General features: G+C 39.0%; 2 non-coding genes across 2 annotated transcripts; both read right to left on the reverse strand.

Moving 5' to 3' along the window:
- Positions 1 to 24219: 24219 nt before the first annotated feature.
- LOC130942489 (small nucleolar RNA R71) lies at positions 24220 to 24327 on the reverse strand. Its single transcript, XR_009071057.1, has one exon. It is a non-coding gene; the product is annotated as a small nucleolar RNA R71 (small nucleolar RNA).
- Positions 24328 to 46395: 22068 nt separating this feature from the next.
- Positions 46396 to 46499, reverse strand: LOC130942395 (small nucleolar RNA R71). The gene has a single exon (XR_009070966.1). It is a non-coding gene; the product is annotated as a small nucleolar RNA R71 (small nucleolar RNA).
- Positions 46500 to 72089: the final 25590 nt, after the last annotated feature.

Genomic DNA, 72089 nt, shown 5'->3' on the forward strand with positions numbered 1-72089 from the left:
CTATGCTGCATTTTGTGGTTTTAAATTATATCAAATGGATGTGAAATGTGCATTTTTAAATGGTGTGATAGATAGAGAAGTATATGTGGAGCAGCCTCCTGGTTTTGAAAATAAAGAGCATTCTAATCATGTTTTTAAATTGTCTAAAGCTCTCTATGGTTTAAGACAAGCTCCTAGAGCTTGGTATGAGAGACTTAGCTCTTTTCTTTTGAAAAATGGTTTTCAAAGAGGCACCACTGATACAACTCTATTTATCAAAAATTCTAATGATTCTTTTATTTTAGTCCAAATATATGTTGATGACATTATTTTTGGATCAGCAAACGAATCCCTTTGTACTGAATTTGGAAAGCTCATGACAAATGAATTTGACATGAGTTTGATGAGTGAACTTAATTTTTTCCTTGGGCTATAGATTAAACAAACTGAAAATGGTATTTTCATTCATCAAGAAAAGTATGCCAAGGAATTAGTTAAGAAATTTGGTCTTGAAAATGCCAAAACCATGGGAACTCCCATGCACCCGAATTCTAAATTGGATAAGGGAGAAAATGAGAAAGATGTTGATGAGACTAGGTATAGAGGGATGATTGGTTCTCTTATGTACTTAACCTCCTCTAGACCCGATATTGTGCAAAGTGTTGGATTGTGTTCTAGGTTCCAATCCAAACCTAAGGAGTCACATCTTTCTGCGGTTAAAAGGATCATTAGATATGTTCATGGCACATCCAACTTTGGTCTTTGGTATCCTAAGACTGATGATTTTTCTGCAGTTGGTTATTGTGATGCAGACTTTGCTGGTGACAGAGTGGATAGAAGGAGCACTTCTGGTTTATGTTGCTTCCTTGGAAAGTCCTTAAATGTTTGGTCAAGTAAGAAGCAACCAACAGTGGCCTTATCCACTGCAGAGGCTGAGTATATAGCTGCTTCTTCTTGCTGTTCTCAGCTTTTATGGTTAAAAACACAGCTTGCTGATTACAAATTAAATGCTGAAAATATTCCCTTAATGTGTGATAATATGAGTGCCATCAATATTTCTAAAAATCTAGTTTTGCACTCTAGGACTAAGCACATTGAAGTGAAGTTTCACTCAATAAGAGAACATGTCCAAAAGGGGGATATTTGCATTTAATTTGTTAAATCAGAAGAGCAATTAGCAGATATTTTTACTAAACCATTGGCTGAGGATAGATTCTGCATGCTTAGGACTTGTTTAGGAATCTTGAGTTATAACTCTTTATTTAAAAAGTGCTGATGTGTTTGCTGGAGAATTTTGTCTCATGAACAGGTATGAGACAATTCCGGGCAGATGATGAATGTTTCCTTCGAAACAGCGTGTTCTGGGCTTATTGCAAGTGAAAAATCAATCTGGGCCAACATCAATTCAGATCTGGGTAGTCCTATATGCTTCATTAAGTCAAACCACATCTGGGCCCAATGTGAATGTTACAATCTTACTTGTGTGTTTAAGTTTTCATTAAAAGTTTTTTTTTTGCCGGAAAGTTTCTTTGGCAAACTTAATTTTTTGACTTTGGTCCAAAAGGAGTTTCAATTTAATGCTGATTGCCTTTCAAATTTTAAAAAAATTAATTTTTGAAAATCAAACAAAATCCTTTCCTTTATGATGTCATGTCTTGTCAAGTCTTTTCAAATGGTGATGCAGTTGCATGGCTTTGGAAATTTGCTTTTGGGTACGGTTACCAACACTCCCTCTCTTCCCTCCATAACTTCTCCTCAACCCTTCGGTTTCTTCCCTCTCACACCACTATCTCTCTTTCATCAAAGGCATCATTTTAACCAAAATGAGGAAGAAAGTCATTGCAAAAAGGGCTCCTCGTGAGAAGATTTACAAACCACCCACAAAGCCTTCCACTCGCTCTCAAGACCGATCCTTTACCCCTTCTCCTTCTCCTCCTACCTCTCCTCCTCGCTGTGACCCCATGGCTCGAACCAAGAACACTCCAAGGTTCCCTGCCTCTACCAAACCAACTCCACCACCAAAGGCGACGTCTTCCAAACCTGCCTCTTCAAAACCTGGCTCTTCAAAGCCACCCTCATCCAAAGGGAAGCGTCCGGCGACGGAGGAACCTGTTCCTGAGCCACAACAACCCAGGGCAAGGTCAGTTCCTGTGCGTTCACAGAGAGGTAACACTCGAGTCTCTCTCAAAAATGTTAAAGAACCAGAAATTGGACCATTTGATCACAAAGCCCATTTTATGACCTCTCATTCAAACTATAACCCCTATAGATTCAAATCTGCCATGAATAATGATTTTTATGAAGGAGTCATCCAGTATCGTACCCTATGCTCTTCATTTCTCGCTGATCTGCCTTCTTTGAAAAGAAAAGGTTTTCCTTTTGTTGACAACTTAATTTTTCTGGACTGGAATCACCTTTTTGATATCAAAAAACCTGTTTATCCATTGTTGGTCAAAGAGTTTTATGCAAACATGACTTATCATGAAGGCACCGCTCATTTGTATGTCAAAGGCCGAGATATCATTTTAAACAATGAGACCATCAGTGAAGCTTTAAAGTATACTGATGTTGGGCCCTGTGCATACACGTCAGTTAAGTGGGATGAAGGAGTTGGTGTTTCTTACAATGATGCCCTGGCTAGCATTTGTGAACATGTTTCTTTAATAGATGGCATTACACCCACACACAAAGCCCTAGGATATGAACGTGCTCAGTTGCACCGAATGGTCAACCACATTATACTTCCTCAAAGTGGTTCATATCAAAGGGTTTCATACACTGACACTCTTGTCTTATATGCCATTCTCACCAAAACTGAAATTTCATTTGCATATTTGATGGTTAGATACATGTTTGACTCTGTTAGAAGTGAAAAGGACAAAGTTCTTCCTTATGGCATGTTTCTAACGTGTATTTTTGAGTATTTTAGTGTTGACTTGACCAATGAGAAATATGAAAATAGACATTCATATCTAAAGGGAGGTGGTTCAGTGAAACAGAACAAAGGACCTACTAGATCTGAAAGAGTTGTCCTAGATGATGAAGATGATAATTTTGTCCCTGAGGATTCTCCTGCTCCTTCCACTGAGGGAACATCTATCTCCACTGGAAAGAAATCGACTCTGCTAAATGTGGTTAAGGATGTTGCTCAAGAGTTTGTCTCCCAATCAAATCACTTTATTGCCATGAGCAAGGAGCAAAGAAAACTAGCTAGCAAGCATGAGAACTTTCTGAAGAAATCGAGGGATAGGGTGGCTGTGCTCATGACCTTCATTGATAGCCTTCAAAATGATGAAGACATTGCCACCGATGGTGAAGAGGAAGCTGCTTCGGAGGGGGATGGTTCTGATGCCTAAGATTTGTCTCATGAAAACTGCTGCTGCTGCTCTCCTTTTGTCTCATGATTTCTGTTTCCTTCGTTACTCTTGCACTATTTTAGTTTGGATGACTTTAATAACTTTTTACTATGCTGCACTCTTGACAGTCTATTTAGTGCTTTATTATGTGCTCTAACTCTTTTCTGCAGGGTACAAGAATTTTTTTTGCTTTTTGGTTGGTCTTTTTATCATCCGCCCTTGATGACAAAAGGGGGAGTAATAGGAGCAATAGCAAATAGTTGATATGCCATTCTGACTAAATTTGCATTTGATTATTTTTTGTGAACTTTGTTTGATATTGTGAACTGTTGTGAATGAAGTTGGAAAATTGCTTTATGATATGTTGCTATACTTTTGGTTGGCATATAGCATCTGTTTAGTTCCATAGAAGCATATGTAAATAGGAAAGAAGAGAAGAGCATAAATCCAGGGGGAGCTAAACTTGAAAAGGAAAGGGGGAGCAACATAAAAGCAAATGACAAAAATCAAAGGGAGTTTCTAAACCTTACTTCACTTCCTTTTGATTATTGCTTAAATCATGTTTGTCATCAAGGGGGAGATTTTTGAGTTAAGAAATTAACTAAATTAATTAGTGATGACAAACATTATTTTTGGGTAAAATAAATAATTAGTGTTGATCAATTTTAATGGCATACTACTAATTATTTATTTCATGTTGCAGGCCATAATTCAATTTTGGCAGCCCAAGTTGAATGAATAACAAAACAAAACAAATGGGCTGAATGGAAAGTATGAATAAAGACAAGCCCAAGTCATTCATATCAAACAAAGAAGCATAGCAAGGCACCACGGGCCAAAAAGGGAAGAACCCGATCCAAGCTTAAAATTGTTTTCAATTTCCCACCATTTTGCTTTAACCAAAGCAACGTTCCTCTCCTCTCTTATCAAATCACATCAAGACTTCAGTAAAGTAAGAAAGAGAAAGAGAAGAAAAGCTTCCTCCATAAGTCAGTAACCAAAGAAGCAAGAAAGAGAAAATCTAAAGCTTGAAGCACAGAAGCTAAAGCAGAAAATCTAATACAAATCAAGCTTAAGAAAGGTAATCCATCTCATCTTGCATGCATCAGATCTTCATCCTTTCTTCCCTACTCTCTGTTCTATCCGAAAATGGCATTCAAAGAAAAAGTCGATCTCTGTTCTTCACTGCTACAAATCCACGGTCACAAGAGATTCTTGGGGACCAAGTTGCATCTCTATAGTTCAGATTTGGTTGACCATTGGAAAACAATTTCGGTTACTCCTTTGTGGCTTTCGGTCAAGTTGGAAAAGTCAGAAGGAAAGGTTCTACTTTGATGATTGAGAAGAAAAAGTGAGCTTGTGGGTTGGTGAAGCTCAAGGCTCAAGATGTTGACCTTGGAGGAAGAACCAAGGAACATGCAAGGAGATAAAAAGAAGCTTGTTGTTCATTCGGAAGTAAGGAGAGATAACCAGTGAACTTGAGGTGTTTGTTCTGAGAGAGCTCTTTGAAGAAGTTCATCTAACTGGACAGTGTAACTAATTCAAGGTGCATTCTGCCAGTATGAAGAACTAAATCATAGGCTTGCTAATCTGGTTTTTCGCATAGCACAGAGGCTGTTGATGAAGTCAATCTCCTTCATGTTTTTCTGATTGTGATGTACTTTTCTAAGCTTATCTTTCTGTAATTTCTTGAGAGAAAAGGCAAAGTGAGAAAGCTTAAGAAAAAGCCATGAGTGGAAAAAGGCTGAGAGATACACTTGAGAGAAAAGCCTAGAGTTATTTTCAGATTTCTTTAGGTTGGTTAAGTGTCTTGTATCTTGAACCTGTTTGGTATCCCTTTCTTAGTTGGGTCAGCACTAAGAGTAAATAGTTAGGTGTTAGCATAGCCAATGTCAAGTTAGGTTAGAACTTGAGTGTGAAATTGGTGTATGTAATACTGTTAACTATAGTGAAATTCTTCCATATTTGTGGAGGAGACTGGATGTAGGTTGCATAGCACAAAGCAACCGAACCAGGATATATGCTGGTGTTAGCTTTTTCTTCTCTGTCATGTTCTGTTTTCCTGATATTCACGAGACAAAAATAAATTGTCTCATAAATTTCAGCTGCTGAGTTCAAACAGAATCAGATTTGTAACTTTGATTAAAAAGGGTCAAAACAGCAACTTAAAAGGAAGGCATAGATTCAACCCCCCTTCTCTAAGCCTACCACAACCTTCAGTTATTATTATTATTATTGTTGTTGTTGTTGTTGTTGTTGTTGTTGTTGTTGTTTCTCTTATTTCAATTGCTTTAATTTTGTTTAGGTGGAGTCATTGCCGTCAGCATACAAGATACGTACGGAGGCCTACTGCGCATTTTAGGCGAGGACTCGATGACATGAGAGTTGACAATGTAAGTTTTAACAATTTATCTTAAGCTACTTATTCAGACTCATACATAGTATAATCAACACATCTAGAGATAGTGTAGCTTTTGATTGCAGATATCACTGACTCTCTAGAGTCAAACTCCATTCCGACACTAAATTCACCATCTTCCACCGCAACGTTGCCTTCTGGTGCACAAAATTGCAATAACACTTTTGCAATCCCGCACAACTAACCAGCAAGTGCACTGGGTCGTCCAAGTAATACCTTGCGTGAGCAAGGGTCAATCCCACGGAGATTGTTGGCTTGAAGCAAGCTATGGTTATCTTGTAAATCTTAGTCAGGATATCAGAAATTATCAGGATTGATTGTAAAAAGCAAAAGAACATGAATTGGTTACTTGTTTTTCAGTAATGGAGAATAGGTTGAGGCTTTGGAGATGCTCCATCTTCTGAATCTCTGCTTTCCTACTGTCTTCTTCATCAAACACGCAAGGCTCCTTCCATGGCAAACTGTATGTAGGGTTTCACCGTTGTCAGTGGCTACCTCCCATCCTCTCAGTGAAAATGTTCCTATGCTCTGTCACAGCATGGCTAATCATCTGTCGGTTCTCGGTCAGGCCGGAATAGAATCCATTGATTCTTTTGCGTCTGTCACTAACGCCCCGCCTGCTAGGAGTTTGAAGCACGTCACAGTCATTCAGTCATTGAATCCTACTCAGAATACCACAGACAAGGTTTAGACCTTCCGGATTCTCTTGAATGCCGCCATCAGTTCTAGCTTATACCACGAAGATTCTGGTTAAGGAATCCAAGAGATATCTACTCAATCTAAAGTAGAACAGAGGTGGTTGTCAGGCACATGTTCATAGTTGAGAATGATGATGAGTGTCACAGATCATCACATTCATCCGGGTTAAGAGCAAGTGATATCTTAGAATAGAAGCAAGCATGATTGAATAAGAAACAGTAGTAATTGCATTAATCTATCAAGACACAGCAGAGCTCCTCACCCCCAACCATGGGGTTTAGAGACTCATGCCGTGGAATGTACACAAAGAAACGTGTAAAATGTCATGAGGTACCGATACAATGTCAAAAGATCCTATTAATAGTAAACTAGTAATCCTAGGGTGTACAGAAATGAGTAATTGACGTAAAAATCCACTTCTGGGTCCACTTGGTGTGTGCTTGGGCTGAGCAATGAAGCATTTTCGTGTAGAGACCTTTTCTGGAGTTAAACGCCAGCTTTTATGCCAGTTTGGGCGTTTAACTCCAAGTTTTATGCCAGTTCCAGCGTTAAACGCTGGAATTTCTGAGGCTGATTTGCCACGCCGGTTTGGGCCATCAAATCTTGGGCAAAGTATGGACTATCATATATTGCTAGAAAGCCCAGGATGTCTACTTTCCAACGCCGTTGAGAGCACGCCAATTGGGCTTCTGTAGCTCCAGAAAATCCACTTCGAGTGCAGGGAGGTCAGAATCCAACAGCATCTGCAGTCCTTTTCAGTCTCTGAATCAGATTTTTGCTCAGAACCTTCAATTTTAGTCAGAAAATACCTGAAATCACAGAAAAACACACAAACTCATAGTAATGTCCAGAAAAGTGAATTTTAACTAAAAACTACTAAAAATATACTAAAAACTAACTAAAAGATACTAAAAACATACTAAAAACAATGCCAAAAAGCGTACAAATTATCCGCTCATCACAACACCAAACTTAAATTGTTGCTTGTCTCCAAGCAACTGAAAATCAAAATAGAATAAAAAGAAGAGAATATACTATAGACTCCAAAATATCAAAGAAACATAGCTCCAATTAGATGAGCAGGACTAGTAGCTTTTTGCCTCCGAACAGTTTTGGCATCTCACTCTATCCTTTGAAGTTCAGAATGATTGGCATCTATGAGAACTCAGAACTCAGATAGTGTTATTGATTCTCCTAGTTAAGTATGATGATTCTTGAACATAGCTAGTGTATGAGTCTTGGCTGTGGCCCAAAGCACTCTGTCTTCCAGTATTACCACCGGATACATACATGCCACAGACACATAATTGGGTGAACCTTTTTAGATTGTGACTCAGCTTTGCTAGAGTCCCCAATTAGAGGTGTCCAAGGTTCTTAAGCACACTCTTTTTGCCTTGGTTCACAAATTTATTTCTTTCTTTTTCTTTTCTTCTCTTTTCTTTTCTTCTTTTTTTTTTCGAATTTTTTTTTGCTTTTTCTTGCTTCAAGAATCAATTTGATGATTTTTCAGATCCTCAATAACAGTTCTCTTTCTCCTCATTCTTTCAAGAGCCAACAATTTTAACATTCTCACAACAACAAATTCAAAAGACATATGCACTGTTCAAGCATTCATTCAGAAAACAAAAAGTATTGTCACCACATCAAACTAATTCAACTAGTTTCAAGGATAAATTTCGAAATCCTGTACTTCTTGTTCTTTTGTGATTAAAGCATTTTTCATTTAAGAGAGGTGATGGATTCATAGGACATTCATAGCTTTAAGGCATAAACTTTAAATTTTATTAATTATGAATTAAGAACAAGACTCAAAAATAAATATAAGATGAAACTAAAAATAGAAAAATAGGCTCCTAATGATAGAGGTTTTCACAGAGTTAGGACTCAACAACCTTGATTTTGAGAAGTGGATGCTCCCTCAGCTTGAGAGGAGAGCTTTTGGCGTTTCATCTCTTGGAGTTCACGCCCCTGCTTCTCTTGTTCCTTCAGCAATTTGCAGAGCATGCAGTTCTGATTCTGCTGTTCTTCCTTAAGTTGCTTCATAGTCTCTTGCAACTTGGTGATAGATGCTTCTAGGCTGGCCCAGTAGCCAATTTCAGGAAATTCAGGGAGGAACTCCTGCGCCCTCCTTTTGATAGAATTGTCTTGCATTTGTCCTTCCATTGACTTCTTGGTGATTGGATGTTCAATGGGTATGAATTCATCTACTCCCATCTTCACCCCAGCCTCTTTACAGAGCAAGGAGATCAAGCTTGGGTAAGCCAGTTTGGCTTCAGTGGAATTTTTATTTGCAATTGTGTAGATCTCACAAGCAATCACATGATGGACCTCCACTTCTTTTCCAAGCATAATGCAATGAATCATCACTGCTCTCTTGATAGTTACTTTAGAACGGTTGCTAGTGGGCAGTATGGAACGCCCAATAAAGTCTAGCCAACCTCTTGCAATTGGTTTGAGGTCTCCCCTCTTGAGTTGGTTTGGGACACCCTTTGAATTGGTTATCCACTTAGTTCCAGGGAGGCATATGTCCTCTAGAACTTGATCCAACCCTTTGTCTGCTCTCACCATTCTCCTATTAAAGGAGTCAGGATCATCTTGCAGTTGAGGCAACTTGAAGATTTCTCTTATTTTGTCCAGATGGAAGTACATAACTTTCCCTCTGACCATGGTTCTGTAGGTATGGTAAGCGGTTCCAGTCATTCTCTGCTTATCTGTTAGTCACAGATTTGAGTAGAATTCCTGAACCATGTTCCTTCCAACCTTTGTCTCAGGATTGGTTAGAACTTCCCATCCTCTATTTCGAATTTGCTCTTGGATCCCCGGATATTCATCTTCTTTCAGATCAAATTTTACTTCCGGGATCACTGACCTCAGACCCATTATTTTGTGATAATGATCCTCATGTTCTTTGGTTAAGAACTTCTCTTGATTCCAAAGATTCTTTGGATTATTCTCTTTCTTGCCTCTTAAATTGGTTTGTTTTCCCTTAGGAGCCATGATCTTGGCTTTAGTGATCACGGAAAAGCACACCAAACTTAGAGGTTTGCTTGTCCTCAAGCAAAAGAAAGGAAAGGAGAGAGAGAGGAGCAAATTCGAATGGTGTGGGCAATGAGGGGCCGAACGTGTTCTTATAAGGGGGGAAAGGAGATTTCGAAAAAAAAAAGAAGAGATTTGAGAAGATATGGAGAGAATTTAAGAAAAGGGTGAGTTTTTGAATGAGATTTGGAATTAATTTGAGATAGATTTGAAGAATGGTTTTGATTTGTGAGGATTTGAAAGTGAATGATGAAAGGTTGAAGTGCATTTATGTAGAAGAGTATGGGTAAGAAAAGGAAAGTTTGAAAAAATTTGAGTTGAAAACGAAATTGTGGTCCCCCCACCTTTCTGGCGTTAAACGCCCAGAATGGCACCCATTCTGGCGTTTAACGCCCATTTGATGCCCCTTTTGGGCGTTTAACGCCCAGCCAGGTGCCTTGGCTGGCGTTAAACGCCAGAAAGCCTTTATCACTGGGCGTTTTTCTAAACGCCCAGGATGCTGCACACCTGGCGTTAAACGCCCAGAATGGTACCCATTCTGGCGTTTAACGCCCAAAATGCCCCCTTACTGGCATTTTTTCGCCAGTAAGCTCTTTTTCTCTGCTTTTTGAGCTGAATCCTTCTGTAACTCTGTGAATTCCTTCATTTTTGATACTTGCCTCTGTAAAAACAATTCATATAACCTCCTAATGACTGGGTTGCCTCCCAGCAAGCGCTTCTTTACTGTCTTTAGCTGGACCTTTGCTAAGACTCACTCAAGTCTCAGTTTTGAGCATTCCTGCTCAAAATTGCTTTCAAGATAATGCTTGATTCTCTGTCCATTAACAATGAACTTTTTGTCAGAATCAATATCCTGAAGCTCAACATATCCATATGGTGACACTCCTGTGATCACATACGGACCCCTCCACCGGGATTTGAGTTTTCCTGGAAACAATTTGAGCCTGGAGTTGAAGAGCAGAACTTTTTGTCCTGGCTCAAAGACTCTGGTTGACAATTTCTTGTCATGCCACTTCTTTGCCTTTTCCTTATAAATTTTTGCATTTTCAAAGGCATTGAGTCTGAACTCCTTTAGCTCATTCAACTGGAGCAATCTTTTTTCACCAGCTAACTGAGCATCCATGTTTAGGAATCTGGTTGCCCAGTAGGCTTTATGTTCCAGTTCCACGGGCAGATGACAGGCCTTCCCATACACCAGTTGGTATGGAGAGGTTCCTATAGGAGTCTTGAATGCTGTTCTGTATGCCCACAGAGCATCATCCAAGCTCTTTGCCCAATCCTTTCTTCGGGCTATCACAGTCCGTTCTAGGATTCTTTTTAGCTCTCTGTTAGAGACTTCAGCTTGCCCATTTGTCTGTGGATGATACGGAGTCGCAACTTTATGGCTAATTCCATATCTAACCATAGCAGAGTGTAGCTGTCTATTGCAGAAATGAGAGCCCCCATCACTGATTAGTACTCTGGGAACACCAAATCTACTGAAGATGTATTTCTGGAGGAATTTTAGCACGGTCTTGGTATCATTAGTGGGTGTAGCAATTGCTTCTACCCACTTGGATACATAGTCCACCGCCACCAGAATGTAAGTGTTTGAGTATGATGGTGGGAATGGCCCCATGAAGTCAATTCCCCATACATCAAACAATTCTATCTCTAATATCCCTTGTTGAGGCATGGCATATCCGTAAGGCAGGTTACCAGCTCTTTGGCAACTGTCACAGTTACGCACAAACTCTCGGGAATCTTTATAGAGAGTAGGCCAGTAGAAGCCACACTGGAGGACTTTAGTGGCTGTTCGCTCACTTCCAAAATGTCCTCCATACTGTGATCCATGGCAATGTCATAGGATCCTTTGTGCTTCTTCTCTGGGTACACATCTGCGAATCACTCCGTCAGCACATCTCTTAAAGAGATATGGTTCATCCCAGAGGTAGTACTTGGCATCTGAAATTAATTTCTTTCTTTGCACACTGCTGTACTCCTTGGGTATGAACCTCACAGCTTTATAATTTGCAATATCTGCAAACCATGGAGCTTCCTGAATGGCAAAGAGTTGCTCATCTGGGAAAGTCTCAGAGATCTCAGTAGAAGGGAGGGACGTCCCAGCTACTGGTTCTATTCGGGACAGATGATCAGCTACTTGGTTCTCTGTCCCTTTTCTGTCTCTTATTTCTATATCAAACTCTTGCAGAAGCAACACCCATCTGATAAGCCTGGGTTTTGAATCCTGCTTTGTGAGTAAGTATTTAAGAGCAGCATGGTCAGTGTACACAACCACCTTGGACCCTACTAGATAAGATCTAAACTTGTCAATGGCATAAACCACTGCAAGTAATTCTTTTTCTGTGGTTGTGTAATTCTTCTGTGCATCATTTAGAACATGGCTAGCATAATAAATGACATGCAGAAGTTTGTTATGCCTCTGTCCCAACACTGCACCAATGGCATGGTCACTGGCATCACACATTAATTCAAATGGCAATGTCCAATCTGGTGCAGAGATGACTGGTGCTGTGACCAGCTTAGCTTTCAGGGTCTCAAACGCCTGCTGACACTGTGTGTCAAACACAAATGGCGTGTCAGCAGCTAGCAGGTAACTCAAAGGTTTTGCAATTTTCGAAAAATCCTTTATAAACCTTCTATAAAATCCTGCATGCCCCAGAAAGCTTCTGATTGCCTTAACATTGGCAGGTGGTGGTAATTTTTCAATTACTTCTACCTTTGCCTTGTCCACCTCTATTCCCCTGCTTGAAATTTTATGCCCAAGGACAATTCCCTCAGTCACCATAAAGTGACATTTCTCCCAGTTTAAAACCAGGTTAGTCTCTTGGCATCTTTTCAGGACAAGTGCTAGGTGGTTAAGACAGGAGCTGAATGAGTCTCCATATACTGAGAAGTCGTCCATGAAGACTTCCAGAAATTTCTCTACCATATCTGAGAAGATAGAGAGCATGCACCTCTGAAAGGTTGCAGGTGCATTGCACAGACCAAAAGGCATCCTTCTGTAGGCAAACACGCCAGAAGGGCAAGTAAATGCTGTTTTCTCTTGGTCCTGAGGATCTACTGCAATTTGGTTGTAGCTTGAATAGCCATCCAAAAAGCAGTAGTAATCATGACCAGCTAGTCTTTCTAGCATTTGGTCTATGAATGGTAAAGGAAAATGATCCTTTCTGGTGGCTGTATTGAGCCTTCTGTAGTCAATACACATGCGCCACCCTGTGACTGTTCTTGTAGGAACCAGTTCATTTCTTTCATTATGAACCACTGTCATGCCTCCCTTTTTGGGGACAACTTGGACAGGGCTCACCCAGGGGCTATCAAAAATAGGATAAATAATCCCAGCCTCTAGTAATTTAGTGACCTCCTTCTGCACTACCTCCTTCATGGCTGGATTTAGCCTCCTTTGTGGTTGGACCACTGGTTTGGCATTATCCTCCAACAGGATCTTGTGCATGCATCTAGCTGGGCTAATGCCCTTGAGATCACTTATGGACCACCCAAGAGCTGTCTTGTGTGTCCTTAGCACTTGAATCAGTGCTTCCTCTTCCTATGGATTTAAAGCAGAGCTTATAATTACTGGAAAAGTGTCACCCTCTCCCAGAAATGCGTACTTCAGGGATGGTGGTAGAGGTTTGAGTTCAGGTTTGGGAGGTTTATCCTCCTCCTGAGGAATTTTCGAAAATTCCTTTGCTTCCTCTAGTTCTTCTTGATCAGGTTGAGCATCTTTGAAGATGTCCTCAAGCTCTGATTCTAGGCTTTCAGCCATATTGATCTCTTCTACCAGAGAGTCAATAATGTCAGCGCCCATGCAGTCAATTGGTGTGTCTGGATGCTGCATAGCTTTTACAGCATTCAACTTGAACTCATCCTCATTGACTCTCAGGGTTACTTCCCCTCTTTGTACATCAATGAGAGTTCGTCCAGTTGCTAGGAAAGGTCTTCCTAGAATGAGAGTTGCACTCTTGTGCTCCTCCATTTCCAGCACCACAAAGTCAGTTGGAAAGGCAAAGGGCCCAACCTTGACAATCATGTCCTCTATTATGCCTGATGGATGTTTAATGGAGCCATCAGCAAGTTGGAGGCATATCCTGGTTGGTTTGACTTCTCCAGTCAACCCAAGCTTTCTGATAGTGGATGCAAGTATTAGGTTGATGCTTGCTCTAAGATCACATAGGGCTGTCTTGGTGCAAGCGCCCTCTAATGTGCATGGTATCATAAAGCTTCCAGGATCTTGAAGCTTTTCTGGTAAGCTTTTTAGAATGACTGCACTGCATTCTTCAGTGAGAAACACTTTTTTAGTTTCTCTCCAATCCTTCTTATAACTTAAGATCTCTTTCATGAACTTAGCATAAGAAGGTATTTGCTCAAGTGCCTCTGCAAGCGGAATCTTTATTTCAAGAGTCCTTAGATAGTCTGCAAAGCGGGCAAATTGCTTATCCTGTTCCGCTTTGTGGAGTTTCTGAGGATAAGGCATCTTGGCTTGATATTCTTCAACCTTAGATGCTGCAGGTTTATTCCTTACAGAAGTAGTTGAAGAAGCCTTGTTAGAGGGATTACTGTCAGCACTCTCAGGTGTCTGATCTTCCCTTGGCGTATGAACGCCAGGATTGGGTGGAAAATGGGCGTTTAACGCCAACTTTTCCCCCTTTTTTGGCGTTTGAACGCCAGAACTGGGCAAGGAATGGGCGTTTAACGCCAGCTTTCCTTCCCTTTCTGGCGTTTGAACGCCAATAACATTCCTCTCTGGGCTCTTACTGTCCTCAGAGGGATTTTGAACAGTGGGTTGGTTATCCTCTGTCAATTGTTCCTTGTTTGGCTTTTTGCTCTTTTGAGCAGTGTTATTCAGTGTCTTCCCATTCCTCAGTTGAACTGCTTGACATTCCTCTGTTATCTGTTTAGATATTTGCTGTTTTGCTTGATTCAACTGCAGTTCTATGCTCTTGTTAGCAACCTTAGTATCATGGAGCATTTCTTTAAATTCTGCTAACTATTCAGTCATCAGGAGCAATTGTTGATTAAGCTCATTCATCTGTTCTTGAGGATTAGGATCAGTGACTACTGTCATGACTTCCTCTTTTGGAGAGAACTCATTGCTAGAGTACAAATATTGGTTTCTAGCAACAGTGTCTATAAGCTCTTGAGCTTCTTCAATTGTCTTCCTCATGTGTATAGATCCACCAGCTGAGTGGTCTAAAGACATCTGAGCTTTTTCTGTAAGCCCATAGTAGAAGATGTCTAACTGTACCCACTCTGAAAACATTTCAGAGGGGCATTTTCTAAGCATACCTCTATACCTCTCCCAGGCATTATAAAGGGATTCATTATCCTCTTGTTTAAAGCCTTGGATGTCCAGCCTTAGCTGTGTCATCCTCTTTGGAGGGTAAAAATGATTCAGGAATTTGTCTGATAACTGTTTCCATGTTTTTATGCTTGCTGTAGGTTGGTTATTCAACCACCTTTTAGCTTGATCTTTTACAGCAAATGGAAACAGTAATAGTCTGTAGACATCCTGATCTACCTCTTTATCATGTACTGTGTCAGCAATTTGTAAGAACTGTGCCAGAAATTCAGTAGGTTCTTCCTGTGGAAGATCGGAATACTGGCAATTTTGCTGCACTATGATAATGAGTTGAGGATTTAGCTCAAAGCTGCTTGCTTTGATGGGAGGTGTACAGATGCTACTCCCATATGCAGCTGTAATGGTGTTAGCATATGACCCCAGAGTCCTTTTGGACTGATCAATCCCTCTTAGGTCCATAATGGACAAAAGGGAAATGATAATGATTGCAAATAGATAAATTTTGTTTTTTTTTTTTTTGAATTAACGAAAAAAATTAAAATAAAACAAAAGAAAATTAAAATAAAAATTCAAAAATCAAAAAGAAAATAAGATCAAAGCAAATTGAGAACTGAATCAATTAGTTAATTAAAAAGATTTTGAAAATAGCAATTAGAAAGATATGATTGAAAAAAAAATTTTATGAAAAAGATTTGATTTTTGAAAAGAGGAAAGAGAAAAACACAAAAAGACACCAAACTTAAAATTTTTAGAAAATCAAACACTAATTTTCGAAAATCTTAAAGGGAAAAACACAAAGAGGACACCAAATTTAGAATTTTTATGAATCAAAAAAGGGACTAAGAACATGCAAAATCGAAAATTAAAAGAAAAACAAAGGCATGCGATTGACACCAAACTTAAAATATGAAACTAGACTCAACTAAAAGACTCTAAACCAATAAAAACAAAACGGTCCTAATCTAAGCAACAAGATAAGCCGTCAGTTGTCCAAACTCGAACAATCCCCGGCAACGGCGCCAAAAACTTGGTGCACGAAATTGCAATAACACTTTTGCAATCCCGCACAACTAACCAGCAAGTGCACTGGGTCGTCCAAGTAATACCTTGCGTGAGCAAGGGTCGATCCCACGGAGATTGTCGGCTTGAAGCAAGCTATGGTTATCTTGTAAATCTTAGTCAGGATATCAGAAATTATCAGGATTGATTGTAAAAAGCAAAAGAACATGAATTGGTTACTTGTTTTTCAGTAATGGAGAATAGGTTGAGGCTTTGGAGATGCTCCATCTTCTGAATCTCTGCTTTCCTACTGTCTTCTTCATCAAACACGCAAGGCTCCTTCCATGGCAAACTGTATGTAGGGTTTCACCGTTGTCAGTGGCTACCTCCCATCCTCTCAGTGAAAATGTTCCTATGCTCTGTCACAGCATGGCTAATCATCTGTCGGTTCTCGGTCAGGCCGGAATAGAATCCATTGATTCTTTTGCGTCTGTCACTAACGCCCCGCCTGCTAGGAGTTTGAAGCACGTCACAGTCATTCAGTCATTGAATCCTACTCAGAATACCACAGACAAGGTTTAGACCTTCCAGATTCTCTTGAATGCCGCCATCAGTTCTAGCTTATACCACGAAGATTCTGGTTAAGGAATCCAAGAGATATCTACTCAATCTAAAGTAGAACAGAGGTGGTTGTCAGGCACATGTTCATAGTTGAGAATGATGATGAGTGTCACGGATCATCACATTCATCCGGGTTAAGAGCAAGTGATATCTTAGAATAGAAGCAAGCATGATTGAATAAGAAACAGTAGTAATTGCATTAATCCATCAAGACACAGCAGAGCTCCTCACCCCCAACCATGGTGTTTAGAGACTCATGCCGTGGAATGTACACAAAGAAACGTGTAAAATGTCATGAGGTACCGATACAATGTCAAAAGATCCTATTAATAGTAAACTAGTAATCCTAGGGTGTACAGAAATGAGTAATTGACGTAAAAATCCACTTCTGGGTCCACTTGGTGTGTGCTTGGGCTGAGCAATAAAGCATTGTCGTGTAGAGACCTTTTCTGGAGTTAAACGCCAGCTTTTATGCCAGTTTGGGCGTTTAACTCCAAGTTTTATGCCAGTTCCAGCGTTAAACGCTGGAATTTCTGAGGCTGATTTGCCACGCCGGTTTGGGCCATCAAATCTTGGACAAACTATGAACTATCATATATTGCTAGAAAGCCCAGGATGTCTACTTTCCAACGCCGTTGAGAGCGCGCCAATTGGGCTTCTGTAGCTCCAGAAAATCCACTTCGAGTGCAGGGAGGTCAGAATCCAACAGCATCTGCAGTCCTTTTCAGTCTCTGAATCAGATTTTTGCTCAGAACCTTCAATTTCAGTCAGAAAATACCTGAAATCACAGAAAAACACACAAACTCATAGTAAAGTCCAGAAAAGTGAATTTTAACTAAAAACTACTAAAAATATACTAAAAACTAACTAAAAGATACTAAAAACATACTAAAAACAATGCCAAAAAGCGTACAAATTATTCGCTCATCACCTTCACATACGACATGCACACCACCATCAGTCAGACAAGGCAAATAAAATACACACTAGTGGTTACTTGATTTAATAATCATAACATACCCATATTCGTATACTCAGGAAATTTCGGGGCATGCATGGCTTCGAGATCTAGAGTCTGCATAAAAGATGCAACACCAAAGGGGTGCCGGCTTACAATCGCATCCGCTTCATTTTATACCGCCGGATTGCTTGCCAATTCTCCGTCATTGTTTTCGTCATCGACTTCATAGTTGGCTTCGAACTCCTCTTCGCTGTCGTTGTTATCTTCTTTCTCAATCTATATCCCCGAACTCGTCAACATTGACATCCTCACCAACCGCGTCCATCTCGGAATGCTGTTCGAATTCAACGTACAACTCTATTATCGACACGTGAAATTGGGTTTGTTAATAAATACAGAACATCTGCTGCATACTTGCGTCGTCAGTGATGAGCATTATTTGAAACTGTATTAGCCTACCAAATACTTGTATAGGATTCCTATATAAAATTTTGCTCACTATTTTCGAAATGTGACTCTGTATGTTATCACAAAGACCATTTTGTAACTCTACAAAATTCATAGTGCATGGAATAGCAAATGACAACAGACATTCACAAACAAATGTCACTCCTTCGTGTGTGTTTGATATAATCTCACTGTTATAATACACTCGCAAGTTGATAATATCTTCCATAACTTCAATCTCACCTAACTCGACTTTTTTGACACAACTAACTACCAAAAAAATTCAGAACTATAACATAGTTGCAAGAAAAAAGAATAGGAGGAGTAGAAGTGGAGTGAGGCATTTGTGTGAATCTTGTTTCGTATTTATAGGCTGGACCCTTAGTTAAAATAGTTTTTTTTAAATAAAACGCAACCTGTGTTTTAGACTTTCGAAAAAAATTTATGACACTTTAAAAACGCAACCTACGTTTTGTTTCTTCCAAAAAAAAAGCTGACACAAAATAAAAAATATAAGCTGCGTTTTGTTATTTCAAAAAAAAAAAAAACATATTGCTCCACATTACTAAACGTAGGTTGTGTTTGGGCTGAAACAAAATAAAAAAATTGAAAAACTTCAAAAAATTAGAATGCAGGTTACGTTTTAGGTTGACACCATAGCAGTAAAATTTTTTTGTTTATGTCTATTTTATTGCACTACACCAACATTTTTTCATAAAAAAAAAATGAGCCACGTTTTAAAGACATGCTGATTGTCCTTTATTTCTAGGCTTTACAAGTGTGACATAAAAATCTTCACTAAAATCCAAAACAAGCATCACCATAATAAAAGTGTGGCGGCTAACCACTTTTGGCCACTTTTTTTAAGAGTGAATAAAAATAAGCATGTTTACATAACATATTCCTAGTAGTGAGATAACAAATAGTGGAAACTTGAAATGTATATATGAAGACAAGGGTAAAAGAGCAGTTTAAAAAATTTGAAACGTTAGCAACTAACACTTCCAAACATAGCACAATTAACTTCTCATGAACATTACACATTCCACCTTTTTTTTCATTGAAGTTATCGTTATACCATTGTCTCCAACCCACCTATCTTGACTTGTTGACTTATGAGATCTGTGATGGTTTCTTTTGCGGTTTTATGTTCTTAGGTCACTCTCAGAAGCATTTTAGGCTTTTGTGTTAAATTTATCAAGGGATGTTAACTTTTAGGTAGCGTTTGGAAGAGAGATAAAGACGGAGAGATTGAGATTGAAAGATAGAGACAAAAAGATTGATACTAAAATAAGTCTCAGTATTGTGTTTGGTGTAAAGTGGGAGATAGAGATTGAAATAAAAATGAAACTCTAATTTAATTTGTAAAAAGGATAAAGTTGGAATTAATTAATTGAAATGGTGGGTATTTTAAGTATAAATTGTTATTAAAGTTTCGGTTTCCGTTCCCAAAAATTTCAGTCCCTTATATCCCTATTTTTTGGAGGTACAGAAATACTAAAATTTTGGAGACAGAGACTGAAATTTTAGTACCAGTCTCTGGACCGACAAACATAATATTGAGTCTTAGTCTCTCCGTCTTTGTTTCAGTACCTCAAAATAAACGCTACCTTAGGGAGCACATATGCATACGTATGCATGCCCTAAACATTTTTCATGTTAGTAGAATTTTTAAAATGCTCAAATATATCTTCAAGAAGAGGTTTTATAAATATATCAGTAATAAGAATTCGGTTTTTCAGTAAATTGATTTTTTAGCTATTTTATAATTTATTCTGCAAAATCTTGAACTACGGTAACCACGGTCCAATAACTATTAATGAGGCAGACTTAATGGTAAAAAAGACGAAAATAAATTAAAAAATGGTAATTAACAGGTCAAACTTGATTTTATGAGGATAGTTAATTTCTCCAAGTCAAATTTGACTAGTAAAAACTAAACGCTTGCTTGCCATTGGTTTAATTTCCTCACTAGAGACATTTTGAGTCAGAAATTCACTTTTAGTGACGATTTTGCATGCACTGGAAAAAAAATTAAGTAATAGAAAAACTCGGAATCAATAGCAAAAGTACTTTCTACCTTGGTAATTGTGTTCTAAGATTAATATTAGTCATCCAATCATGATTTATTTCTTTAAGAATAAATCTTAGCCATTAATTATTTTACCATACGATAAAAGTTACCCCAAACCGAATTTGTGACTAGTATTCCACAAATGATTCTTAGAGATCCCGAATCCTCTTGCTTGTTTTCCAAGTAACACGCCCCTCCCTCTCAGCCTCTCACCCCTCTCTGCTGTGTTTTTAACCCCGGTTAACTGACTGCTGTTAACTGTGGATAATTTCGACACGCAAGCATTTACCAAGCTTCCTCATTTTTATGCCCCCTTCTTTATTAATCCTCAACCCTTGACCACGAAATTGTTAGCCTCATTTTACTATCATTAATTTAGGCAAGACTCAAAATTTTGTTTAAGAAAACATTGATAACAAAATTCACAAAAAACACTTTATGCATTTTGTGAGTTTTTTACCGTGTTTTTGAGAGAGAAAAAGAGTGAAATTTTGCACTTCTTCTCTATGTTCCAGCCCACATTTCTACTGTTCTTCTATTGTTCTTCAAGTGTTCTTCAAGAATCCAAGCTATACAAATACAATTCCTTGCCTGTTTTCACTAATTCTTGTATTTTTATCAAAAATTCAGCAAGGTGAGGCCTTGTTCCTTCTCTATTCTTTTCTATTTTTCCAGTAGTAATCATAACGGATTCTTGCCCTCTTATGTGTCTAAAAAACCTCTCTTGAAGCCCATGTAGAGCACACCTAAAGAGCTATATAAGTTTGATGAGCGGATAATTTGTACGCTTTTTGGCATTGTTTTTAGTATGTTTTTGGTAGTTTTAGTTGAGTTTTTATTATATTTTTATTAGTTTTTAGTTAAAATTCACTTTTCTGGACTTTACTATGAGTTTGTGTGTTTTTCTGTGATTTCAGGTATTTTCTGGCTGAAATTGAGGGATCTGAGCAAAAATCTGATCCAGAGACTCAAAAGGACTACAGATGCTGTTGGATTCTGACCTCCCTGCACTCGAAGTGGATTTTCTGGAGCTACAGAAGCCCAATTGGCGCGCTCTCAACGGCGTTGGAAAGTAGACATCCTGGGCTTTCCAGCAATATATAATAGTCCATACTTTGCCCAAGATTTGATGGCCCAAACCGGCGTCCAAAGTCACCTACAGAAATTCCAGCGTTAAACGCCGGAACTGGCACCAAAATGGGAGTTAAACGCCCAAACTGGCATAAAAGCTGGCGTTTAACTCCAAGAAGAGTCTCTACACGAAAATGCTTCATTGCTCAGCCCAAGCACACACCAAGTGGGCCCGGAAGTGGATTTTTATGTCATTTACTCATCTCTGTACACCCTAGGCTACTAGTTTTCTATATATAGGACCTTTTACTATTGTATTTTCATCTTGGTTCTTCTGGTTCCCTCCTTGGGACCGAAACCAATGATCACTTTGTTCTTATGTATTTTCAACGGTGGAGTTTCTACACACCATAGATTAAGGTGTGGAGCTCTGCTGTACCTCGAGTATTAATGCAATTACTATTGTTCTTCTATTCAATTCCGCTTGTTCTTGTTCCAAGATATCACTTGTTCTTCAACTTGATGAATGTGATGATCTGTGACACTCATCATCATTCTCACTTATGAACAAGGTGACTGACAACCATTCTTGTTCTACAAGCATCCGAGGCTTAGTGAATATCTCTTGGATTCTTTAATCGGAATCTTCGTGGTATAGGCAGGACTTGATGGCGGCATTCAAGAGAATCCGGAAGGTCTAAACCTTGTCTGTGGTATTCTGAGTAGGATTCAATGATTGAATGACTGTGACGTGCTTCAAACCTGTAACCTACTGGGCGTTAGTGACAGACGCAAAAGAGGGATTCTATTCCGGTAGGGGAGGGAACCAAACCGGTGATTGGCAGTACTGTGACAGAGTGCGTGCATTAGCTTTCACTGCGAGGATGGGAGGTAGCCATTGACAACGGTGAAACCCTACACGAGCTTGCCATGGAAAGGAGTAAGAAGGATTGGATGAAGGCAGTAGGAAAACAGAGAGACGGAAGGGAAGGCATCTTCATACGCTTGTCTGAAGCTCTTACACCAATGATATATATAAGTATCTCTATCTTTATCTTTATGCTTTATTCGTTTATCACTATACCCATTTGAGTCTGCCTGACTGAGAATTACAAGGTGACCATAGCTTGCTTCATACCACCAATCTCCGTGGGATCGACCCTTACTCGCGTAAGGTATTACTTGGACGACCCAGTGCACTTGCTGGTTAGTTGTGTGAAGTTGTAGTGATCACAATTTCGCGCACCAAGTTTTTGGCGCCGTTGCCGGGGATTGTTCTTGTGTATGGACAACTGACGATTCATCTTGTTGCTTAGATTAGGTATTTTTCTTCAGAGTTCTTAAGAATGAATTCTAGTGTTTCAAGGTGATGTTCTTATCATCACCAAAGCTGATTGATCTTCATCAATTTAGCTCTTGAATGCAATGTCTTGCTGAAGCTTAGCTAGCTATGTCTAATTCCTTTAGACTAAAGCTTTAGACTAACATTGCATGATTCCTGGAATTCTCATTAAGAATTTTGATACCTTTATTTTCCTTTTCACTTAATTTTCGAAAAAGCACAAAAAAATTACAAAATCATAAAATCCAAAAATATTTCTTGTTTGAGTCTAGAGTCTCATCTTAAGTTTGGTGTCAATTGCATGTTTCTGTTCTTCTTGCATTTTCGTTTTTATGCATGTGTCTTCACTAATCTTCAAGTTGTTCTTGATGATTTCCTTGTTTTGATCTTTGAATTCTATTGACTTGAGTGTTTTGTTGTTTCTCATATGCATTCTCATCTTGTTAGTGTCAGTAGTATACAAACTGCTAAGTTTGGTGTCTTGCATGCATTGTTATTTGATTTTAGTTGCATTTTTATTATTAAAAATCCAAAAATATTTTTAATTTGTGTCTTTTTCAAGTCAATAATACAGAGAATTGAAGATTCAGAACATACTGCAGAGGAATCACACAGAAAAAGCTGGGCATTCAAAAATGCCCAGTGAAGAAGGACAGACTGGCGTTTAACGCCAGGATGGCACAAGGGGGAAGATTTTGTTTTTCAAATCAATTTTTTTTCAAGTTTTCAAAGTTTTTCAAAATCAAATCTTTTTCAAATCATATCTTTTCAATCAAATGTTTTCAAAATCAATTTCTTTCCTTTTTCAAAAATACTTACTAACAATTAATGATTTGATTGAACATTTTTTGCCTTTTCTGTTAAGGAAGGTTTTATGCTTGAATCATATCTTTTCTTGTTAGGCAAGTCATTAATTTTTAAAATCATATCTTTTCAAATTGTTTTCAAATCATATCTTTTAAAATTGTTTTCAAATCATATTTTCTCAATCACAATTTTTTTTAAACCAATCATATCTTCTTAACCACATCTTTTTCAAAATATTTTTCAATCAAATCTTTTTAACTTCTAATTTCAAAATCTTTTTCAAAAATCACTTGATTTCTTTCCCACTCTTTTTTTCGAGAATCAATTAGTGTTTTTCAAAAATTTTTCAAAATCTTTCACTTAATTTTCGAAAATTACTTCCCTTCTTCTCACATCCTTCTATTTTTGGACTAACACTATCCCTTAATGCAAAATTCGAACTCCATCTTCTTTGATAAGTTCGAATTTTCTACCTCTGTCTTCCATTTTTCTTCCTCTGACACCCCAAGGAATCTCTATACTGTGACATAGAGGATTCCATATTTTCTTGTTCTCTTCTCTTTCATATGAGCAGGAACAAAGACAAAGGCATTCTTGTTGAAGCTGACCCTGAACCTGAAAGGACCTTGAAGAGAAAGCTAAGAGAAGCCAAAACACAACTCTCTTTAGAGGACCTGACCGAAATCTTCAAGGAAGAAGAAGCCATGGCAGCCGAAAATAACAACAATGCCAACAATGCAAGGAAGGTGCTGGGTGACTTTACTGCACCTACTCCCAACTTCTATGGGAGAAGCATCTCTATCCCTGCCATTGGAGCAAACAACTTTGAGCTTAAGCCTCAATTAGTTTCTCTAATGCAACAGAATTGCAAGTTCCATGGACTTCCAATGGAAGATCCTCATCAGTTTTTAGCTGAGTTCTTGCAAATCTGTGACACAGTCAAGACTAATGGGGTAGACCCTGAAGTCTATAGACTCATGCTATTCCCTTTTGCTGTAAGAGACAGAGCTAGAATATGGTTGGATTCTCAACCTAAAGAAAGCCTGGACTCTTGGGAAAAGCTAGTCAATGCCTTCTTGGCAAAGTTCTTTCCACCACAAAGATGGAGTAAGCTTAGAGTGGAAGTCCAAACCTTCAGACAGAAGGATGGAGAATCCCTCTATGAAGCTTGGGAAAGATACAAACAATTAATCAGAAGATGTCCTTCAGACATGCTTTCTGAATGGAGCATCATAGGTATTTTCTATGATGGTCTCTCTGAACTATCTAAGATGTCCTTGGATAGCTCTGCTGGAGGATCTCTTCATCTGAAGAAGACGCCTGCAGAAGCTCAAGAATTGATTGAAATGGTTGCAAATAACCAATTCATGTACACTTCTGAAAGGAATCCTGTGAACAATGGGACTAGTCAGAAGAGAGGAGTTCTTGAGATTGACACTCTGAATGCCATATTGGCTCAGAATAAAATATTGACTCAACAAGTCAATTTGATTTCTCAAAGTCTGTCTGGAATGCAAAATGCACCAAACAGTACTAAGGATGCTTCATCTGAGGAAGAAGCTTATGATCCTGAGAACCCTTCCATGGAAGAGGTGAATTACCTAGGAGAACCCTATGGAAATACCTACAATTCTTCATGGAGAAATCACCCAAATCTCTCATGGAAGAATCAAGAGAGACCTCAACAAGGTTTCAATAACAATAATGGTGGAAGAAACAGGTTTAGCAATGGCAAGCCTTTTCCATCATCTTCTCAGCACAGACAGAGAGTTCTAAGCAGAATACTTCTGACTTAGCAACAATGGTCTCTGATCTAATAAAGACCACTCAAAGTTTCATGAATGAAACAAGGTCCTCCATCAGAAATTTGGAAGGACAAGTGGGTCAGCTGAGCAAGAAAGTTACTGAACTCCCTCCTAGTACTCTCCCAAGTAATACAGAAGAAAATCCAAAAGGAGAGTGCAAGGCCATCAACATGGCCGAATATGGAGAGGAAAGAGAGGAAGAAGACGCCACTGAGAAAGACCCCAGTGGGCGTGTACCAATCTCCTCTGAGTTCCTCAATGAGGAACAATGGGAATCTGAGGCTCAAAATGAGACCATAGAGATTCCATTGGACTTACTTCTGCCTTTCATGAGCTCTGATGAGTATTCTTCCTCTGAAGAGGATGAGTATGTCACTAAAGAGCAAGTTGCTAAATACCTTGGAGCAATCATGAAGCTAAATGACAAGTTATTTGGAAATGAGACTTGGGAAGATGAACTTCCCTTGCTCACCAAAGAACTGGATGACTTGTCTAGGCAGAAACTGCCTCAAAAGAGGCAGGATCCTGGGAAGTTTTCTATACCTTGTACCATAGGCACCATGACCTTCAAGAAGGCCTTGTGTGACTTAGGGTCAAGTGTAAACCTCATGCCCCTCTCTGTAATGGAGAATTAGGGATCTTTGAGGTGCAAGCTGCAAGAATCTCATTAGAGATGGCAGACAATTCAAGAAAACAAGCTCATGGACTTGTAGAGAATGTTTTGGTTAAGATTGAAGACCATTACATCCCTACTGATTTCATAGTCCTAGAAACTGGGAAGTGCATGGATGAAAACATCATCCTTGGCAGACCCTTCCTAGCCACAGCAAAGGCTGTGATTGATGTTGATAGAGGAGAGTTGATCATTCAAGTGAATGAAGAATCCTTGGTGTTTAAGGCTCAAGGATATCCCTCTGTCACCATGGAGAAGAAGCATGAAGAGCTTCTCTCAAATCAGAGACAAGCAGAGCCCCCACAGTCAAACTCTAAGTTTGGTGTTGGGAGGCCACAACCAAACTCTAAGTTTGGTGTTGAACCCCCACATTCAAACTCTAAGTTTGGTGTTGGGAGGTTCCAACATTGCTCTGAGTATCTGTGAGGCTCCATGAGAGCCCTCTGTCAAGCTACTGACATTAAAGAAGCGCTTGTTGGGAGGCAACCCAATGTTTTATAATTAACTATTTCCTTTTGTTATTTTATCTTTTTTGTAGGTTGATGATCATAAGAAGTCACAAAATCCATTGAAAAAGCAAAAACAGAATGAAAAACAGGAAGAAAAACAGCATACCCTGGAGGAAGAATTCACTGGCGTTTAAACGCCAGTGAGGCTAGCAGATGGGCGTTTAACGCCCAGTCTGGCACCCTTCTGGGCGTTTAACGCCAGAAAGGGGCACCAGACTGGCGTTAAACGCCAGGAAAGGGCTAGAACCTGGCGTTAAACGCCAGAAATGGGCACCAGCCCGGCGTTTAACGCCAGAATTGGCTCAAAACGTGGATTTTGATGCCATTTGGTGCAGGGATGACTTTTCCTTGACACCTAAGGATCTGTGGACCCCACAGGATCCCCAAACAACCCCACCACTCTCTCTTCTTCTTCACCCATTCACCAATCACCTCAACATCTCTTTCTCTTCACCACTCACATCCATCCTTCATAAACCACTACTTCTTCCCCTTCTGGCCGAACCACAAAGCCATCTCCCTCTCCTCCATTTCTTCTTCTTCTACTCTCTTCTTTCTTCTTTTGCTCGAGGACGAGCAAACCTTTTAAGTTTGGTGTGGTAAAAGCATTGCTTTTTGTTTTTCCATAACCATTTATGGCATCCAAAGCCGGTTCAACTGAGAAGGCATGACCTCAAGCCCATCACTAGGAAGAAGATGGAGCAAACAAGAGACCCCTCTCATCAAGAAATCCCTGAGATACCTCAAGGGATGCACTTTCCTCCACAAGACTACTGGGAGCAAATTAACACCTCTCTAGGAAAATTAAGTTCCAACATGGGACAACTAAGGGTGGAGCACCAAGAACATGCCATCCTCCTCCATGAAATTGGAGAAGATCAAAGGATCATGAGAGAGGAGCAACAAAGACAAGGAAGAGACATTGAGGAGCTCAAGCACTCCATAGGATCTTCAAGAGAAAGAAAGAGCCGCCATCACTAAGGTGGACCCGTTCCTTGATTTCCTTGTTCTTTATTCTTCTGTTTTTCGAATTTTAGTGCTTTATGTTTATCCATGTTTGTGTCTTATGATCATTAGTGTCTTAGTGTCTATGCCTTAAAGCTATGAATATGAATCCATCACCTTTCTTAAATGAAAACTGTTTTTATTACAAAAGAACAAGAAGTACAGGATTTCAAATTCATCTTTAAAACTAGCTTAATTAGTTTGATGTGGTGACAATACTTGTTGTTTTCTGAATGTATGCTTAAACAGTGCATATGTCTTTTGAATTTGTGGTTCATGAATGTTAAAATTGTTGGCTCTTGAAAGAATGATGAAAAAGGAGACATGTTACTGAGGATCTGAAAAATCATAAAAATGATTCTTGAAGCAAGAAAAAGCAGTGAATACAAAAAAAAAAAGAGAGAAAAAGAAGGAGAAAGACGAAAAAAAAGGGGAAAGAAAAAGAAAAAGAAAGAAATAAAGTTGTGATCCAAGGCAATAAGAGTGTGCTTAAGAACCCTGGACACCTCTAATTGGGGACTTTAGCAAAGCTGAGTCACAATCTGAAAAGGTTCACCCAATTATGTGTCTGTGGCATGTATGTATCCGGTGGTAATACTGGAAGACAGAGTGCTTTGGGCCACGGCCAAGACTCAATAAGTAGCTGTGTTCAAGAATCATCATACTTAACTAAGAGAATCAATAACACTATCTGGATTCTGAGTTCCTAAAGAAGCCAATCATTCTGAATTTCAAAGGATAAAGTGAGATGCCAAAACTGTTCGGAGACAAAAAGCTACTAGTCCCGCTCATCTAATTTGGAGCTTAGTTTCATTGATAATTTGGAGTCTATAGTATATTCTCTTCTTTTTATCTTATTTGATTTTCAGTTGCTTGAGGACAAGCAATAATTTAAGTTTGGTGTTGTGATGAGCGGATAATTTGTACGCTTTTTGGCATTGTTTTTAGTATGTTTTTGGTAGTTTTAGTTGAGTTTTTATTATATTTTTATTAGTTTTTAGTTAAAATTCACTTTTCTGGACTTTACTATGAGTTTGTGTGTTTTTCTGTGATTTCAGGTATTTTCTGGCTGAAATTGAGGGATCTGAGCAAAAATCTGATCCAGAGACTCAAAAGGACTACAGATGCTGTTGGATTCTGACCTCCCTGCACTCGAAGTAGATTTTCTGGAGCTACAGAAGCCCAATTGGCGCGCTCTCAACGGCGTTGGAAAGTAGACATCCTGGGCTTTCCAGCAATATATAATAGTCCATACTTTGCCCAAGATTTGATGGCCCAAACCGGCGTCCAAAGTCACCTACAGAAATTCCAGCGTTAAACGCCGGAACTGGCACCAAAATGGGAGTTAAACGCCCAAACTGGCATAAAAGCTGGCGTTTAACTCCAAGAAGAGTCTCTACACGAAAATGCTTCATTGCTCAGCCCAAGCACACACCAAGTGGGCCCGGAAGTGGATTTTTATGTCATTTACTCATCTCTGTACACCCTAGGCTACTAGTTTTCTATATATAGGACCTTTTACTATTGTATTTTCATCTTGGTTCTTCTGGTTCCCTCCTTGGGACCGAAACCAATGATCACTTTTGTTCTTATGTATTTTCAACGGTGGAGTTTCTACACACCATAGATTAAGGTGTGGAGCTCTGCTGTACCTCGAGTATTAATGCAATTACTATTGTTCTTCTATTCAATTCTGCTTGTTCTTGTTCCAAGATATCACTTGTTCTTCAACTTGATGAATGTGATGATCTGTGACACTCATCATCATTCTCACTTATGAACAAGGTGACTGACAACCATTCTTGTTCTACAAGCATCCGAGGCTTAGTGAATATCTCTTGGATTCTTTAATCGGAATCTTCGTGGTATAGGCAGGACTTGATGGCGGCATTCAAGAGAATCCGGAAGGTCTAAACCTTGTCTGTGGTATTCTGAGTAGGATTAAATGATTGAATGACTGTGACGTGCTTCAAACCTGTAACCTACTGGGCGTTAGTGACAGACGCAAAAGAGGGATTCTATTCCGGTAGGGGAGGGAACCAAACCGGTGATTGGCAGTACTGTGACAGAGTGCGTGCATTAGCTTTCACTGCGAGGATGGGAGGTAGCCATTGACAACGGTGAAACCCTACACGAGCTTGCCATGGAAAGGAGTAAGAAGGATTGGATGAAGGCAGTAGGAAAGCAGAGAGACGGAAGGGAAGGCATCTTCATACGCTTGTCTGAAGCTCTTACACCAATGATATACATAAGTATCTCTATCTTTATCTTTATGCTTTATTCGTTTATCACTATACCCATTTGAGTCTGCCTGACTGAGAATTACAAGGTGACCATAGCTTGCTTCATACCACCTGTTCCGAGGGTTACCTGAAACGTGTAGCTCGGTCTTCTGGCAAGGCCCGAGGTGGGGGGTCTGTGACCCGAGCTGGTTGTGCTGAACGGCGGGGGGTTGTACCTGCAATGACACTCCGATGCTTAAGTTAGCATGGGTCCAAGCAGATATCAAGTAGAATTAGAGTATGAGTTATACCTGGGTGCTCCAGTGTATTTATAGTAGTTGGCTGCGATCATCCCTGGATAAGATATTCTTATCTTATCTTATCTTTTGGGAGATTCATCTCTATCTTTGCGGAACCGCCTTTCCCAGGCCCTTTCGGCCTTTAGGTTTTGGGCTTAGTTCCTTCTGATGGGCCTTTCTTTGGCCTGTTTGTCCGAGGTCCGACCTCGAACGTGGGCCTTGGGTCGAGGTCGGGCCTTCTATCAGTATGACCGAGTTTGGAGAGCTCGGTCAGGGTATGAACAGTGCCCCTGCCCGAGTTCGTCTTTTTTCGGAAGGTCGAGCTCGGGCATAGTAGTTTTTCAAAATTTGAAAACGGTCGTTTCAGCATTTATTGCTTGTTACCGTTTCTTCCTCGATTTTCGTGCGGCGCTCTGTGGAGGCTTTATTTATTTGCCCCTTTCTTCATTTTTCTTTGTTTATTCATCACTTCTTTTCGAGCATCTTCTCTTCTTTCTCTCTGTTCTTCGTCTTCCATTTTTTGTGCATTTTTTCAGAGTTCTTTTCTGCGCCGCCGTTTTTCCTTTCGTCGGAGCTCGTCGCTTTCTTCTTTTCCAGGTTTGCTTTTTTCGCTTTTATTCTTCGTACGCTTCTTTTTTCTGATATCTTCTATGCCCGGGTTGCCCCGAAAAGAGGCGCCGCTATTGCTTTGTATGTGTGTGTGGGGGGACTCTTTCTCCGATCCATTTTTGTTATTCGAGTTGCTGCCTTCTTGTTTGTAAAAGAACTTTGCTTTCTTTTGTTTTTGTTGAATTTGGTTTTTCTGCCTTTGTGTGATTTTTGTCTTGCTGTTGTATTCTTTCTTTGTAGGCAAGATTTTTTTTATGTCTCGAAAGGTGTTTCAAGCAATGTCGACCAAGATTCCGAGTGGTCTAGGTTGGGTAGATCCTGCTCCTTTAAGGGTCCCGTCTGTTGTAGATTCTGAGTATCTGATTAGGTTCCGTAGGGAGTGTAGTATTTGTGAGAACAGGGAGTCTGAGCGGGATTACGAGTTAGCAGCCCCGGAGTCCGAGGAGAGGGTATGTTTTCCGCCGTTAGAGAGTTCCGAGAAACTTTTCTTCTATGCTTATGATTGTTTCTTCTCCAAGCTAGGTGTCCGTCTTCCTTTCACCGACCTGGAATCCGAGGTCCTTTGGTCTTGTAACCTTGCCCCTACACAACTCCATCCGAACTCTTGGGCGTTTCTAAAGCTTTTCCAACTTTTGTGTCAGATTTTAGGCGTCTCCCCTTCTGTTCTCTTTTTCTTATCTGTTTGTACTGACGAAGCCGGGGTCGGGTGCTGGGAAGGTGTCCTGGGTTTCGTTTAGGGCTAACCAGGGTAGGAAATTTTGCACTTTGTATGATGAGTCGTTTCACGATTTCAAAAACTATTACTTCAAAGTCCGGGCTGTTGGAGATGTCCGACCTTTTTTCTTAGATGAGAGTGGGGAGCCTTCGTTTCCTCTTTGTTGGCAAGAGAGTGTGGTGTCGGTTAAGTACACTTTCGAGAGTCTAGATGAGGTGGAACAGGCTTTCGTTGGTGTGTTGAGCAGTCTATGGGGTCGGGCACCTCACTTGGATACGAAGAAAATGTTGGGAGATCCAAGCCTTCTCCGTTCCGAGTTAGGTAGTTCCCGACCTCTTTTGAGATTTCATTTTCATATTTTGACTTTGTTTTGATCTTTCTGTTTGATAACCTCTTTGTTTCGTTTCTGCAGAGATGTCTTCTCAGGCTGATTCTATGAAGTTTCTCCGTCGAGCGAAGAAATCTGCGGCATCTCGGAATATCGAGGCTGAAGCTTCTCCCCGACCTTCTCCGCAGAAGACTACAATTGGTGTTCAGACTCGGTCGAAGACCATTCCGGTCCCTCAGTTCCGAGCTATAACTCAGGATCCTCCGACCTCCGGACCCGGTCAGCTTTCCCCGACCTCGACCTCGGGTCCTCCCCCCAAGAGACAGAAGACTTCCCGAGAGCCTGCTGGTTTCAATGACAAGGATTTCGATGCTCTCGGTTGGGTTGAGCAGCACATTCTTCCTCAGACTTTTATTTCTACTGATGATGCGTCCATGGAGCATCACTTTCAGTATATGGCGCGGAGTTGTGTTCGGATGGCTAGCCTTCATGCCGCCATTGCTCGGGAGTTTAAGAAAGCTCCCCTTGGGGCGACCAGCTCCCGACTTGAGAAGGCCCGGTCCGAGCTTGATAAGGTTAGTCAGCTGAAGGATGCTAGGATTGCCGAGCTGGAGGAGTCTTTGGAGGAAGAGAAGACTAGGGCTACCGCGGCTGTGGCGGTGGCGAAGACGTCTGAGGAGATGGCGAGGGTGGCGACGGAGAACTATACCAAGCTGTATGCTGAGCTTGTGGAGACGAAGGAGAAGCTGCAATCTGCTCGGGATGACTTTTATGAGCTGGAAGATAATGTGGCCAAGGGTATGGATGCTATGTTTGTGAATTTGAGGGATCAGGTCCGGGTTCTTGCTCCCGAATTGGATCTCAGTTTGTTCAGTACGGATAACATGGTTGTGGAGGGGAAGATTGTTCCTGCCCCTGTTGAGGATGAGGTTCCGATGTCCGACCCCAAGGCTCCGGTGTCCGACCCGAGGCTCCGGTCGTGAACCCGACTTCACCTTTGGCCGAGGATAGAGTTGGTATGGAGGTTCCAAGCGATGGTGCTGTTCCTGCAGTCCCGATATCCATGTTTCAGCCAGGTGTTGATGCGGAGTCTGGAAAGGGCCTTGATCCTCTGTAATTTTTTGTACTTTTGTGCTTTTGCCGACCTGTGGGCTTTTTGTTTTTGGATGTTTTCTGCAAACATTTGGACACCTGTTCTGCTATTTTAGCTACTCTTGTAGCTTTATTATGCCATGCTTTGTGTTTCGATTGTCTCGTTCCGCTTTTATGCTTTTTAGTTGTTCTCGGGTAACAACTTTTTAGCTAGCGTTTTGACTTCTCGCTTTTTGCTTTTTTAGTTGTTTTTGGGTAACAACTTTTTAGCTAGCGCTTTGACTTCTCGCTTTTTGCTTCTTAGTTGTTTTTGGGTAACAACTTTTTAGCTAGTGCCTTGACTTTCTCGCTTTTTGCTTTTTAGTTGTTTTTGGGTAACAACCTTTTAGCTAGCGCCTTGACTTTCTCGCTTTTTGCTTTTTAGTTGTTTTTGGGTAACAACTTTTTAGCTAGCGCCTTGACTTGGTAACAACTTTTTAGCTAGCGCCTTGACTTTCTCGCTTTTTGCTTTTTAGTTGTTTTTGGGTAACAACTTTTTAGCTAGCGCCTTGACTTTCTCGCTTTTTGCTTTTTAGTTGTTTTTGGGTAACAACTTTTTAGCTAGCGCCTTGACTTTCTCGCTTTTTGCTTTTAGTTGTTTTTGGGTAACAACTTTTAGCTAGCGCCTTGACTTTCTCGCTTTTTGCTTTTTAGTTGTTTTTGGGTAACAACCTTTTAGCTAGCGCCTTGACTTTCTCGCTTTTTGCTTTTTAGTTGTTTTTGGGTAACAACTTTTTAGCTAGCGCCTTGACTTTCTCGCTTTTTGCTTTTTAGTTGTTTTTGGGTAACAACTTTTTAGCTAGCGTTTCTCGAAGTCCTGGTTCTTTGCCAGCTTCTTTCTTGGGTCCGAGTTTACTCTCGGACATCGGGATCCTTGAGTACCCCTTTGGTCAGGTCCGACTTCGTTGTTTGGTCGGCCTTTTTTAAGTTATTTTTGTAACTTCTTTTCTATTTGGCTTTTTGAGCCATTTCAGAGTTACTTTTATAACTTCTCACATTAATTTGAACCTCGTCGCTTCATCTTTGCCGACCTCGTATGGCCTTTGGCAAATGATTTTTTGCGTTTTGACGAGCATAAATTAATGCGCCTTGGTGGGGTACTTTTTAGGATATGCTTTATAACGAGAAAGAGAAAATAAAGAAATTTGATTAGTACTAAAAAAAAAAGAAGAATATGTACAAAGTGTTTACCCTTTTGACTAGGCCGGGTGTCCTACTTAACCGGGTGTCTCATTAAAAAACCCTCGTGGGGAAAAAGAGTACACCTCGGGTTAAGTTTTTCTAGCTGTAGTATCGTCTTAGGTTACAGGCGTGCCAGGTTCTGGGCAGCTCATTGCCTTCTAGGTCGGATATCTTGTAGTAGCCTGTCCCTAAAACTTCTGTTACTTTGTAGGGCCCTTTCCAATTTGCGGCTAGCTTTCCTTCTCCCGATTTTTGTGTTCCGATGTCGTTTCGGATTAAAATCAGGTCGTGAGTGGAGAAGCTTCGTTTTATCACCTTTCGGTTATATCTGAGGGCCGTTCGTCGTTTTAAGACTTCTTCTCTGATTCGGGCTCTTTCTCGGACCTCGGGTAGGAGGTCGAGTTCTTCCCTTTGTGCCTGAGGGTTGCCTCCTTCGTTGTAGAAGATGGTTCTGGGTGATCCTTCGTCTATTTCGACGGGAATCATTGCCTCCATTCCGTAGGCTAGTCGGAATGGGGATTCTCCTGTTGTAGAGTGCGGGGTTGTCCGATATGCCCATAATACCTGGGGGAGTTCATCGGCCCATGCCCCTTTGGCCTCTTGGAGTCTTCGTTTTAACCCGGCTAAGATGACTTTATTTGCGGCCTCTGCTTGTCCATTGGCTTGCGGGTGTTCGACCGATGTGAACTGCTGTTTGATTTTTAGCTCGGCCACCAAGTTCTGAAAACTTGTGTCTGTGAACTGTGTTCCATTGTCTGTTGTGATGGAGTAGGGGACTCCGAACCTCGTGACAATGTTTTTGTATAGGATTTTACGGCTTTTCTGAGCCGTAATAGTGGCTAAGGGTTCAGCCTCGATCCACTTTGTGAAGTAGTCGACCCCTACTATGAGGTACTTGACTTGCCCCGGTCCTTGTGGGAATGGGCCGAGTAGGTCGAGTCCCCACTTTGCGAAGGGCCATGGTGCGGTGATGCTTATGAGGTCTTCGGGCGGTGCTTTGTGAAAATTGGCGTGTTTTTGGCAGGGGGGGCATATTTTCACAAACTCTGCCGCGTCTCTTTGCAAGGTCGGCCAGTAGAACCCGGCTCTGACTATTTTCTTGGACAGGGCCCGGGCTCCGAGATGGTTCCCACACATGCCTTTGTGGACTTCTTCGAGGACGCTCTTTGTTTCTGTGGTCGGGACGCACCTCAGGAGGGGGTTTGAGAATCCTCTTCTGTATAATACGTCGTGGATTAACGTGTAGTTCTGGGCGTCTTTTGTAAGCCTTTTAGCTTCTTTTCTTTCGGCGGGGAGAGTTCCCGATTTCAGATAGTTGAGTATGGGGGTTATCCATCCTTGTTGTTGCCGGATATATTAGTATTTCTTCCTCCCTTAACACGGAGGGGGATTGTAGAGTTTCTTGGAGGAGACTTCTGTTGTTCCCTCCGGGCTTGGTGCTAGCAAGTTTTGAGAGGGCGTCTGCCCGGGCATTTTGCTCCCGGGGTATGTGCTGGATTTGTATTTCCGGGAAGTGTCGTAATTGCGCCTGTGTTTGGTCTAGGTATTTTTTCATAGTAGGGTCTTTGGCCTGGTAGCTTCCATTTACTTGTGATGTGACGACCTGGGAGTCGCTGAAGATCGTGATCCTCTTTGCTCTGACCTCTTCGGCTAGTTTTAGTCCCGCTAGTAGGGCTTCGTATTCGGCTTGGTTATTTGAGGCCTGGAACTCGAATTTTAGGGATAGCTCAATCCGTGTTCCTTGATCGCTTTCGAGTATAACACCGGCCCCGCTTCCTGTTTTGTTTGAGGATCCGTCGACATACAGATTCCATGAGAGTGGGGTTCCCGGGGTCTCAGTGTATTCTGCGACGAAGTCGGCTAGGTATTGAGATTTTATGGCAGTCCGGGCTTCATAGTGGAGGTCGAACTCGGACAATTCCACCGCCCATTGTAGGATTCGTCCTGCCATGTCTGTCTTTTGTAGGATGTGTCTCATGGGTTGGTTTGTCCGGACTTTGATGGTGTGGGCTTGAAAGTAGGGGCGGAGTCTCCGAGCTGTGAACACTAGTGCATAGGCGAATTTCTCTATTTTCTGATAGTTTAATTCGGCCCTTGTAGTGCTTTGCTTACGAAGTATATGGGGTGTTGCCCCTCCTCATTTTCTCGTATTAGTGCCGAGGCGACTGCCCGATGTCCGACCGACAGGTATAGTACGAGCTCTTCCCCTTTTAGAGGTCGGGTTAAGATTGGTGGCTGCCCGAGGAATTCCTTGAATTCTTGGAAGGCCTTTTCGCATTTCGGGGTCCAAGAGAAGGGTTTCCCTTTCTTTAGGAGTGAGTAGAGAGGGAGTGATCTTATCGCTGATCCTGCCAAGAATCTTGATAGGGCGGCTAGTCTCCCATTTAGTTGTTGTACTTCTTTGACACACGTCGGGCTTTTCATATTGAGTATTGCTTGGCATTTGTCCGGGTTTGCTTCGATGCCTCTCTGAGTCAGCATGAAGCCTAAGAACTTCCCGGCTTCTGCGGCGAAGGTGCACTTTGTCGGGTTAAGTCTCATGTTGTGTTTCCGGAGGGTGTCGAAGATACTGCTGAGGTCGGCCACCAAGTTTCTGTCTTCTTGTGTCTTTACTAGCATGTCGTCGACGTACACCTCTAGCTGTAGCCCGATGTGTTCTGAGAACACTTTGTTCATTAGCCTCTGGTAGGTTGCCCCTGCGTTCTTCAGCCCGAAGGGCATTACTACGTAGCAGTAGTTTGCCCTTGGGGTTATGAACGAGGTCTTTTCTTGGTCGGGTCCATACATCGGGATTTGATTGTATCCCGAGTATGCATCCATGAAGGAGAGGTATCTGTAGCCCGAAGCGGCATCGACTAAGGCGTCGATGTTCGGTAGTGGATATGGATCTTTGGGGCAGGCTTTGTTGAGATCCGTGTAGTCGACGCACATCCTCCATTTTCCATTGGGCTTCTTCACTAGGACCACGTTTGCGAGCCATAGGGGGTACTTTACTTCCCTAATGAACCCTGCATCTAGTAGTGCTTGCACTTGTTCTTCTATTGCTTGCATGCGTTCGGGCCCGAGCTTCCTGCGTCTTTGTTGGACAGGTCGGGATCCCGGGTATACTGATAGCTTATGGCACATCAGGTCGGGGCTTATGCCTGGTATATCGGAGGCTTTCCAGGCGAAGAGGTCGGAATTCTCCCTTAAGAGGGTTGTGAGTTCCTCCTTTAGGCCTGCCTCGAGGTTTGCCCTATGTTTGTTACTTTCTCGGGTGTGTTCCCGATCTGGATCTTTTCGGTCTCTCCTTCTGGTTGTGGCCGAAGATCTTCTCGGGCTTGGACTCGCCCGAGTTCTATTGTGTTGACCTCTTTCCCTTTTAGGCTCAGGCTTTCGTTGTAGCATCGTCGTGCTAGTTTTTGGTCGCCTTTTAGGGTAGCGATTCCCTTTGCGGTAGGGAACTTCATACAGAGGTGTGGGGTCGAGACTATAGCCGCTAGTCTGTTTAGGGTTGGTCGTCCGATGAGGGCATTGTATGCTGAAGTGACGTCGACTACAATGTAGTCGATGCTTAGTGTTTGGTTTGCTCGCCTTTTCCAAAGGTAGTGTGTAATGAGATGTATCCCAAGGGGCGGATCGGGGTATCTCCTAGTCCAAACAGGTCAGTGGGATAGGCTTTTAGCTCTTTTTCTTCGAGTCCGAGCTTGTCGAAGGCTGCTTTGAACAGGATATCTGCTGAGCTTCCTTGGTCGATCAGGGTTCGATGTAAGTTGGCGTTGGCTAGGATGATGGTGATCACCATAGGGTCGTCGTGTCCGGGTATTATTCCAAGAGCATCTTCTCGGGTAAATGAGATAGTAGGTAACTCGGGTAAGGGGCTGTTTTCTCGGACATGGTAGACTTCTTTGAGGTGTCTCTTCCGTGAGGATTTGGATGTCCCTCCCCCTGCGAAACCTCCGTTTATCATGTGTATGTGCCTTTCAGGAGTTCGCGGGGTTCGTGTTTGCTCGGCCCGATCTTCGTTATCTCCCGTCTTCTCTTTCTGGTTTCTTCTCCTTTCTCAGCTATGTATCTGTCGAGTTTTCCCTCTCTGGCTAGCTTTTCTATAACATTCTTTAAGTCGTGGCAGTCGTTAGTAGAGTGGCCGTAGAGTCTGTGATATTCGCAGTACTCGGACCGATCTCTTCCTGCTCTCTTGTGCTTCAGAGGTTTGGGTGGTGGGATCTTCTCGGTGTGGCATACTTCTCTGTAGACGTCTACCAGGGAGACTCGGAGGGGAGTGTAGCTGTGGTATTTTCGTGGCTTGTCCGAGTTGGATTCTTCTTTCTTTTTCTGTTCCCGATCTCGATCTCGGGGCGGGTAGGTTGACTCCTTCCTGGAAGAGTCTCTCAGCTGGGAGGTTTCTTCCATGTTGATATACTTTCCTGCCCGTTCTTGTACTTCGTATAAGGAGGTCGGGTATCTTTTGGATAGGGATTGGCTAAACGGTCCTTCTTTTAGGCCGTTTGCTAGTCCCATGATGGCTGCTTCCGTGGGCAAGTGTTGTATGTCCAGGCAGGCCTTGTTGAATCGCTCCATGTACTCTCTGAGAGTTTCTTGGTTGCCTTGTTTGATCCCGAGTAGGCTGGGGGCATGTTTTGCCTTGTCCTTTTGAATAGAGAACCTTGTTAAGAATTTTTTGGTCAGGTCTTCAAAGCTGGAGATTGATCCTGGTGGCAGGTGTCGAACCACTTCATGGCTGACTTAGTGAGAGTGGTGGGGAAGGCTTTGCATCGAATCGCGTCGGAGGCGTCGACTAAGTACATTCTGCTTCTGAAATTGCTGAGGTGATGACTTGGATCGTGGTGCCGTCGTAGAGGTCCATATCTGGTGGTTTGAAGTTTCGCGGTACCTTCTCTTTCATGATCTCTTGTGTGAAGGGATCATGGTTGCTTTCGGGAGTGGTGCCGTGTTCCGTCCGATCTTTTAGGTTGGCCTCTATCTTCCGCAGTTTTTCTTCCAATTCTCTGCGTTTGCGAGCTTCCCTTCTCAGATCCTGTTCAGTTTCCTTCTGCTTCTTTACGTCCTCTTCGAGTTGTCTCAGCCGGCTTTGTTGTGCCCGAACTGTTTCCAGAATCTCCGAACTTTTTCTCTTTCGGGATTTTGTGGATCTTTGTCTGGGGGTGATGTCTTTGGGCGATTCTGTTTGTTTCCTCTGGAGTGCGTGGTGATAGAGGGCTGTCCGGCCGTTCTCCGGTGTCAACTTCCTCTTCTTGTTCTGATGTAGCGTGGTTATTGTTGGGAGGGTCGTCCGCCATGGTAAAGGGATGACTTCCAGGTCCCCGGCAACGGCGCCAATGTTCCGAGGGTTACCTGAAACGTGTAGCTCGGTCTTCTGGCAAGGCCCGAGGTGGGGGGTCTGTGACCCGAGCTGGTTGTGCTGAACGGCGGGGGGTTGTACCTGCAATGACACTCCGATGCTTAAGTTAGCATGGGTCCAAGCAGATATCAAGTAGAATTAGAGTATGAGTTATACCTGGGTGCTCCAGTGTATTTATAGTAGTTGGCTGCGATCATCCCTGGATAAGATATTCTTATCTTATCTTATCTTTTGGGAGATTCATCTCTATCTTTGCGGAACCGCCTTTCCCAGGCCCTTTCGGCCTTTAGGTTTTGGGCTTAGTTCCTTCTGATGGGCCTTTCTTTGGCCTGTTTGTCCGAGGTCCGACCTCGAACGTGGGCCTTGGGTCGAGGTCGGGCCTTCTATCAGTATGACCGAGTTTGGAGAGCTCGGTCAGGGTATGAACACAACCTTTTAGCTAGCGCCTTGACTTTCTCGCTTTTTGCTTTTTAGTTGTTTTTGGGTAACAACTTTTTAGCTAGCGCCTTGACTTTCTCGCTTTTTGCTTTTTAGTTGTTTTTGGGTAACAACTTTTTAGCTAGCGCCTTGACTTTCTCGCTTTTTGCTTTTTAGTTGTTTTTGGGTAACAACTTTTTAGCTAGCGTTTCTCGAAGTCCTGGTTCTTTGCCAGCTTCTTTCTTGGGTCCGAGTTTACTCTCGGACATCGGGATCCTTGAGTACCCCTTTGGTCAGGTCCGACTTCGTTGTTTGGTCGGCCTTTTTTAAGTTATTTTTGTAACTTCTTTTCTATTTGGCTTTTTGAGCCATTTCAGAGTTACTTTTATAACTTCTCACATTAATTTGAACCTCGTCGCTTCATCTTTGCCGACCTCGTATGGCCTTTGGCAAATGATTTTTGCGTTTTGCCGAGCATAAATTAATGCGCCTTGGTGGGGTACTTTTTAGGATATGCTTTATAACGAGAAAGAGAAAATAAAGAAATTTGATTAGTACTAAAAAAAAAAGAAGAATATGTACAAAGTGTTTACCCTTTTGACTAGGCCGGGTGTCCTACTTAACCGGGTGTCTCATTAAAAAACCCTCGTGGGGAAAAAGAGTACACCTCGGGTTAAGTTTTTCTAGCTGTAGTATCGTCTTAGGTTACAGGCGTGCCAGGTTCTGGGCAGCTCATTGCCTTCTAGGTCGGATATCTTGTAGTAGCCTGTCCCTAAAACTTCTGTTACTTTGTAGGGCCCTTTCCAATTTGCGGCTAGCTTTCCTTCTCCCGATTTTTGTGTTCCGATGTCGTTTCGGATTAAAATCAGGTCGTGAGTGGAGAAGCTTCGTTTTATCACCTTTCGGTTATATCTGAGGGCCGTTCGTCGTTTTAAGACTTCTTCTCTGATTCGGGCTCTTTCTCGGACCTCGGGTAGGAGGTCGAGTTCTTCCCTTTGTGCCTGAGGGTTGCCTCCTTCGTTGTAGAAGATGGTTCTGGGTGATCCTTCGTCTATTTCGACGGGAATCATTGCCTCCATTCCGTAGGCTAGTCGGAATGGGGATTCTCCTGTTGTAGAGTGCGGGGTTGTCCGATATGCCCATAATACCTGGGGGAGTTCATCGGCCCATGCCCCTTTGGCCTCTTGGAGTCTTCGTTTTAACCGGCTAAGATGACTTTATTTGCGGCCTCTGCTTGTCCATTGGCTTGCGGGTGTCGACCGATGTGAACTGCTGTTGATTTTTAGCTCGGCCACCAAGTTCTGAAAACTTGTGTCTGTGAACTGTGTTCCATTGTCTGTTGTGATGGAGTAGGGGACTCCGAACCTCGTGACAATGTTTTTGTATAGGATTTTACGGCTTTCTGAGCCGTAATAGTGGCTAAGGGTTCAGCCTCGATCCACTTTGTGAAGTAGTCGACCCTACTATGAGGTACTTGACTTGCCCCGGTCCTTGTGGGAATGGGCCGAGTAGGTCGAGTCCCCACTTGCGAAGGGCCATGGTGCGGTGATGCTTATGAGGTCTTCGGGCGGTGCTTTGTGAAAATTGGCGTGTTTTTGGCAGGGGGGCATATTTTCACAAACTCTGCCGCGTCTCTTTGCAAGGTCGGCCAGTAGAACCCGGCTCTGACTATTTTCTTGGACAGGGCCCGGGCTCCGAGATGGTTCCCACACATGCCTTTGTGGACTTCTTCGAGGACGCTCTTTGTTTCTGTGGTCGGGACGCACCTCAGGAGGGGGTTTGAGAATCCTCTTCTGTATAATACGTCGTGGATTAACGTGTAGTTCTGGGCGTCTTTTGTAAGCCTTTTAGCTTCTTTTCTTTCGGCGGGGAGAGTTCCCGATTTCAGATAGTTGAGTATGGGGGTTATCCATCCTTGTTGTTGCCCGGATATATTTAGTATTTCTTCCTCCCTTAACACGGAGGGGGATTGTAGAGTTTCTTGGAGGAGACTTCTGTTGTTCCCTCCGGGCTTGGTGCTAGCAAGTTTGAGAGGGCGTCTGCCCGGGCATTTTGCTCCCGGGGTATGTGCTGGATTTGTATTTCCGGGAAGTGTCGTAATTGCGCCTGTGTTTGGTCCAGGTATTTTTTCATAGTAGGGTCTTTGGCCTGGTAGCTTCCACTTACTTGTGATGTGACGACCTGGGAGTCGCTGAAGATCGTGATTCTCTTGCTCTGACCTCTTCGGCTAGTTTTAGTCCCGCTAGTAGGGCTTCGTATTCGGCTTGGTTATTTGAGGCCTGGAACTCGAATTTTAGGGATAGCTCAATCCGTGTTCCTTGATCGCTTTCGAGTATAACACCGGCCCCGCTTCCTGTTTTGTTTGAGGATCCGTCGACATACAGATTCCATGAGAGTGGGGTTCCCGGGGTCTCAGTGTATTCTGCGACGAAGTCGGCTAGGTATTGAGATTTTATGGCAGTCCGGGCTTCATAGTGGAGGTCGAACTCGGACAATTCCACCGCCCATTGTAGGATTCGTCCTGCCATGTCTGTCTTTTGTAGGATGTGTCTCATGGGTTGGTTTGTCCGGACTTTGATGGTGTGGGCTTGAAAGTAGGGGCGGAGTCTCCGAGCTGTGAACACTAGTGCATAGGCGAATTTCTCATTTTCTGATAGTTTAATTCGGCCCCTTGTAGTGCTTTGCTTACGAAGTATATGGGGTGTTGCCCCTCCTCATTTTCTCGTATTAGTGCCGAGGCGACTGCCCGATGTCCGACCGACAGGTATAGTACGAGCTCTTCCCCTTTTAGAGGTCGGGTTAAGATTGGTGGCTGCCCGAGGAATTCCTTGAATTCTTGGAAGGCCTTTTCGCATTTCGGGGTCCAAGAGAAGGGTTTCCCTTTCTTTAGGAGTGAGTAGAGAGGGAGTGATCTTATCGCTGATCCTGCCAAGAATCTTGATAGGGCGGCTAGTCTCCCATTTAGTTGTTGTACTTCTTTGACACACGTCGGGCTTTTCATATTGAGTATTGCTTGGCATTTGTCCGGGTTTGCTTCGATGCCTCTCTGAGTCAGCATGAAGCCTAAGAACTTCCCGGCTTCTGCGGCGAAGGTGCATGATGAGCGGATAATTTGTATACTTTTTGGCATTGTTTTTAGTATGTTTTTGATATCTTTTAGTTAGATTTTAGTACATTTTTATTAGTTTTTATTTAAAATTCACTTTTCTGGACTTTACTATGAGTTTGTGTGTTTTTCTGTGATTTCAGGTATTTTCTGGCTGAAATTGAGGGACCTGAGCAAAAATCTGATTCAGAGACCAAAAAGGACTGCAGATGCTGTTGGATTCTGACCTCCCTGCACTCGAAGTGGATTTTCTGGAGCTACAGAAGCCCAATTGGCGCGCTCTCAACGGCGTTGGAAAGTAGACATCCAGGGCTTTCCAGCAATATATAATAGTCCATACTTTGTCCAAGATTGATGGCCCAAACCCGCGAAGCAATCCGGCCTCAGGAATTCCAGCGTTAAACGCCGGAACAGGAATAAAAGTTGGAGTTAAACGCCCAAACTGGCATGGGAGCTGGCGTTTAACTCCAGAAAAGGTCTCTACACGAATTTCCTTGATTGCTCAGCCCAAGCACACACCAAGTGGGCCCGGAAGTGGATTTTTATGTCATTTACTCATTTCTGTACACCTTAGGTTACTAGTTTACTATTAATAGGACCTTTTACTATTGTATTAGTAGACTTTGGTAGCTATCTTCACTTTTATGCTATCTTAGATCTTTGGAGGCTGGCCATTCGGCCATGCCTGGACCTTATGCTTATGTATTTTCAACGGTGGAGTTTCTACACACCATAGATTAAGGGTGTGAAGCTCTGCTGTACCTCGAGTATTAATGCAATTACTATTGTTCTTCTATTCAACTCCGCTTGTTCTTTATCTAAGATATCACTCGTTCTTCAACCTATGAACAAGGTGACTGACAACCATTCTTGTTCTACAAGCATTCGAGGCTTTAGTGAATATCTCTTGGATTCCTGATTGCACGATGCATGGTTGATCGCCTGACAACCGAGTGCTCGCCTGACAAACGAGCCAGCCATTCCGTGAGATCAGAGTCTTCGTGGTATAGGCAAGAACTGATGGCAGCATTCAAGAGAATCCGGAAGGTCTAACCTTGTCTGTGGTGTTCTGAGTAGGATTCAATGATTGAATGACTGTGACGTGCTTCAAACCTGTAACTTGCTGGGCGTTAGTGACAGACGCAAAAGAATCACTGGATTCTATTCCAGTAGGGGAGGGAACCACACGGTGATTGGCAGCACTGTGACAGAGTGTGTGCATTAGCTTTCACTGCGAGGATGGGAGGTAGCTGCTGACAACAGTGAGACCCTACACGAGTTTGCCATGGAAAGGAGTAAGAAGGATTGGATGAAGGCTGTAGGAAAGCAGAGAGACGGAAGGGAAGCATCTTCATACACTTGTCTGAAGCTCTTACACCAATGATATACATAAGTATCACTATCTTTATCTTTTATGTTATTTTCGTTCATCATCATCATACATTTGAGTTTGCCTGACTAAGATTTACAAGATGACCATAGCTTGCTTCAATACTAACAATCTCCGTGGGATCGACCCTTACTCACGTAAGGTTTATTACTTGGACGACCCAGTGCACTTGCTGGTTAGTTGTGCGAAGTTGTGTAATGCCATGGTATTGAGCCACCAAGTTCTTGGAGCCATTACCGGGGATTATTTGAGTTGTGAAAAAGTATTGTTCACAATTTCGCCCGACCAAGTTTTTGGCGCCGTTGCCGGGGATTGTTCATGTTTTGAGCAAGCTTTTGGTAACATCAGAGCCAAGATCCGGCAACAACATCAAATTTTTGGTGTTATTGCCCGGGATTGTTTAGGCTGGACAACTGACGTTCATCTTGTTGCTTAGATTAGGTATTTTTTTCGAAATTCTTGAAGGTGAATTCTAGAGTTTCATGATGATTTGTTGAGATCTGGCTGGCTGAGAAGCCATGTCTAATCTGATTGGACCGAGGTTTCAACTTATCACCACAAGAGCTTGTTGATTTCGTATCAATCTTGCTTTTGGAGCAGTGATTTGCTAAGGCTTGGCTGACCTTTGGTCATGTCTAGTGTTTTGGACCGAAGCTTTCTTTGAAAGCTTGGCTGGCTGTGAAGCCATGTCTAATTCCTGGACCGGAGCTTAGACTAGCATTGCACTGATTCCTGGAATTCTCATTAAGAATTTTGATACCTTTTACTTAATTTTCGAAATACACAAAAAAAAAAAAATTTACAAAACCAAAAAGACCAAAAATATTTGTTTCTTGCAGTTTAGTGTCTCATCCTAAGTTTGGTGTCAAATGCATGTTTTTGTTATATTTTCGAATCCATGCATATATTTCTTTGTTTTGATCTTTGAATTCTATTGACTTGAAGTATTTGTGTGTCTCATATGCATTTTCATGTTGTTAGTGTCAGTAGTACACAAACTGCTAAGTTTGGTGTCTTGCATGCATTGTTAATTGATTCCTTTTGCATTTTGATTATCAAAAATCCAAAAATATTTTTAATTTGTGTCCTTTCAAGTCAATGATACAAAGAATTGAAGATTCAAAACATGCTGCAGAGGAATTATACAGAAAAAGCTGAGCATTCAAAAATGCCCAGTGAAGAAGGCAGACTGGCGTTTAAACGCCAGCCAGGGTACCTGGTTGGGCGTTTAACGCCCAAAAGGGTGCATTTTGGGCGTTAAACGCCAGAATGTATACCATTCTGGGCGTTTAACGCCAGGATGGTGCAGGGGGAAGATTTTGTTTTCAAAATCAAATTTTTTTTAGTTTTTCAAAATCAAATCTTTTTCAAATCAAATCTTTTCAATCAAATGTTTTCAAAATCAATTTCTTTCCTTTTTAAAAGATACTTACTAACAATTAATGATTTGATTGAACATCACAAGATTGTTACCTTTTCTGTTGAGAAAGGTTTGAATGTTTCAAATCATATCTTTCCTTGTTAGGCAAGTCATTCTTTTTTTAAAATCATATCTTTTCAAATGGTTTTCAAATCATATCTTTTAAAAATGTTTTCAAATCATATCTTCTCAATCACATCTTTTTTAAACTCATAACTTTTCAATTAAATCTTTTTAACCACATCTTTTTCAAACAGTTTTCAATCAAATCTTTTTAATTTCTAATTTCAAATTCTTTTTCAAAAATCACTTAATTTCTTTTCCACTTTTATTTTCGAAAATTAATTAATGTTTTTCAAAATAATTTCAAAATTTTTCACTTGATTTTCGAAAATAAACTTCCCTCCTTCCCACATCCTTCTATTTATGGAGTGCCACTCCTTCTCAATGCACAATTCGAACCTTATCTAACTAAAGTTCGAATTTATCTTCTCCTTCTTCTTTCTATTTCTCTTTTCCTCTGACACTTAAAGGAATCTCTATACTGTGACATAGAGGATTCCACATTTTCTTGTTCCCTTCTCTTTCATATGAGCAGAAGCAGAGACAAAGGCATTCTTGTTGAAGCTGACCCTGAACCTGAGAAAACCTTGAAGCGAAAGCTAAGAGAAGCCAAGGCACAACTCTCTTTAGAGGACCTGACCGAATTCATCAAGGAAGAAAAACACATGGCAGCCGAAAACAACAACAATGCCAACAATGCAAGGAAGGTGCTGGGTGACTTTACTGCACCTACTCCTGATTTTTATGGGAGAAGCATCTCTATCCCTGCCATTGGAGCAAACAACTTTGAGCTTAAGCCTCAATTAGTTTCTCTAATGCAACAGAATTGCAAGTTCCATGGACTTCCAATGGAAGATCCTCATCAGTTTTTAGCTGAATTCTTGCAAATCTGTGACACAGTCAAGACTAATGGGGTTAACCCTGAGGTTTATAGACTGATGCTATTCCCTTTTGCTGTGAGAGACAGAGCTAGAATATGGTTGGACTCTCAACCTAAAGAAAGCCTGGACTCTTGGGAAAAGCTAGTCAATGCCTTCTTGGCAAAGTTCTTTCCACCACAAAGATGGAGTAAGCTTAGAGTGGAAGTCCAAACCTTCAGACAGAAGGATGGAGAATCCCTCTATGAAGCTTGGGAAAGATACAAACAATTAATCAGAAGATGTCCATCTGACATGCTTTCTGAATGGAGCATCATAGGTATTTTCTATGATGGTCTCTCTGAACTATCTAAGATGTCCTTGGATAGCTCTGCAGGAGGATCTCTTCATCTAAAGAAGACGCCTGCAGAAGCTCAAGAATTGATTGAAATGGTTGCAAATAACCAATTCATGTACACTTCTGAAAGAAATCCTGTGAACAATGGGACTAGTCAGAAGAAAGGAGTTCTTGAGATTGACACTCTGAATGCCATTTTGGCCCAGAATAAAATACTGACTCAACAAGTCAATTTGATTTCTCAAAGTCTGTCTGGAATGCAAAATGCACCAAACAGTACTAAGGAAGCTTCATCTGAGGAAGAAGCTTATGATCCTGAGAACCCTTCCATGGAAGAGGTAAATTACCTAGGAGAACCCTATGGTAACACCTATAATTCTTCATGGAGAAATCACCCAAATCTTTCATGGAAGAATCACGAGAGACCTCAACAAGGTTTCAATAACAATGGTGGAAGAAACAGGTTTAACAATGGCAAGCCTTTTCCATCATCTTCTCAGCAACAGACAGAGAGCTCTAAGCAGAATAATTCTGACTTAGCAACCATGGTCTCTGATCTGATCAAAACCACTCAAAGTTTCATGACTGAAACTAGATCTTCCATTAGGAATTTGGAAGGACAAGTGGGTCAGCTGAGCAAGAAAATTACTGAACTTCCTCCAAGCACTCTCCCAAGTAACACTGAAGAAAATCCAAAAGGAGAGTGCAAAGCCATAAACATGGCCGAATTCTGGGAGGAAGAAGAGGCAGTGAACGCCACTGAGGAAGGCCTCACTGGACGTCCACTGGCCTCTAATGAGCTCCCCAATGAGGAACCTTGGGAATCTGAGGCTCAGACTGAGACCATAGAGATTCCCTTGGACTTGCTACTGCCTTTCATGAGCTCTGATGAGTATTCTTCCTCTGAAGAGGATGAGTATGTCACTGAAGAGCAAGTTGCTAAATACCTTGGAGCAATCATGAAGCTAAATGACAAGTTATTTGGAAATGAGACTTGGGAAGATGAACCTCCCTTGCTCACCAAAGAACTGGATGACCTGTCTAGGCAGAAACTGCCTCAAAAGAGGCAGGATCCTGGGAAGTTTTCTATACCTTGTACCATAGGCACCATGACCTTCAAGAAGGCCTTGTGTGACTTAGGGTCAAGTGTAAACCTCATGCCCCTCTCTGTAATGGAGAAATTAGGGATCTTTGAGGTGCAAGCTGCAAAAATCTCACTAGAAATGGCAGACAACTCAAGAAAACAAGCCCATGGACTTGTAGAGGATGTTCTGGTTAAGGTTGAAAACCATTACATTCCTACTGATTTCATAGTCCTAGAGACTGGGAAGTGCATGGATGAATCCATCATCCTTGGCAGACCATTCCTAGCCACAGCAAAGGCTGTGATTGATGTTGATAGAGGAGAGTTGATCATTCAAGTGAATGAAGAATCCATGGTGTTTAAGGCCCAAGGATATCCCTCTATCATCATGGAGAAGAAGCATGAAGAGCTCCTCTCAAAACAGAGCCAAACAGAGCCCCCACAGTCAAACTCTAAGTTTGGTGTTGGGAGGCCACAACCAAACTTTAAGTTTGGTGTTGAAACCCCACATTCAAACTCTAAGTTTGGTGTTGGGAGGTTTCAACACGGTTCTGAGCATTTCTGAGGCTCCATGAGAGCCCTCTGTCAAGCTAATGACATTAAAGAAGCGCTTGTTGGGAGGCAACCCAATGTTTTATAATTAATTATTTTCTTTTGTTATTTTATCTTTTTTGTAGGTTGATGATCATAAGAAGTCACAAAAACAATGAAAAAAGCAAAAACAAAATGAAAAACAGGAAGAAAAACAGCACACCCTGGAGGAAGATGCTGCTGGCGTTCAAACGCCAGTCAGCCTAGCAGTTGGGCGTTTAACGCCTAGTCTGGCACCTTTCTGGGCGTTTAACGCCAGAAAAGGGCACCAGACTGGCGTTAAACGCCAGTAAAGGGCAACAACCTGGCGTTAAACGCCAGGAATGGGCACCAGCCCGGCGTTTAACGCCAGAAATGGGTCAAACGTGGATTTTGATGCCATTTGGTGCAAGGATGACTTTTCCTTGACACTACAGGATCTGTGGACCCCACAGGACCCTACCATCACTCTCTCTCTTCTTCCCCCATTCACCAATCACCTCAACACCTCTTCCCCAAAAACCCCTCACCTATCAAATCCCATCTTTCTCTTCACCACTCACATCCATCCTTCATAAAACCCCACCAACCTCACCCTTCAAATTCAAACCACTTTCCCTCCCAAACCCACCCTCAAATGGCCGAACCTTTACCCCCCTCTCTCCTATAAATACCCTTCTTCAACCCTTCATTTTCACACAACCTAAAGACCACTTCTTCCCCCTTTGGCCGAACACACTACCCTCCCCCTCTTCCTCATTTCTTCTTCTTCTACTCCTTTCTTTCTTCTTTTGCTCGAGGACGAGCAAACATTTTAAGTTTGGTGTGGTAAAAGCGTTGCTTTTTCGTTTTTCCATAACCATTATGGCACCAAAGGCCGGAGAAACCTCTAAAAAGAGGAAAGGGAAAGCAAAAGCTTCCACCTCCGAGTCATGGGAGATGGATAGATTCCTCTCAAAGGTGCATCAAGACCACTTCTATGAAGTTGTGGCCTTGAAGAAGGTGATCCCCGAAGTCCCCTTTTTACTCAAAAAGGGTGAATATCCGGAGATCCGCCATGAGATCCAAAGAAGAGGTTGGGAAGTTCTCACCAACCCCATTCAACAAGTTGGAATCTTGATGGTTCAAGAGTTCTATGCCAATGCATGGATCACAAAGAACCATAACCAAAGTGTGAACCCGAATCCAAAGAATTATATCACTATGGTTCGGGGGAAATACTTGGATTTTAGTCCGGAGAGTGTGAGGGTGGCGTTCAACTTGCCTATGATGCAAGGAGATGAGCATCCTTACACTAGAAGGGTCAACTTTGATCAAAGGTTGGACCAAGTCCTCACAGTCATATGTGAAGAGGGCGCACAATGGAAGCAAGATTCAAGAGGAAAGCCGGTCCAATTGAGAAGGCATGACCTCAAGCCCGTGGCTAGAGGATGGTTAGAGTTCATACAACGCTCAATCATTCCCACTAGCAACCGGTCCGAAGTTACCATAGACCGGGCCATCATGATCCATAGTATCATGATTGGAGAGGAAATAGAGGTTCATGAGGTTATAGCTCAAGAACTCTATAAAGTGGCAGACAAGACCTCCACTGTGGCAAGGTTAGCCTTTCCTCACCTCATTTGTCACCTCTGTTATTTAGTTGGAGTTGACATAGAGGGTGACATCTCCATTGATGAGGACAAGCCCATCACCAAGAAAAGGATGGAATACACAAGAGACCCCTCTCATCAAGAAATCCCTGAGATTCCTCAAGGGATGAACTTTCCTCCACAAAACTATTGGGAGCAACTAAACACCTCCCTAGGAGAATTAAGTTCCAACATGGGACAACTAGGGGTGGAGCATCAAGAACACTCCATTCTCCTCCATGAAATTAGAGAAGATCAAAGAATCATGAGGGAGGAGCAACAAAGACAAGGAAGAGACATTGAGGAGCTCAAGCACTCCATAGGACCTTCAAAAGCAAGGAAGAGCCGCCATCACTAAGGTGGACCCATTCCTTGATTTCCTTGTTCTTTATTCCTTTGTTTTTCGAATTTTATGCTTTATGTTATCCATGTTTGTGTCTTATGATCATTAGTGTCTTAGTGTCTATGCCTTAAAGTTATGAATGTCCTATGAATCCATCACCTTTCTTGAATAAAAATGTGCTTAATTGAAAAAGGAAGAATTGCATGAATTTTGAATTTTATAATAGTTTAATTATTTTGATGTGGTGGCAATATTTTTGTTCTCTGAATGTATGTGTAAACAGTGCATATGTATCTTGAATTTGTGGTTCATGAATGTTGGCTCTTGAAAGAATGATGAAAAAGGAGACATGTTACTGAGGATCTGAAAAATCAATAAAATGATTCTTGAAGCAAGAAAAAGCTATTCAAAAAAAAAAAAAAAAAAAGAGAAAAAAAACCGAAAAAAAAAAAAATCGAAAAAAAAAAGAAAGAAAAGAAAGAAAAAGAAAAGAAAAAAAGTTGTGATCCAAGGCAAATAAGAGTGTGCTTAAGAACCCTGGACACCTCTAATTGGGGACTTTAGCAAAGCTGAGTCACAATCTGAAAAGGTTCACCCAATTATGTGTCTGTGGCATGTATGTATCCGGTGGTAATACTGGAAGACAGAGTGCTTTGGGCCACAGCCAAGACTCAATAAATAGCTATGTTCAAGAATCATCATACTTTACTAGGAGAATCATTAACACTATCTGGACTCTGAGTTCCTAAAGAAGCCAACCATTCTGAATTTCAAGGGATAGATTGAGATGCCAAAACTGTTCAGAGACAGAAGGTTAAAAGCCCCGCTCATCTAATTAATACTGATCTTCACAGATGTTTTTGGAATTCATTGCATATTCTCTTCTTTTGATCTTATTTGATTTTCAGTTGCTTGAGGACAAGCAACAATTTAAGTTTGGTGTTGTGATGAGCGGATAATTTGTATACTTTTTGGCATTGTTTTTAGTATGTTTTTGATATCTTTTAGTTAGATTTTAGTACATTTTTATTAGTTTTATTTAAAATTCACTTTTCTGGACTTTACTATGAGTTTGTGTGTTTTTCTGTGATTTCAGGTATTTTCTGGCTGAAATTGAGGGACCTGAGCAAAATCTGATTCAGAGACCAAAAAGGACTGCAGATGCTGTTGGATTCTGACCTCCCTGCACTCGAAGTGGATTTTCTGGAGCTACAGAAGCCCAATTGGCGCGCTCTCAACGGCGTTGGAAAGTAGACATCCAGGGCTTTCCAGCAATATATAATAGTCCATACTTTGTCCAAGATTTGATGGCCCAAACCCGCGAAGCAATCCGGCCTCAGGAATTCCAGCGTTAAACGCCGGAACAGGAATAAAAGTTGGAGTTAAACGCCCAAACTGGCATGGGAGCTGGCGTTTAACTCCAGAAAAGGTCTCTACACGAATTTCCTTGATTGCTCAACCCAAGCACACACCAAGTGGGCCCGGAAGTGGATTTTTATGTCATTTACTCATTTCTGTACACCTTAGGTTACTAGTTTACTATTAATAGGACCTTTTACTATTGTATTAGTAGACTTTGGTAGCTATCTTCACTTTTATGCTATCTTAGATCTTTGGGAGGCTGGCCATTCGGCCATGCCTGGACCTTATGCTTATGTATTTTCAACGGTGGAGTTTCTACACACCATAGATTAAGGGTGTGAAGCTCTGCTGTACCTCGAGTATTAATGCAATTACTATTGTTCTTCTATTCAACTCCGCTTGTTCTTTATCTAAGATATCACTCGTTCTTCAACCTATGAACAAGGTGACTGACAACCATTCTTATTCTACAAGCATTCGAGGCTTTAGTGAATATCTCTTGGATTCCTGATTGCACGATGCATGGTTGATCGCCTGACAACCGAGTGCTCGCCTGACAAACGAGCCAGCCATTCCGTGAGATCAGAGTCTTCGTGGTATAGGCAAGAACTGATGGCAGCATTCAAGAGAATCCGGAAGGTCTAACCTTGTCTGTGGTGTTCTGAGTAGGATTCAATGATTGAATGACTGTGACGTGCTTCAAACCTGTAACTTGCTGGGCGTTAGTGACAGACGCAAAAGAATCACTGGATTCTATTCCAGTAGGGGAGGGAACCACACCGGTGATTGGCAGCACTGTGACAGAGTGTGTGCATTAGCTTTCACTGCGAGGATGGGAGGTAGCTGCTGACAACAGTGAGACCCTACACGAGTTTGCCATGGAAAGGAGTAAGAAGGATTGGATGAAGGCTGTAGGAAAGCAGAGAGACGGAAGGGAAGGCATCTTCATACACTTGTCTGAAGCTCTTACACCAATGATATACATAAGTATCACTATCTTTATCTTTTATGTTATTTTCGTTCATCACCATATACATTTGAGTTTGCCTGACTAAGATTTACAAGATGACCATAGCTTGCTTCAATACTAACAATCTCCGTGGGATCGACCCTTACTCACGTAAGGTTTTATTACTTGGACGACCCAGTGCACTTGCTGGTTAGTTGTGCGAAGTTGTGTAATGCCATGGTATTGAGCGCACCAAGTTTTTGGAGCCATTACCAGGGATTATTTGAGTTGTGAAAAAGTATTGTTCACAATTTCGCCCGACCACACCACATCAATATAATTAAACTAAATTCAAGGATAAATTCGAAATTCATGTACTTCTTGTTCTTTTGAATTAGAAACATTTTTCATTTAAGAAAGGTGAAGGATTAATGGAATTATTCATAGCTTTAAGACATAGTTACTAAATACTAATGATCATGAAGTAGAGACACAAAATATAGATGAACATATAACATAAATAAAAATGAAAAACAGAAAAATAAGAACAAGGAAGGAGTCCACCTTAGTGGCGTCTTCTTCTTGAAGGACCAACAATGTCCTTAAGCTCCTCTATGTTCCTTCCTTGCCTTTGTTGCTCCTCCCTCATTGCTCTTTGATCTTCTCTTATTTCATGGAGAATGACGGAGTGCTCATGATGTTCCACCCTTAATTGTTCCACATTGTAACTCAAATCTTCTAGGGAAGTGTTGAGTTGTTCCCAATAGTTGTTGGGAGGAAAGTGCATCCCTTGAGGCATCTCAGGGATTTCTTGATGATGAGCTTCCTCATGCATCTCTTGAGATCCGTGGGGGGTATCTCTTGCTTGCTCCATCCTCTTCTTGGTGATGGGCTTATCCTCTTCAATGAGGATGTCTCCTTCTATGATACTCCAGCTGAGTAACATAGATGGCAAATAAGATGAGGAAAAGCTAGCCTTGCCATGGTGGAGGGCTTTTCGGCTATTTTGTAGAATTCATGGGAGATGACTTCATGAACTTCTACTTCCTCTCCAATCATGATGCTATGAATCATGATGGCCCGATCCGCAGTAACTTCAGATCGGTTGCTAGTGGGGATGATGGAGCGTTGAATGAACTCTAACCATCCTCTAGCCACAAGCTTGAGGTCCAGTCTTCTTAGTTGAACCGGCTTGCCTTTGGAGTCTCTTTTCCATTGAGCTCCTTCCACACATATGTCCATAAGGACTTGGTCCAACCTTTGATCAAAGTTGACCCTTCTAGTATAGGGGCGTTCATCTCCTTGCATCATGGGCAAGTGGAATGCCAACCTCACATTTTCCGGACTAAAATCTAAGTATTTCCCCCGAACCATTGTGAGATAATTCTTTGGACTCGGGTTTACACTTTGATCATGGTTCTTAGTGATCCATGCATTGGCATAGAACTCTTGAACCATTAAAATTCCGACTTGTTGCATGGGGTTGGTTAGGACTTCCCAACCTCTTCTTCGGATTTCATGTCGGATCTTCGGATACTCATTTTTCTTGAGTTTGAAAGGGACCTCAGGGATCACTTTCTTCTTTGCCACAACATCATAGAAGTGGTCTTGATGGCTTTTGGAGATGAATCTTTCCATCTCCCATGACTCGGAGGTGGAAGCTTTTGTCTTCCCTTTTCCTTTTCTAGAGGATTCTCCGGCCTTAGGTGCCATTGATGGTAATGGAAAAACAAAAAGATTATGCTTTGACCACACCAAACTTAAAATATTGCTCGCCCTCGAGCAAGAGAAGAAAGAAAAGAAGAAGAAGAAGAAAATATGGAGGAGAGTGAGGGATGGTGTTTCGGCCAAGGTGTAGAAGAGGGGGTTTGTGTTGTGTGAAAATGAAGTAGAATGGAAGGGTATATATAGGGAGGGGAGTGGGTGTAGTTTCGGTCATTTAGGGTGGGTTTGGGTGGGAAAGATTTTTGAATTTTGAAGGTGGGTGGGGTTTATGGGGAAGAGTGGATGGATGTGAGTGGTGAAGGGGGTAATTGGGAAGAGAGATTGAAGTTGTTGGGAAGTGTGTTTTGCGGAAGAGTGTTATAGGATTAGGAGGTAAGGTGGGAATATGTTAGGTGGGGATCCTGTAGGGTCCACAGATCCTGAGGTGATCCTGTGGGGTCCACAGATCCTGAGGTGTCAAGGATTTACATCCCTGCACCAATTAGGCATGTAAATGCCTTTGCATACCATTCTGGCGTTTAAACGCCGAGATGATGCACACTCTGGGCGTTCAACGCCCATGTGTAGCATGTTTCTGGCGTTGAACGCCAGTTCCATGCTTGTTACTAGCGTTCAGCACCAGCTTTTCTCAAGGCACATTCCTGGCGTTCAAATGCCAGGATGTTGCTTGTTTCTGGCGTTCAGCGCCAGATTCATGCTCTGTTCTGGCGTTGAACGCCAGCCAGATGCTCCTTACTGGCGTTGAACGCCAGTATGTCCTCCCTCCAGGGTGTGATTTTTCTTCTGCTGTTTTTTATTCTGTTTTTAATTTTTATATTTTTTTCGTGACTCCACATGATCATGCACCTAATAAAACATAAAAGACCAATAAAGAAATAAAAAATAAAAATAGATAAAAAATTGGGTTGCCTCCCAATAAGCGCTTCTTTTAATGTCAATATCTTGACAGTGGGCTCTCATGGAGCCACACAGGTGATCAGGTCAATGTTGTAAACTCCCAACACCAAACTTAGAGTTTGGACATGGGGTCTTAACACCAAACTTAGTGTTTGGTTGTGGCCTCCCAACACCAAACTTAGAGTTTGACTGTGGGGACTCTGTTTGACTCTGTACTAAGAAAAGCTCTTCATGCTTACTCTCCTTTGTCACAGAGGGATGGCCATGTGCCTTAAACACAAGGTAGTCCCCATTCAATTGAAGGACTAATTCACCTCTATTAACATCTGTCACAGCTCCTACTGTGGCTAGGAAAGGTCTTCCAAGGATGATGCACTCATCCTCTTCCTTCCTAGTGTCTAAGATTATGAAATCAGCAGGGATGTAAAGGCCTTCAACCTTTACTAACACATCCTCCACTAATCCATAAGCTTGTCTTAATGACTTGTCTGCCAATTGTAATGAGAACAAGGCAGGTTGTACCTCAATGATCCCCAGCTTCTCCATTACAGAGAGTGGCATAAGATTTATCCCTGACCCCAGATCACATAGAGCTTTTTCAAAGGTCATGGTGCCTATGGTACAAGGTATTAAGAATTTTCCAGGATCTTATCTCTTTTGAGGTAAAATTTGCTGAATCCAGGTATCTAGTTCACTAATGAGCAAGGGAGGTTTACTTTCCCAAGTCTCATTACCAAACAACTTGGCATTCAGCTTCATGATAGCTCCTAAATATTGAGCAACTTGCTCTCCAGTTACATCTTCATCCTCTTCTGAGGAAGAACAGTTTTCAGAGCTCATGAATGGCAGAAGGAGATTTAGTAGAATCTCTATGGTCTCTACATGAGCCTCAGATTCCTTTAGGTCCTCAATGGGGAACTCCTTCTTGTTTGAGAGACATCCCAGGAGGTCTTTCTCACTAGGATTTTCGTCCTTCTCCTCCCTTGTGCATTCGGCCATATTGATTACTTCAATGGCCTTGCAATCTCCTTTTGGATTCTCTTCTGTATTGCTTGGGAGAATACTGGGAGGAGTTTCAACGACTTTCTTACTCAGCTGCTTGTATCTTTCTCAAGCTTCATAGAGGGATTCACCATCCTTTTGTTTGAAGGTTTGAACATCCACTCTAAGCTTGCTCAGCTTTTGAGGAGGAAAAAATTTATCCAAGAAAGCCGTGACCAGCTTATCCCAGGAGTCCAGGCTATCTTTAGGTTGTGAGTCCAACCATGTTCTAGCTCTGTCTCTTACAGCAAAAGGGAAAAGCATGAGCCTGTAGACTTCAAGATCTACTCCATTTGTCTTAACAGTCTCACAAATCTGCAAGAACTCAGTTAAAAACTGGTAAGGATCTTCAGATGGAAGTCCATAAAACTTGCAGTTCTGTTGCATTAAAGCAACTAATTGAGGTTTAAGCTCAAAATTGTTGGCTCCAATGGCAGGAATGGAGATGCTTCTTCCATCAAATTTGGACGTTGGTTTTGTGAAGTCACCAAGCATTCTCCTTGTATTATTGTTGTTGGGTTCAACTGCCATCTCCTTCTCTTGTTCGAAAATTTCTGAAAGGTTATTTCTGGATTGTTGTAATTTAGCTTCTCTTAGTTTCCTCTTCAGAGTCCTTTTAGGTTCTGGATCAGCTTCAACAAGAGTGTCTTTTTCCTTGTTCCTACTCATATAGAGAAGAAGAGAACAAAAAAAAAAGAGGAATCCTCTATGTCACAGTAAAGAGGATCCTTGTTGTTAGTAGAAGAGGGAAAGGAAGAAGAGTGAAGAAGAATGGGTAAGGATAGAGGTAGTGATTTGAGATGAAGAGATATGAAGAGAAGTGTTAGTAAATAAATAAATAAATAGAAGAAGGAGAGATAGAGAATTTCGAAAATAATTTTGAAACAGTGGTTAGTGATTTTCGAAAATTAAAGATAAGATATAATTAAAATTAAAATTTAAAACAATTAATTAAAAAGAATTTTTGAAAAAGAGATGAGATATTTTTGAAAATTAGAGAAGGAAAGGTAGTTAGGTAGTTTTGAAAAAGATAAGAAACAAACAAAAAGTCAAATAGTTAGTTTAAAAAAATATTAAAGTCAAATTTGAAAAAGATAAGAAGATAAGTTTAGATAAGATATTTTGAAATCAAAATTTGAAAAAGATAAAATTTTGAAAGAGATATGATAAAAAGATAAGATATAAAAGATATGATAAGATATGTTTGAAAAAGATTTAATTTTTTATTTTTTATTTTTTTTTTGACCAAGTCAACCCAAAATTTTTGAAAATTTGGAGAGAAATAAGGAAAAGATATTTTTTATTTTTGAGTTTTTGATGATGAGAGAGAAAAACATAAAAACGACTCACAACATGAAAATTATGAATCAAAACTCATGATGCATGCAAGAACACTATGAATGTCAAGATGAACACCAAGAACACTTTGAAGATCATGATGAACATTAAGAACATAATTTTGAAAAATTTTTTATGCAAAGAAAACATGCAAGACACCAAACTTAGAAATCTTTAATGCATGGACTCTAACAAACGAAAAATGCATATGAAAAACAACAAACAACACAAAACAAGAAAACATCAAGATCAAACAAGAAGACTTGTCAAGAACAACTTGAAGATCATGAAGAACACCATGAATGCATGAATTTTCGAAAAATGCAAGAAAAAATTTTAACAGCATGCAATTGACACCAAACTTAAAAATTGACTCAAGACTCAAACAAGAAACACAAAATATTTTTGATTTTTATGATTTTATAATTTTTTTTGAATTTTTATTAATTTTTTTGAAAATATTTTTGGAAAAAACAAAAAAGAAAAGAAAAATTTTGAAAAAGATTTTTGAAAAGTTTTTGAAAAGAAAATTACCTAATCTGAGCAACAAGATGAACCGTCAGTTGTTCAAACTCAACAATCCCCGGCAATGGCGCCAAAAACTTGGTGGACGAAATTGTGATTCATCAATGTTGTATTCTTTGTTGTTGTATGGAATAATTATAATGGCTCTTTGCTATGTGTGGACACAACTCCGTTCAACTTAACCAGCAAGTGTACTGGGTCATCCAAGTAATACCTTACGTGAGTAAGGGTCGATCCCACAGAGATTGTTGGTATGAAGCAAGCTATAGTCATCTTGTAAATCCCAGTCAGGTAGAGTCAAATGTAATTGGATTAGATATTTAAAAGATAAATAAAATAAAGGGATAGAAATACTTATGTAAATTAATAGTGAGAATTTCAGATAAGCGTATGGAGATACTGTGCCCTTTCTTTTTTTACTTTCCTACTTCTTCCTTCAATCCTTCTTACTCCTTTCCATGGCAAGCTGTATGTAGGGCATCACCGTTGTCAATGGCTACATCACATCCTCTCAGTGAAAAAGGTCCAAATGCTCTGTCACAGCACGGCTAATCATCTGTCGGTTCTCAATCAGGTTGGAATAGAATCCCTTAATTCTTTTGCGTCTGTCACTAACGCCCAGCCTTCAGGAGTTTGAAGCTCGTCACAGTCATTCAATCCCGGAATCCTACTCGGAATACCACAGACAATGTTAGACTTTTCGGATTTCCATGAATGCCGCCATCAATTCTAGCTTATACCACGAAGATTCTGATTAAGGAATCCAAGAGATATGCACCCGGCCTAAGGTAGAACGGAAGTGGTTGTCAGTCATGCGCGTTCATAGGTGAGAATGATGATGAGTGTCACGGATCATCATATTTATCAAGTTGAAGTGCAACGAATATCTTAGAATAGAAATAAAGAGAATTGAATAGAAAATAGTAGTAATTGTATTGAAACTTGAGGTACAGCAGAGCTCCACACCCTTAATCTATGGTGTGTAGAAACTCCACCGTTGAAAATACATAAGTGAAAGGTTCAGGTATGGCCGAATGGCCAGCCCCCCCCAAAACGTGATCAATAGTCTCTTACGATGAAGAATAAAACAAAACTGAGACCAAAGATGTCTAATACAATAGTAAATTATCCTATTTATACTAGACTAGCTACTAGGGTTTACATGAGTAAGTAATTGATGCATAAATCCACTTCCGGGGCCCACTTGGTGTGTGCTTGGGCTGAGCTTGATCTATCCACGAGCTGAGGCTTCTTTTGGAGTTGAACTCCAAGTTGTAACGTGTTTTGGGCGTTCAACTCCGGGTCGTGACGTGTTTCTGGCGTTTTACTCTAGACAGCAGCATGGAACTGGCGTTGAGCACCAGTTTACGTTGTCAATTCCCAAATAAAGTATGAACTATTATATATTGCTAGAAAGCTCTGGATGTCTACTTTCCAACGCCGTTAAGAGCGCGCCATTTGGAGTTCTGTAGCTCCAGAAAATCCATTTCGAGTGCAGGGAGGTCAGATTCCAACAGCATTAGCAGTCCTTTGTCAGCCTCCTATCAGAGTTTTGCTCAAGTCCCTCAATTTCAGCCAGAAATTACCTGAAATCACAGAAAAACACACAAACTCATAGTAAAGTCTAGAAATGTGAATTTAACATAAAAACTAATGAAAACATCCCTAAAAGTAGGTTGAACTTACTAAAAACTACCTAAAAACAATGCCAAAAAGTGTATAAATTATCCGGTCATCAATGGAGATGGTGGTTCTTGATGTGAATAAAAAGAGGAGGATGGTTCTTGGTATGTATATGGAGATGGTGGTTTTTGATATGAATATGGAGATGGTGGTTCTTGATGGATAGATTTTACTCTTGACTTTGCCAACTGACGAACGAATTTTTTTGCTAGTAAAGAATTTTACAAATAAAGTCTCGTTGAAAGTATAGCTTCTAAACCAGCAAAGAATCCTTTTGTACAAAAACTTGTTTGTCACGAGTAACAAAACCCTAGTAAAATTGATAACCGAAGTATTTAAACCTCGGGTCGTCTCTCAAGGAATTGCAGGGAGGTGTGCTTATAATTGGTTATGGAAAAGTATGTTTTGGTGGTTTTGGATAAGAGAACAAGAAAAAGTAAATAGTAAGAATTAAACTAACAACTAGAAGAGCTCTTGGCAAGGTATGAGAACCGGATGTCCTATCCTAGTTATCCTTATCAATTGTGATGAGAATTTTTCGTTGCTCCCACTTGGTCAACCTCTAACTATGAAGGTATGTCAAGTGAATAAATCAATTTGATTCCTCAAGTCCTAGTTAACTTCTCAAGGAAAGACTAGAGTCATTGGAATTCAAATAAATTAGCAACTTCCAATTATCAATCAACAAAGGAGTTTGATAACTCAAGTGTCACTAATTACTCAACCAAAGCCATAAGGAGAAAAATCTACTCTAGAATCCTCCCAAGCATTTTATCAAACACTTGGAAGGCACAACACAAAAGCATAGAAAAGCAATAGGAGATAATAAAATCCAAACAATCAATTGCATTAATATGGAAATTAAATCTAGCATAAAAAATTCACAAACTAAAATAGTAACAATGAGTAATCAATAAGAGTAGAAGAGAAATCCTAAATCCTAAAACCTAGAGAGAGGAGAGAGCCTCTCTTTCTAAGAACTACATCTAAAACCTAAAATTATGTGAATGAAAAGTTGTGTGATGAATGAATGATTCCCCCACTCTGTAGTATCTAATCTGTGTTTTCTGGGCCGAAAACTGGGTCAAAAATAGCCCAGAAATCGCCCTCAGCGATTTCTGCAGTCGCAGTACGTCGCGCATATCGCGCGTACTCGCCAGGTGCGCGTGCGCGCCGATGGACTTTTCGCCAATGTGCACGTGCGCATCAACTACACGTGAGCGGTGCCTAGCTGCATGGCCACTAAGACAAATATATCATTTCGAAGCCCCAGACGTTAGCTTTCCAACGCAACTAAAACCGCCTTATTTGGACCTCTGTAGCTCAAGTTATGATCGATTGAGTATGAAGAGGTCAGCATTGACAGCTTTGCAGTTCCTTCAGCTTCTTGTATTCCTTCCACTTTTGTATGCTTCTTTCCATCCTCTAAGTTATTCCTGCCCTATAATCTCTGAAAACATTTAACACACATATCAAGGCATCGAATGGTAATGAGAGAGGATTAAAATTAGCTAAATTAAGACCAAAGAAACATGTTTTCAATCATAACACAAAATCAGGACGAAAAATGTAAAACATGCAATTTACATGAATAAATATGAGATTAGTGGATGAAATTCACTCAATTAAGCACAAGATGTACCACAAAATAGTGGTGCATCACCAACCAAAATCCAGGTAGTTCCTCCATCCACAATAATATGAATCACTCCTTGGGTGTGAGTAGTAACCCATGTGATCTCTCTCCATTATTTTTCTTAGCACAAAACATCAAACAGAATTAAACATACCATGTGGTAAACAGGCAAGCAAAGAAGAAAGAATATAAGAAAAAATAAAATAAAAAATAAACTAAATAATTAAGAAAATAAAACAACTAATAAGAAAAAAGGAATATAAAATTCAAACTCAATAAGTAAAATAACTAGGAGGAATAAAACAACTAAGGGAACACCAAACTTAATTTCAGAAATTAAGAGAAAAAAATTTAAATAAAAATAAATCAATTTTTTTTTTCAAAAATTTAAAGAAATAAGTTAAATGAAATTAAAGCAAAAATGCCTAATCTAAGAAATCAAACAACCAGTAGTTGTCAATTGCAGTCAATCCCTGGTAACGACGCCAAAAACTTGGTGCGGAATTTATAACCCACAAACTAACCGAAAAGTGCATCGGGTCGTACCAAGTAATACCTCAAGTGAATGAGGGTCGATCCCATGAGGATTGATGGATCGGGCAACAATGGTTAAGTGATTTACTTAGTTAGAATAACAGAAAATGGTGTTTTGAAAGTTCAATTGCATTAAACAGTAAATCAAAGAATCAGAAAGCAAACAGTAGACGGGTTGTGAAGTATATATGGAGAAACAGTTAAGACTTCAGAGATATCTATCTTCCGGATTGACTTTTCTTACTAACTATTTTAGTCATGAAAGATTCCAATTCATGGGAAACTATATGGTAGCGTTTGGTGGAGAGACAGAGATGGAAAGACTGATACTGAGAGACAGAGACTAAGAGACAGGGATTGAAATAAATCTCAGTATTCTGTTTGGTGTAAAATGAGAGACAGAAATTGAAACAAGAATGAAACTCTAATTTAATTTGCACAAAGGGTAAAATTAGAATTAATTAATTAAAATAAAAGTATTTTAGGTATAAAATGTTATTAAAGTTTCAGTTTCCATCTCTAAAAATTTCAGTCCCCTGTGTCCCTACTTTTTGGAGGTACTGAAATACTGGAATTTTAGAGACAGAGACAGAAATTTTAGTACCAGTCTCTGAACTAACAAACACAATACTGAGTCTCAGTCTCTCAGTCCCTGTCTCAGTACCTCAAAACAAACGCTACCTATGTGACTAAACCCTAATTCCTTAGACCTTTTTAGTCTCCTTTAACCTTCATCAACCGCCAATTACTTGGTCACTTAATTCCAATTAGAGGGTTAAGTTCAATTCTAGTTTATGTGCCACAAAAACCCTAATTACCCAAATATAAGAAGATTATATGTCACGTATCCCGATAAATCCAGATAATTAGAAGTTTAGGAGAAATTATTTTCAAGCTATTGTTCAAGTAAAGAGATTTTCCAAGTTATACAAGAACTCAATTAGAACAAGGGTCATACTTCCGTTCCACCCAAATTCATAAGATAAATAACGAAAACAATTCTTGAAATTAAAATCAGTACATGAATTAAAATAGAAAAATAATAATAGCAATCTATACAACATACAAAGCTCCTAACCTTAACAGTGGAGGTTTAGCTGCTCATGGTTCAGAGAGAAAACTAAGATTCTATAAAACTGTAAATTACGAAATGAGGTAGAAGAGAAGAGAAGAGCCCGAAGGGCTAATTCTTTTCCCTTTTATATCTAATCATAATTAATGTAAATTATATTTCCTAAAATTAAATAATATCTTTTTCTATTTTTAAAAATAAAATAAAGTTTAATCAGAATTAATTTGATACATCTCGTGCAAGCCTAGGATGTCGAATGGGGACCACTTGATTTGCAAAGGGTGGCGCCAAACTTGGAGGATCCAAGTTTGGCTTCATTGAGGCCATATACAATCCTTGGAGTTTCTTAAGTTGGCGCCAAACTTGAGTAACCTCAAGTTTGCCTTCAATTGATCCGTAATGCATTCTTCAATCATTCTTGGTTGGCGCCAAACTTGAGGTATCTCAAGTTTGGCTTCAGCAAGCCAGTATGCGTTTTTCAAATCCCCTTTAGTTGGCGCCAAACTTGAGATAGTTTGGCTTCACCAAGGCAGCAAGCAAAGAAGGCGTTGTGATGATCATGGCGCCAAACTGGAGATTTTTCAAGTTTGGTGCCACCAATGTAGTAATTCCATATGAAAGGTGTAGACTATTATATATCGTTGGAAAGCTAATTCGTTGACTTTTCAATGCCGCTAGAATCACATCAATTGGACCTCTGTAGTTCAAGTTATTTATGTTTGAGTGCAAGGAGGTTAGGGTTGACAACATCATTTACTTTCTTCCTCTTCTTCTATAAAAACTCCATCAAATCCATACGAATTCTATCTGAAATAGACAGAATTGTACACGACTCAAAGTAGCATCCATAGTGACTAAAAGATATTTAAATCTTAATTAAACTCAACAATTTGAATACAATTTCACTGGAAAAAAATAAAAAAGATGCTCATACATCAACTGGTATTATGAAAAAATATTTTGAAAGTTGGATATCTATGTTAATGAAAAAGGAGGACCGAAAAAAGTGATTGATGGACTTTTATTTCATCATTTAGAGTATTTGACAATGAAGAAATGAAAGGATATATTTAAAAAAAAAAAAAAAAAGCATCGAGTGTTGCAGAAGCAATTGCCAGATCAATATAATAGTACAAAGAGCGAAGCTATGTTGATTTCCTAGAATTATTGATCGCAATGTTCAAGATGATGTAGGGAATGGATTTAGTTTAGTTATTTTTCTTTTGTACATTTTTACCTTTGTTCACGCTCTACTTCGTTGTATTAAGCTCTTTTGTTTAAAAAAAAAAATTGCAGTACCTAAAATCGCAATAACTATATACAAGGAAAAAATAGGTATACAAAGTATCAATATATACCAAAAATACCTAATAAAAAAAAGTGCTAACATATGCATATCCTGATCTACACTTCTACGATGGAATATTTCATAAGCCTTATTTTAATTTTTTTTTTTATATATACTACGATATGACTTTTAACTTGAAAGATGCAAAGACAATAATTCTCACATTCATAGTTCCTTTAATCATTACCAAGACTTACTACTTTTGGGTTTCACTTGTTGAACAATCAACTAACAAAGATGGAGTTGCGAGACTGACTTTCAAAGTAGATGTTGTTGACCCAGTATATTATTACCTTCATGCACCAAATGAACTCACAAAGCTCTTCTGTTTTAATTGCTTCTATGGGCTAATTTTTTTTTGTTATGGAAGTAAAAGTGGTGATATATTTTAACATGGTAATTTTTAGTGTTTTTTAAAACTGTGGAAGTACACAAATTCCTGACACCGATTTCTGTACTTAAAATTTTTTAATTTTTTTTAACACAAATTTCTGGGACCGATTTGTGTACCAACACAAATTTCTGGCCCCAATTTGTGTACCCTACACAAATTCCTGACACCGATTTGTGTACCTCTCATAAATTCCTGGCACCGATTTCTGCTTCTCTAGTTAAACGATCCCACACTTAAATATAACACTCCAACAATCCACATTTAAAAAAAACACCACTACCACTCCAATATTAAAAATAAAAAATTCGCTTCTATGCACAAGAATTAACTAGGGGAGCAAGCAAGTACATGAAATTAGATTTACCCAATCAATCCTATAATTGGATCAGAAGTAATAAAAAATTAGATAAATTCTGATGTGATCCAATTGTAAGAGGATTGAGCGTCGGATTTGTAAAATCTAAAGATGAATGGTATGATGTCTACAAAGTGGTGTCTATTTATTAAAAAAGGTTAAAAATTAATATTTAATTTAAAAGATATAAAAATAAATTATTTTTAAAAATTTAAAATTTACCACAAAAAATATATTAAACAAAAATTAGACAACAATTGATAGGCATTATAGAATTAGCCAAATCTAAATTTGAACAGATCCAATAATACCCAATTGTTGTTGTTGTTGTTATTGTTTGGTCTAGCCATAAAGGAATAATTTATGATAAAAAAATAAAGAAAGAGCAATAGCTTTACAAAAATATATCAACTTTTACCTAAATTAATTATTAATAATTACATGTAAAAAGAAAAAACAAAAGAAAACAAATTTTGCGTTCTAAAACTAAATACAAGTAGATAAGGAAAATGTTATGAAAAATTAAGGATAATAAAAAAAAGTGAACAAAAAAATTTTAAAAAAACAAATAGAGTAAAAATAATGAATGGGTGTAACATTAATAAATTAGGTATACAATATATGCAGTACAAATATACTCCTCTTTTTTTTTTCATAATTTGACCCAATAGCTACAACTGAGGAGGTTCTTATGCTCAAACTTGCCGCTGCAGTGAACTCATTATTGGTATTTTTATTTTTCTTTCTCGTAAATTCCTTTTGTTTATGAATCGCTGGTTCATACTTGATCGATTCTCAGAATGCTAATTCTCCTAGGATTCAGTGCTCTTGAATTTAGTTAATGGTTCTATTCTTGAAAATATTATTAATTTTTTAAGCTACCTTTAATAATTTTAAAAATTCAAAAACTATAACTTTAACCATTTTTTACTATAAAACTAATGGAATTATTATTTTCTTGCAATTCCTCCCACCATCACGTATCAATAATGACGGAACAAATTAATTTAAACAAGATAAAAACACAAAAATTTAAATATTATATTTCAGAGAAAGAGAGAGAGATTTCCAAATTTGAGTGATACCATGTAGGCACAAAATCTCTATAAAAAACAAATTTGATCTGATATGTGGAAAGCATCATTTATCTTATGATAATATATAAAATGAATCATTTTTTTGCATCTGTCAACAATCACCATAACAAAATTCTTTTGTCTTTGTATCTTAGATAATCTCAAGATGAAATTCATGCTAACATCTTTTCATGGAGCTATTAAAATAGAAACGAATGTTTTGATTTTCACTTTTACTAATGTAACAAATGCAACATTTATGTGTCTAGCTAATCCTCCATTATGAATCTCTCAAATAATTGATTGGTACAATGAGAATGAAAAATTCATAGTTGATTGCGCTTGAAAAGTTAGCCTTCTTGAATAAAGAAACGATGATATGGTTGTTAAAAGCAGTACTTCCAGATTTTTAAAAGATCTTGATCTTCCTTATATAACTTCTTTATAACTTCAAACCAACAACATTAAACTTTAGGATGGAAAGGAGAACATGTCATCGTCTTAAGGCATCAACAACCTTATTTTGAATATTGGATTTAGGAAAATGCTATGGTGTAGAAGTAAAAAAGTTTCTACACATGAGAAATTTGGGTGGCTTGTGTTTAGAGATGACAAGTGTTCTCTTTTTTTTTTTTTTTTTTTTTTTTTTGCCATTCAGAAAAAGTATACAGACTTGACACATTTTAGCTTTTTTAGAAATTTTGCAATATATTAAAAGAATGAATTAAAATTAAGTTAGTTTATTAATTTTTTTATTGGATTAACTACTTTGAGTAATTTTTTTCCTTGGGTCCAAAATTCTGAGCAACATGAATTGAAAAAACAATATAACAGGAATTAATAATAAATCATTAACTTTCGGTCATTTTTATACTATAATCAAAGATAGTTCTCAATATTATGAATTTATTAACGCAAAATAAATAGATATAAACTAAATAAGAACGAAAGATCTAATTTATATTCGTATAGTTAGTTAAGAAATTAAAGTTAAGTTTTTAATATTTTTAGTATATTGAAAAAAATGTGAAATATTTAAAATAAATAAATAAATCAACGTATTAATCAAGAGAAAATGAGTTGGAAAATACCTATTAAATTTAAGTAAGGAGTATAAAAAATTTGTACAAACCTTATCCCTCATTTCATAGTGTTATTGATTAACATGCTTTCATTATATTTGTTTTTGAAAAGATGCTTTTATTATAATCGATAAAAAGAAAATTTGTCAATAGTAATGTTAGATAACCAAACAGCCAACATTAGTTATTTTTTTAATTTATTTTATTTATCTCAAATTTCATACTTTAAATAATAAATTTTTTATTCTAAATTTTAAATTATAATCCTAAAATATTAGAAAAAAACTATCATAAAATATAGTAAACTATAAAGTATATAAAAGAATTTATATTTAATAGCACTTAAAATAATATATATTCACTAAAATAATTTTTTTAAATTTATATTTACTTTCAATTAAGAAAAAAATATACCAATTTTTTGTTTTTTCAATATTTGTTATAGTATATTTTTTTTCATGAAAACATTAATAAAATACTGTAAATATATGGTGGGGTTGGTTTGATTAATTAGTAGTAATCATATATATTATCATGTTACAGATTCATTAATAGATGAGCTTTTTATAGTAGGTAATAATAATTTAGCAGATTTTGTGATTGTTGCTCCATTTTTTTGTTTTAGTCAGAGATGGTTGTTCCTTTCAATTCCAGTTACGTTGTTCTTTCAATTCTTGTTGCTCAAAATTTTGGATTCAAGGTTAAAAAAAATTACTAAAAGTAGTTGATCCAATAAAAAAATTAACAAACTAACTTAATTTTAATTTATTCTTCTAATACACTGCAAAAATTCTGAAAAAGTTGAAATGTGTCAAGTCCTATACACTTTTTTTGAATGTTCAAAATGGTAAAAGAGGACACTTCTTGTCTCTAAATACAAGCCACACATATTCCTCATGTGTAGAAGCTTTTTTACTTCTAGTGTAGCATTGCCCTTGGATTTATACTTGAGAAAAAATGAAAATTGATTCAAATTTTGTTGAGAAACAAGATATTTAAAAACCTCTTGATCAATATACAAAATGAATTTTAAAGCAACAAATAATGACTATGATGGGTTAATGCTCGCACAATTGCATAAAATTCTTTATCATAGCTAGAATACTTCATTTTAGCATCATAAAGTTTTTTGCTAAAGAAAGCAATTGGTCAACCTTTATGAAAAAGGACAGCACCAATTTTAACATTTGAAGCATCGCAATCAACTTCAAATATTGAATCAAAGTTGAAAAGTTCAAGTAGAAAATCTAAAAAAATTCATTCTTTCAATGCCTCAAAACTCTATTGCGTCGTACTCTAAAGGCATCATGCTTAAAACATTAGTAGGTGGAAAGCAACACTGAAGCTAAAATTCTTAATGAATCACTAATATTATGAAGTTAATTTTGGAAGTTCTATATGTCGTGCAATGTTTTTGGAGTAGGCCAATTAACAATAATATCAATTTGTTACAGTCTACCTTAATGCCTTGACTTGTAACAATATATCCCAAAACCACAACTTTATTCGGTAAGAAGTTACGTTACTTAAGATTAGTATATAGCTTTCCTTCTCAAAGCACTCCAAATAGTTAGCGTGGATGTGCTAGATGTTCATTATGGTCCTTAGTAGATATTAGGGTTAAGTTCAATTTTGGTCCCTAATGTAGAGGTCAAAAATTTGTTTTGTTTCTAAGTTTTTTTTTTAAAACAAAATTGTCCCCGAAGTTCATACTTATTTTAAGGCTTTGTCTATGGTGGAGAAAGTATAATATGGATCATGAAGGATCAGGTAAAAAAATTGAATTTGCTTTAAAAAGAGAGATTGGTTTGTAAATAGCATTTTGTAGTAAAAAAAGAATAGAAAAAATTGACATTTATTCCAAGTGTGCACACCACACATGTCAAATCCTTCCCCTTCCCTACACAATTTTTAAAACTCTAGTCACCTAAACGAACTATATGTACTAGTCACGGCTTTCCATCATTATAATTAAATTTTCTCTTTCTTCTTAAAATAATTAAATTTTTTATATAATTTTTAATTTAATTTTAATATTATCAGATTAAATATTTTATACATATATTTAATTATATATTATAATTAAAATATTTTTTATATTTTGCCTTTAAATTTGATTATTTTATTCTATTATTTTATTCAGAGTCTCTATTTTTAAAATAAAATCTTATTTAAATGTCTTATAAATATAAATTATTTGTTAATATATATTTTAATAATTTTTTATAGAAAATAAATTGTGACAAAAAAAAGATCTTTTTCTTTAATTTTTTAATTATTTTTGAATGTGAGTTTCAAAAAAGAGATTTAAAGAATGGAAAACAATTTAACTACTATAAAAAGTAAACAAAAATATTTTTATTAATCATAAAGTATTTACTTTTTTTTAATTTATAGATGTTCAATAAAATTTAATGTTTATTTTAATAATTTTATACAATTAAAAAATAATTAATTTAAAAAAGAGTGAATATAAAATAAAAATAAATAATAAATAATAATAAAATATTTTAAATGATATATTATTTTAATTAAAAATATACTATATGATTATGTAATTTAGTTTTTTTTTTAAAAAGCGTAATATATAACAAGAAATAACATGTCTTAGTAGTGGTCAAGTTGTCTCTCATCTTTCAAATTCTCTGCTAGAATTCCAATCCAGCATGATGATATAAATACTATAATGTTGAAGATAATTGCATTTTTTAAGGTGTAAAAAATGAAATTAAGTAAATGTTAGGTGTTTAAATTTCGTTTTGTGTATGCAGCAACTCATTGTTTAGTGATAAATTTTTAAATAGAACTCAGTTCTGTGACAGATTAGTTCTTAATCTATCGAGTTAGGAAATATCATGACTAAAAATAAATTAGTAAGATTAAAAAATATAAAAATGTTAAGATTATATAATAAAAAGCAAGAAAGTTTTATATAATGATTAATTTGATCAATTTCGTCATGTAATTTCTATATATATTTTCTTCGAGTTATATTTGAAAGAATAAATAATTCTCCTTTAGACTAGTAAAAAAAATATCCAAACCATCAATAAAAAAATATAAGATAATGTCTAATTTTAACTTATTTTTACTCGTTTTTTTTTTGACGTGTTTCATTACTTGCAAATAAATATAACAAAGCAAAAGAAATTAAGAAAATATTTATCGGAGTTGTACTAAAAAAAATATTAAACAAAAAAATATCCATTCACAAAATATTTCTTTCATATTTGGAACAATGTTCAATAATAAAGAACATTGTTATTAAAATCGGATCGGACCGGCTAATTCGACCGAAAAATCGATGAATCGGATCCTAAGTCAGTCCGGTCCGATGATCTAACCGCATAAGACAACAAACCGATACGAATCGGTTAAATTCAAAGTAAACTGGTCAAAACTGGTAAGACCGGTTCGGTCGAACTGCCTGAATTTTAAAATTCTTCAAAATGAGGAAGATGGGGTTCAAACCCCATCATCAAGGAGAAAAATGACACTCAAAACCACAAGGCTGTTAAGTTTGTTATTAATATATATACAAATTAATATATATATATATATATATATATATATATATATATATTTCAGCAAATAATTTACTTCTATTTAATTTATTTTAATTTTAGTTATAAACTCATTCATTCTTAAATTAATAATATTTTTATTTAACAATAATTATAAACTCACTTATTTTTTTTATAATTATATAATATCTATTAATATTATTTTTCAATAAATACTTGTAGTATATAATAGCATAATAGATATAAACTAATTAATAAATTATTGAAATTTGAAAATAATAGTTATTTTAATATAAAAATAAAATAAAAATATTTATGATAGAGTAAAATTAACAAAATACCTATTGTTCCTGTTTCATATTATTTTAGAATAGCTAGATATTTTTAAAATGCTAGTGAAAATATATATTTTAAATTTTAATTTTAAATTTTTTACTATATTTTATTTTTTATTTACATAGGACCGGATCAATCGGTTCAACCCGTGACTCACCGGTTGAACGAATAACCCAGTGACCTGACCGGTTCGATCACCCAGTTCGATTCTGATAACTATAATAAAGAATATAGGTCAACAAATTAATAAATTGCTTTAATTATAGGGGACTCGTTTGCTATTAGAAAATATTTTAGGTCACACTACAAACATATATGGGTATGTCTAAAATTATCCCAACCATTTTGTGTGTATTAGATGTGCTACCTTTTATGAATTATTAGATTTTATTAAATAAAAATCAAAGAATATTATGAAAGAAGAGTATTGATAGACTTTATAAATATAAAATATATTACTATATACATACATAAATATATTTTAATACAAAATATTTTAAAAATGGCAAGTATAATCTTTTACTTTAAAATAAATATAAAACATATAAATATATAAAAAATAATATATTTTTTATATTATAAAAATTTCTTGCATAATAATTAATCTTAATGAATAAAAAATACTCAGATATTTTATATTTATATATTTTATATTTAATTATTTAAAAAATAAAATATTTTGTTGTCATTTAAAATATTATGTATTAAAGTATTATCATTTAAAGTATTTAATTATGTATTAGGATATTCTGTATTTATTAGAGTCCATCAATACTCTTCTTATATATTAACTTTTGATTTCCATCTAATATAATCTAATGGTCTATATAAATGTGACATATCCAATAAACACACAATTAAACATACCCAACAAACATAAATATTGTACGACTGTAACATTGGCCACAAATTAAAAAATTTATCAATAGGTTTTTAAAGAACCATAAAAAATATTTTATTATTATTTTTATTTTTATTTTATATTCACTCTTTTTAAAATTAATTTTTTTAATTGTATAAAATTATTAAAATAAACATTAAATT

Source organism: Arachis stenosperma, chromosome 7, assembly GCF_014773155.1.
Source record: "Arachis stenosperma cultivar V10309 chromosome 7, arast.V10309.gnm1.PFL2, whole genome shotgun sequence".
Taxonomy (NCBI): Eukaryota; Viridiplantae; Streptophyta; class Magnoliopsida; order Fabales; family Fabaceae; genus Arachis; species Arachis stenosperma.